The sequence below is a fragment of the Lathyrus oleraceus genome, chromosome 1, assembly GCF_024323335.1.
Source record: "Lathyrus oleraceus cultivar Zhongwan6 chromosome 1, CAAS_Psat_ZW6_1.0, whole genome shotgun sequence".
Classification (NCBI taxonomy): domain Eukaryota; kingdom Viridiplantae; phylum Streptophyta; class Magnoliopsida; order Fabales; family Fabaceae; genus Lathyrus; species Lathyrus oleraceus.
The window spans coordinates 19,199,623-19,271,711 of NC_066579.1; the positions used below are offsets into that span (position 1 = coordinate 19,199,623).

General features: G+C 34.4%; 3 protein-coding genes, 1 non-coding gene and 1 pseudogene across 4 annotated transcripts; all 5 read right to left on the reverse strand.

Annotated features, from left to right (window-relative positions):
* Positions 1 to 1,838: 1,838 nt before the first annotated feature.
* Positions 1,839 to 9,695, reverse strand: LOC127133506 (uncharacterized). Its single transcript, XM_051061744.1, has 11 exons — positions 9,528 to 9,695; positions 9,220 to 9,281; positions 8,277 to 8,413; positions 6,574 to 6,632; positions 5,178 to 5,201; positions 4,666 to 4,748; positions 4,518 to 4,582; positions 3,753 to 3,802; positions 3,188 to 3,289; positions 3,023 to 3,082; positions 1,839 to 2,310 (listed from the first exon to the last, which is right to left on the reverse strand). The coding sequence occupies exons 1-11, from the start codon at positions 9,528 to 9,530 to the stop codon at positions 2,176 to 2,178; spliced, it is 780 nt and encodes a 259-aa protein (XP_050917701.1). The 5' UTR covers positions 9,531 to 9,695; the 3' UTR covers positions 1,839 to 2,175.
* Positions 9,696 to 21,223: 11,528 nt separating this feature from the next.
* On the reverse strand, positions 21,224 to 22,069 carry LOC127115362 (acyl-CoA-binding domain-containing protein 1). Its single transcript, XM_051046929.1, has 3 exons — positions 21,895 to 22,069; positions 21,532 to 21,594; positions 21,224 to 21,432 (listed from the first exon to the last, which is right to left on the reverse strand). The coding sequence occupies exons 1-3, from the start codon at positions 22,052 to 22,054 to the stop codon at positions 21,353 to 21,355; spliced, it is 303 nt and encodes a 100-aa protein (XP_050902886.1). The 5' UTR covers positions 22,055 to 22,069; the 3' UTR covers positions 21,224 to 21,352.
* Positions 22,070 to 23,256: 1,187 nt separating this feature from the next.
* On the reverse strand, positions 23,257 to 25,232 carry LOC127087798 (DEAD-box ATP-dependent RNA helicase 37). Its single transcript, XM_051028727.1, has 6 exons — positions 24,552 to 25,232; positions 24,330 to 24,413; positions 24,014 to 24,256; positions 23,687 to 23,845; positions 23,444 to 23,591; positions 23,257 to 23,393 (listed from the first exon to the last, which is right to left on the reverse strand). Exons 1-6 carry the CDS (start codon positions 25,230 to 25,232, stop codon positions 23,257 to 23,259), a joined length of 1,452 nt encoding a protein of 483 aa, XP_050884684.1.
* Positions 25,233 to 47,205: 21,973 nt separating this feature from the next.
* Positions 47,206 to 49,097, reverse strand: LOC127087811 (uncharacterized; annotated as a pseudogene).
* Positions 48,768 to 48,845, reverse strand: LOC127116789 (small nucleolar RNA snoR28). Its single transcript, XR_007801577.1, has one exon. It is a non-coding gene; the product is annotated as a small nucleolar RNA snoR28 (small nucleolar RNA).
* Positions 49,098 to 72,089: the final 22,992 nt, after the last annotated feature.

Sequence of the window (72,089 nt, forward strand, 5' to 3'; positions counted from 1 at the left end):
GCACACATGCGGTAACAGTCTTGGACCGTCATAGGCAAAATTTCAGCGTATAGGAAACAATGGACCACAATGAGGGGAGGCCAAATTTATCATATGTTGTCAAACTAAACAGAAGTTGGTGCGATTGTGGAAAGTTCCAGGCCTTCCGTATTCCTTGCTCCCATGTCATTGTGGCATGACGCATACTCGCCAAGACGCTTACAACCATCTATCTGATGTTTACAAGGCCATTACCGTTATGAATGTGTATAACAAAAGCTTCTCAGTGCTACCAATGGAAGAATATTTGCCTCCATATGAAGGTGACACAGTTTGACACAACGATGAGATGCGAAAAAAGAAAAAAGGACGGCCAAGCAGCACGCGTATTAGAACAGAAATGGATACGACTGATAAAATGATAAGATTATGTAGAACATATCGCCAACCAGGACACAATAAGAATAATTGTCCCAATCTAGGAGCAACATCTGCATCATAAGATAGTATCTCCTTTTAAATTTTGTAACCTTGAATTTTTATATATCATTATCTTTTTGTTACAACAAGGTCAACAACAAACATCATTACAACATAAGCAAACTTAAAACAGAACATTCCTAACTGATTACAACAATCAAACTGATGTCATCTCGTCCAAACATCATTTCCCTAGCATCATTATCAGTTTTGACTCGCACCCAACCAAATATACTATCGAGTCTCTCAATACTTCTAATTGTTTCCCTTCTGATATTTTTCCATCTAACCAACGAACCAGCTCCCTCTTCAGTTGATTGAAATTAGTGATGTTCCAGAAGAGCATCAACATCGGAGGTTTGTCTCTCGAATAAACCACCTTTCCATAGCGTCGACAAACACCAAACAAGTTTGCAAAATGATTCACACAACACCTCTATTTATAACACAAAAAAATTACACTTTACACTGAGGCGCCAGAACAATGTGCGCCTCCTTTTCAAACTAACACATGGACGCCAATTGGATTGGTAGCACCATGTGCTATAGCCAATCCGTCTCCTCTCTAATTTTAGGAGTTGGCGCCAATTGGTCGGACACCTCCTCTAAAAGGTGGGGTAAAAGTGGGATAGATTAGAAATTTTTTGAAAAAAAAATTGAAAATTAAATTATTTTGATAAAAAAAATCTATTTTATTGACCAATTAAAATGAGTTCATCAAAAAAAGATCATTTATATGACTTCATCATAGAACTCCATAACAAAAATTGAGATCAGCTCAAAATCCCTAACAAATTATTACAAAGAAAAAATGTATAATAAATAATTAAAGATATTATAAATAAATAAATAATTATTGTTTAAAAAATAACAATATTAATTAGACTTTTTAATAGATAAAAAAAATAACACTTAAAAAAACCAAACAAAGACAGTAATATTTACTATTGTAATGATTAAAAATACAACTAAATTCAAAATAATCATATACTTAAAAACATTTAATTTATCATCACAAAGTTTAGTATTCATTATCATCAAACCCTACGCAATTCACATTGTTAAATTTATTGAATTCATAATTCACAAAGAAATTATTTAGCTTAACAAGTATTTCTGTTTGTATTGACGTGTAACACCATAGTTAGTCTTATCAACTCGATATTTTTTTATTAAAAAAATTAACTTTCTTATAATTTTTCTAAAATAACTTATGAAATCATCTTATAATATTTTAATATGCGCTAGTGCTATAAAGACATACCTCATTTTACTTGGAATATACGTTTAGTAGAAAAAACAAGAAAGATAGCAACATATGGAGCCAATGCTTTTTCTATAAGTAATTCCAAGTAAAGTGGTATTACGTGTGCTAGCAATTTTCCCATATAATTTCAAAATATTATATCTAACCAAACATTGTACAAGTTATTAAAAGGGTCAACAAACTAATATGGTATCAGAAGTCTCCCATTACTAACTCCACAATACTTCCCAAATAAATCGATGTACTAATAATATAAACAATCTCAAGAGACTGTTGCTACTCCTTGTCTGCATGAATGAGTTTTGTTCTAGCAGCCATGCCCGCTTCTTTTTGCATATTTAGACCGCATCCCCCTCGACAACGAGTCCATCCTAGAAAGTCCAGAGATCAAATTTTCTAAAACAGCATTTTAACGAATCATCGTTTTAGACTAGAATCATTGATCTGAATCATCGTTTTAGACTAGAATCATTGATCTGACCGTGTTGGTCAACACCATTTTCGTTCAGATAGTCAACAAACTCGTCAATAAGATATGGCCAAGCACCTTCAGCATCGTAATCAGTTAAATTGGAGCTAACCGTCTGCATAAAAGAACACGCCAAATATTATCGGTTTGTGTTAACTTCATACATCCAACTAATCAGATAATGAAAGAATATGCAAATACTCCTGATAACACAATTTCATATATCCAACTAGTCAGATAATGAAGAAAAAAAAACAAGATTTTGCAATCAATGTCTTTTCAATTTTTCCAAGAATTATTATCAAAGATTCGTAGCAAAAGTGTTATTGCTTTTTCTTTCGCGATTTGAGTTTATCTTCGGTTTGCAGAGGAATATTCCTATTCTGGTTCAGTTTTCATTTGACTAAGTTACACTTATGTTATGGTTATGGCTCTTTTTGTAGATGATAAATGAATAAATATCCTTGTGTATAGGCTAAACTATTGTCATAAGAATATTGAAAATTGTCCTGGTGAACTGTTGGATTTTTTTGTTCCAATTGACACATTGTGTTTCAGAGCCAGAAAGTGCAAAACAAATGGCAATACATAAATAAAGACCAGTAAGGCAATCAGAATACAAACAAGACCTTAACGATTTAAAACTAAAGTTGATCGATGAAGTTGAACAGCCACATTTACTTTTCCTTGTTATTCTGGATTTTCAGTCTAGGCATACACAGGAGTATACAAACAGTGACCACGCATGGCTAAATTCATGACTCTTAATCCACATCAAGGAGCACCTATTGAACTTTATTCTAAAGGTTAATAATTTATTAGTTTACCTTTGCAAACTCCAAAAGTTGAGACCATGTATCCCTTGATATTGCTTTGTTGTGTCGAGCCTGAGTAATTGACATCGAAATTTTCAATTTCAAATAAAATAAACAAGTATTATCATACTAATAAGAAAGCTTCTAATTTACCAAGTGTATAATTAGTGTTATTACCTGTAGGAACTGGCACCAATGATCAACTAGTGGCCACTGCTTCTCGGCAAATAATAATTGCCACATTCCAATAGCTGTATCCAATGCCAGAGATTTTTGACCCTGTAAAAAGTTAACTTGCATATTACTGTTGCATGGTAACAGATTGCAAAAGTGAAAGAATCAATACTGCATTGAAATCAACTAAAAATCATATACAACTTGTTGAAATTACAGATTTTAGATAAAGAGAGGAGAAAAAGAATACTGAAGAATAAAATATAGTTATGATTGATAATTTGATGATAAATAATCAGATGATACTAAAAGATTAAGTATTAACCCCTGTTTACATAGAATCAAGACTCCTAATCCTAATTGAATAGGGAAAGAAATTACGATAATAACTAAGTAAAATGGAAGAGGCAATTGTTTCTTATGCATCAACTAGTATATTTCCATTGGTCCAAATACATTGCTTGAATTAGGTAATCGCCTTATGGCCAATAAGTTATCACTTACTTCCATACAGATTAGTCAAGCTACACAAAAAAGGGAGGGTTAACAAAAAGATATCAATTCTTACCTTCTCTTTTGCCCAGCCAAAAGCAAAGTTATATATCTCGCGAAATTTTTCTGGACAACCCAAAAACGAATATATACTGTCAGATCTTCAATTAACGTTGGAGATATAGAGCCTGTTTGTTTTAGCTTTAAAAAAATAGATTTTTTCTTTGTATTTTCAAAAATTATTTTTACGAAAACGTTTTTCAAAATATTAAAAGATTTTTCAAACTCGTTTTTTATAAACTGAAAGACTAATGGTCCCGTTAAGACAGATAAGTTGGTAGCTGTATAGGGACATCGGGTGCAGGGGCGCGAGTTCGAACTTGCGACATCCCACTTGTTCATCTTCAATAAGGTGAACTTCAGCCACTAGACTACTTAACCAAAAAAATAACTAATTTGGACATCTTATAACATAAACATACTTTATTGAACATCAAAACATAGTTAAAATAGCAATTTTTCAAAAGGTTGTATTTCAAAAATGATTTTTATTAAAAGCTATTTGAAAAAGTTTCAAAATTTAAAATTTTGATATCAAAAAAAAGTTTCAACAAGATGATGAAACACCTAAAATAACATTTTAAGAACAACTATTCAAACCAAATTTTCATTTGAAGTTTTTATTAAAAAATTCTTTGTAAATTTTTTTTAACAAAAATGTTACACTATAAAAATCTTGTTTAAAAAAAGCTAAAACAAACGGGTATTTTATTGACAAATGAATAAAAATGGTATGATTGAGATTCATTTAAAGCCATGATCTGAATGTTATTGTTCATACGTTCATCTTTCAGCTCAGAGCGCATATATGGTATCTTTTCACGGAACTTCTCCAGCGAATCAACCCTGCAAAATTTGATAAGACCTTCAACAGGTTTTCAGTCATTACCGAAACAAGTTTTATTTCAAAGTTACTATAAAATTCATACCCCAGAGATTGTAAGCCTTCAATGAATTCCTTCTTGGAAAATTCACACATAGTGCCAGCCTTCATGTGCCATGAAAGAACCAACTGCAAAAATGTAAACATCCCCCCATTAAGAAAAACATTCTTATGAATCCAGCCATTCGCCAATCTTACTATGATGGGAGCTTTGTAGCATCAGCTTTCTTTTACAACAATTCCCCAGGTACTATTATGATGTCGGCTTCGTAGCACCAGTTTTTTTATATAAAAAAATAGAGCTTTTGCTCAGAGAAAATTGCAAAATTATGAAACCAATATTAACATTTCTACATGTCATCTTAAACTTCTCGTATGTTTAACCCTAAAAGAAAATACACAGTTGAAAAAATCTGTGAAGTTTTCACTTCCCAGTTATAACCCCCCAATCTCTTTCGAACATTTTCTAAAGTTGAATTCATAGGACAACATCAAATGAGGAAACAGCAAATAACCACATGATCTAAAAATGAAACAATCTTAAAAACACATTCATACCATTACGATATCTTGAGGATCCACCTGCACATAGCAAGAAAATATCAATTACACTTTGAATGAATATGGTATTAACCTTTAACTCCAAACGCGAACATTGGAAACGTAAATAAGAGAATAAAACAGCTTAAGTCGATAAGATTTGAACAACTTATACGACAGTATTTGACAAGACCTATGAAACTGAGATGATCAAATAGGTATTAACATGATATCAGTAATCAGCAAGTGTCTGACATGAATACAATGGAATTCAAAATTAAGATAGATAATGAAAAATTCAGTTACATAGCATATGCTAAATAGAGCAATAAACAAGTTGACAAACACTTAAAAAGCTCAACAAACTGGAATGTACCTATTATCCCTCCGTCTCAAAATAAAAGTGATTAAGAAAAGTAATGATTGAATAAATAGATGTAACAATTTTACAAAATTGCCATTAATTACTATTAGTTGTCATAAATGCATAGTATGATTTAATAACTTGAAAGTAGTGTAGACAATATTTATTAGGGGTAAAGTTGGTAAAAATTAATTAATGTTGCATTGAAAAAGTAAAGAGACTCTTATTTTTGGAAAAAAATTCTTTGGCTAGAAAGACAATTTTGGGACAGAGAGAGTAGTACTATATTTCAATTGTTGTATTGGTTTTCCTTTGAGTTTTAATCTATTTGTTCCAATTTCAGTGTTACTAATTTATTTAATGGCAAAATTTATAGCTGTTTTTCATTGAAATATGTTCGATGCTGTACAATTTATGTTTTAAATTTAATTTGTTTGTTAAGAAATAAGATCATCTGGGTTGTGTTTTTTTCCAATTAAAGCATTCCCCAACAAAAGAGAGATGGCACTAAACCACACTCTCTTGGAATATGCAGATCCCTTTAATAAATTACATTGTATTCCCATCGTATCCTCTGATCTCATTATTATTCAAAATGGGTCCTAAGTTTTTTACTACTTGATCACCTACTTTTAACTAATTCTGAGGTAGGAAATCATCTGAGAGCAAATTTAAAAACTAATTTTGAGAATAAAAAACTCATAAAGAACAAAAAAACAAGTTGTCAAGATACGCCAAGCATCTCTTATGTGTTGTCTCTAAGAAACCTAGGTATAAAGCCAAGGTTTTCTTCTTTCTAATTTCCACCACTCTGATTTATTAGGATGACAATTAATCAGATCAATCCCCTAATCAAATGACATGAAACTTTGAAAACCACTAAAGTATTTGACAGCAAGTCTTTTCTAATTTCAATAAAAAAGACTCGAGATTTTCTGCTTACAAGTACTGTTCAAAATAACAGGTTCTGTGATAATTACATGTGAAAAACTATAAAGATGCTGAATCAATGATTCAAGACTATAATTTGGTGCATTCAGAAGCAGTAACCTGGATATCGTTGCAAAGGAGAGTAATGCCGTCTGCGAAAATCATATCAATATATTGATCTGTATGAAAATTAGGGGAGTGAAGGATTAGAAAACAGTCATTATGTACCTTGTTCTAGTAAATGATAGCGACTTAATTATGAGTTAAGAATAACTCAAAATATAAGCATCTCAGCCCAAAAAACAGGGGACCTTTAATGTAAGTTCACATGCAAAAGTTACAAGATATTCAACCTACCATATCATTCACATCCCTTATACTCAATAAAGGATATTTCCTATTATCGATATACGTTCCAAGTTTGCTTTGTATCTTAGAGTAATTTAAAATATCATATAGTATCTTAGGATTGATTTCCAAATTTCTTTTTGTTTAATTTTAAATTAGCATAGATATCTAGTGCTAGTATAAATAAGAGTTAGTGCTTAGACTTTTGGGTAAAATAAAATGCATAATCACAATTAGAAGTTTTTATTATTTTGCATCCTTCCTTATCATATTTCGAAGGTTTTACAATTTTGTATGAAGACCGTAATCGCAACTTCACCATGCATCCTTGATGGCCTATCTAGTCTTTGTTCTGTGACATGCCAAGATCCATAGAATCTGATACTTCATTGAAAATTCTCTATGATTCTTTTCTTCTTGTTAGACGCACACAAATTCCGGCTACCCTTTCTTTCTCAGAAATCTCTCTTGTTTGTGGATTATTTGTTTGTGCTTCTATGACCTATCTCAAAAGCCTTAAAATATTTTGTCCCGCTATTGTATCATTCTTTTGCCAACCCCTATCATATGCAGATAGTCCTTGGTTGTCTCAGATGCAATTTGGCGCCAACCCAAGATGATGTTTGACCTCAAATACCCCTGGATTAGGCTGTCCTCTACTCTATCTCAGTTCTTCAATTGTTATGTGTGTTATCTTTTCAGTGATGATCTTAGGATTCTAATATAAGCAAGCAATAGTTCTCACTCTGGTATATAAAAATAATAATCACAATAGTTCTCACTCTGGTATATAAAAATAATAATCACAATTCAAAGTATTTATTCTTTCCTTTGCCTCCTTCATCATCTTAAACCCTCTACCTTCAATACTTTGAATGAGTTGCATTTTTTATATGGATATAAGTAATACTTTGAATGAGTTACATTTTTTTATATGGATATAAGTAAAACTGTAGTGTGAGAGAATAACCAATGTGTACTATTAAAGATTCAGAATATCAGCATTTGAAATACATGAAAACTAAGATACCCAAATAGAGACACTTTCCTCAAGATAAGGCTACAGGGAGCCCTAACTATTGTTTCCTACATAATTCTAGAATGTCTTCATCTAGCCACATCATAAAATCAGTTCTGATTCCATGATACTTTATCTTAAAATGCTTCCAAAGTTTGGTTGAGAAGCATAATTAATTTAAAATAGGTATGAATGGCACAGATGTTCTCTCAAAATAACAATAAGTTTATTTAGTCGTCAAATATACTAGCTTTCCAACAGGGTTCCAATCTCAAAGGAAAGAAAATTTACTGTGGATGCCAACCACTCTATGCTTGTAACGCTAATACCGTGATTTCAATCCTTTTGTCATGTTTCTAGAGCCATTGAATGTTATGGTTATTGGAGGCTATAAGTTGATTACTTGCAACTACTTAAAAGCTATAAGCATCACAATATTTTCACCTTCGTCGCTAACCTTTATATCTATTGTATAGCTCCTCCAAGTGTCTAGAATCAGTTACATTTCTAAGCTGAGGCTGGCTGTAAAAATAATCAAATGCTCCTTCAAGATGCCAATCACTAGCCTTCAGAGCCTGCATTGCTACTTTCTCGCTGAAAATACAAAATTAGATCATATTGACAGCACAAGTTAATATGAAGTTGACAAGCATTTCTATAAACACACACTAAATTAGAATGAATCAGCTCACCAAACTAAAATTCACTATCAAGAAACCAAAGTGAAACATGATTGATTTAGAAAATACTAGACAAAGCTACAAAAATGAATGATCAGAACTATACACAAAGCCCTTCAATCCATGATTTAACACTAATATCCCTCTCTCCTCTCTCCTCCATCAACAAATCAAGACCCACATATACAAAGCCTTAAGGTATCTGATTCTATTGTTAAATATGATAAATAAATATATAACAAAACTAATTTCTATAAGTTTCATAAGCAAGTGATAAAACAACAAGGGTCTGTATGGATATAGAGCTAATTTGCAGCTTATAGCTTATAGCATAAGTACTTATCAAAATAAGTGCTTATGAATAACCTTGCATAAGTTATTTTTATAAGAAAAGATAAAATAAATTTAAATTGTTTTTATACATGTTATAAGTTATTCCCTCCCATCCATTTTATAAGAGACATCTCATTTTTTAGATTCATTGAAAAACTAATGTATCTGGATTATATATCATTAAGTATTCAATTAATATAAAAATTGCGGACTCTTATAAAAAGGACAGGAGGTAGTATTTTCATAAGCTATCTTGAAGAAATTATAAAAATAAGTTCAAAAAATTCATGAAAAATATCATAAGCTGTTTTGATCATGTCATAAGCTCAAATAAGCTCATCCAAACACGAACGGGAAACTAAACAAAGCAAGAAACTACTACATTACCTAGCTCCGGTTATTGTTACAAACTGCTGGAGTTTATCACGATGACCTCTCCCCAATTTATGCTGCATAACAAATCACAACAATTAATTAACACAACACGCAACATAAATACATCCCTATCAAATCATTAAATTCAACACACCTCACTTCGACTATCATCATCAATTGTTATTCAAAAGAACACCAAAAATCCAATTTAGCATATATAAACAATTGGAAGATAGTAAGATAAAGAAAAATTGAAGTGAAACAAAATAGTAAAAAGAGGAACAAAAAATCGGAATCGAAGCGAAAGGTACAGCACTAACCATGGTTTCCGAAAGGTGAAGGAAACCCTAAAATATGATCTACGATTGAAAGGAGCAAAGTCGAAACAAAATTAGGGTTTTGGGTTGAATTGAAATTTCGTTTCAGTGGAATTAGGATACGAAAGAAATGGAAATTGGGGTTATAGTTTTGAAACAGTATAAAGTGGGGCCTACTTACTTTTCGAGTAAAGAGAGAATTAATGCGAAAATGTCTATAAAAAATGCAATTTGTTAAAATCAGCGGAAAAAGATATTATCAAAAATTAATTTGAACCAATTAGTTTAAATTTTATTTAGTTAAAATTGTATAATTCAAAATTTAAACAAAGTGGAGCGTGTGACAAAAAAAAAACAGTGGAGTTTTAAGTTTTTTTCTTCACAAACGTGTGTTTAAGTTTTTATTTTGTTAGGGATGAAAATTAGAGGCTAATTTTAAGTGCAAATCTATTATACTTAACATTAACATGGACTAAGGATAAACCCTAATAATATGTTTAAAGGATTTATTTAAACGATCAAATGGGATGCATTAGGGCAAAGTTTGAGAGATGATTTTGGTGTTTCATGAGGGTCATTATGTTTAGAGATGCTTTTTTGTGGATGTATATTATTATACTAGTACATGATTTAATGATTAATCTAAGACAAAGACAATAATCATATGTTGATGTGAAAGTTAAATATAGAAAGAAGAATGTATATAATTATTATTTCAATAGATTACAGAGATACCTGTATCCAATGCCAAAAATCATGAAATAGTGATAGTATAGAAGAAATTCTGAAACTCATAGTAGGAGATTGATATTTGGTTTTTTTTTCTCTTTGATTTTAGATTTTAGGCACTTTTTACATTAGAGGAGGTAGCTTTATAGAAGATGTGATGATTTTGGGGAAAATCCATATATTTCTTTGGTGGACAAAAAAAAAACAATTTTTTCAATTTTTTTATTTTAATTATAAAACATTTCACTTTAGCATATTTAAAATTATAAATAGATTAATATTTTATTTTTTATACTTAAACATAAAAATCATGCTCTTATATTTAGAATAAAATACACGTATATTTAAAAACAGTTTATTTTTCATATTTAACTTTACCAACTTATTGAAAACTCCTATAATAAAAATATATATTATTTTTTAAATACTTAGGAGAACATCAATAGAGAAATTTGAGACAGAAGAAATAAATGAGTTAAAGTAGAGAAAATTTAATTGTGTCATATAATTGAAGAGTTATGTATATAGTATTTGCTTTATAATAAAAGTACTAAATCATTAAAGTACTAAGCATATCAAAAATTTTATCAAGTATTTACCTAAAATAAAAAAAAAATGCCACCTAATTTTCTATAATACCCTTCTATAATTTCAAATTTTACACTATAATATATACATTAATGCAATTAACTAGATATTTTCTTAATATAATAGACAATTATTTTTTTTTATGTACATTGATAATTGATAATTAATGTATTTGGTCGGTTTATAGACTATATATATATTAATTATTCAATAAATTGTCTCACATAAAAGAACGAAGGTAGTAATAAATAACTCAATTATTCATTATATTTCCCAATTCGGCCACATGGTAGGTCCATGCGGGTTGAGCAATATAATCACAATATATCATTTTCCTCTCTTCTTTTAAATTTAATCATCCTTTTTTCTCTTTCCTCTTTCATCATAACCAATTTTTCCTCTCTTCTCACTTAGCCGAAACCTTTGAAGTTGTGGAAGAAGCGATTTCATCTTCTTCTTAGTTTTTGTAACCTAATATGTTATTTTTAAACTAAACACATCTTAATGAAGGAGGAGTAAGAAAAAATAGGAAGACTATTAGTTCGAACAAGGGAGCAAGAATATATATATATATATATATATATATATATATATATATATATATATATATATATATATATATATATATATATATATATAAAGTTTTTACTTTCTGTTTCATTATAATGAGAGTGTGTATATGAGTTATCAATGTCTAAACTCATATGCATCCCTCCATATATGATATATGATCTTTTTATGATTTATGTTTATCCTTTTAAATTGAGTTTTTTCTATAACTTCTTCCTCATATATGGTTTTTTATATACTTAACTATTACCACGGTTTCAATGGTTAATTCTATGATTGTAGGATACTTCAAAAATTTATGTAATACATGATCAATGGCATATGTTTTCTTACCATTTATCCTACTAAGGCTTAAACACCTCACAAACAAATACAATTTATTCCTAACAAAATGGTCATCAAACTTGTCAAGCCATTTATTTAGGATATGCCATATATGTAAAGGAGGTGTTCACGTGATAGTCATTGTTTGTGTATAATATAATTTGCATAACAAGTAAAAAGCATAAATGTATGACAACCTACTTTCAAGTATAGGGTCATGGTATGTCAATTCACCTTGTTAGATTGTTAAATTGTATCTCAAGTAAGGTTTTTTCGTGTTTTGAGGAAACCACCAAAATAAGAACTTTCTTGTTTGGATGTGCTGCAATAGGGTTGACATTAGATAGCTTTTAAAAACACAAAGGTAATTAGGTTATTTCAGAAACAGAGTGTAGTTACCTTGAAAATTGATAAGACTATGATAAAATAATCCTATAAGTTTTTAATTTTAAGTTAATTGTTATTTTATGTGTTGTCATATTCATTACCATGTATTAGGTGAAGCTAGCGGAAATATACATGATCGCATCGCATGTTCGAACATACAACAGCGTCACCATCAAATTTTATTTATTTTCGAAGAAAAGGAAAAACATCGATAAAATCCGGGAGAAAGAGATAATTGGGTAAGGAAGTCGGTTATGAAAGGGGAAGGTATTAGCATCCCTCACATCTATTATACTCAACGGAAATCGTTTTGATTATTTTTGCTCGAATGGGTGTTATATCTAAGGATTACTCGCGAAAGAATAAGGAGAAAATGGAATAGATTGAGTGCCCAGTGAGAATTAGGGCCCTCGCGCCTACGTATCCTTATAGTGCAATAAGGAATTCATAACTCTGTAATTCATAGAACTAGTGGTAGGATGTGAAAGAAGAGTGATAACAAATATGGTTTGAACCAAAGGATAATATCGTCTGACTCTAAAAAGGGATGAAATCTGAACCCAAGAGGAAAACTGGCATTAACCAATGTGTGGGTAGCCTGAAGCATTCGCCATTATATGGTATGGCTGAAAACAAAGAGAATTAAGTGTTTGGTTTCATAGCCAAATAGTTATTGGCTCACAAGCAGACACTGAATGGAATTCAAAGAGATAGTATATTTGGCTCAAATATGAAATATATCACATGGAGTGAATGAAGGTAGTAGGTATTGAATGAATGTAGTGATTAATGGTCCATAGAGATAAATGGAGAATGAATGATTAAAGAATAAACAAATATGCTCGTGGAGGATTCGAACCCTCATGCCTACATATTCTCATTGTGCAATAAAAAAGTTAGAGCTTCATAGTTCGTGGAACTAATACGGAGAAAATAAAAGATATATTGATTAGATTGTCCATAGGCAAAGTAAATTGCTTAAAAAAGCAATAGTGTGGCATTAACCAATGATGGTAATCAACCATAAGGTATTTGTGAAGGCAATGGTCTGAACCAAAGATGCTACCAAAGTCAGAGACTCCATGGGATAGGAAAATATATTTGTCAGGGTTTGCACCCCACAAGGCAGAATGAGATATAGCCAAAGTCTGAACTCCATATGGCAAGATAGATGACTTCCATAGTCTGAACTAATACAAAGGCAAAGAACATATTTCTAGAGTCTGTAACTCAATACATGCAAGGAATAAGATGCCAAAGTCTGAATTTCAATACAATGTCAAAGGTTGCCAGGGTTTGTACTCCATGGGTAAGATGAATCAATGCCAAAGTTTGTAACTGTAAGGCAGAATGAATGGTCTGAATGCTAGAGTCTAAACTCAATAAGGGCAATAAAGTATGATGTTAAAGTCAGAACTGTGTATGCGTTAAAAGAGGTGGTCAGAGTCTGCATTCCATGGGAAAAATGAATCAATGCCAAATTCTATAACTGAAAGGTAGAATGAATGTCAAAGTTTGTATCTGCATAGACAAAATCAAGGTTTGCTAGAGTCTGAACTCAATGGGGTAAAAGGGGGCTTGTTGTAGTATGTAACTCTGTAGGGCAAGAATGCCAAGGTCTGTACCTCATAGGCAAAGAACAAAGTATGCTAGAGCCTGAACTCCATGGGCAAAAAAAAGTTGCCATAGTTTGTACTTTATGAGCAGGAAATAAGAATGCCAAAGTCTGAAATGTGTAGGCAAGATTCCAAGGTTTGTACCTTATAGGCAAAGAATAAAAGGTGCTAAAGTCTAAACTTTATGGGCAGGAATGTCAAGGTCGGTATCTTATAGGCGGAGAATAAAAGATGCCACAATCTAAATTGTATAGGCACAATCAAGGGTTGCCAGAGTCTGAACTCCATGGGCAAGATGCCAAGGTCTAAACCTTATAGGCGAGGAATAAAGGATGCCACAATCTGAACTGTATAGGCAATGCATGAGGAAATTTATTAAGAAATTGGTGTGTGACCCTAAGGTAATGATCCCAAAAGATGTATGAACATTAAGGAGAAAAGTCTGGTACTGAATCCTAGAAGAGTATAAGGGTGTTTCACTGTTGAAGAAGGATTGGTGTGCAATGATGTTTCACTATTGAAGTATTGAATGATTGATGCTTTCTTGAAGAAAACTTGTCAATTGTATGATTCAAATTGCACTAAAGTCTAAGAACAAAGGTGAATAGCTTGAGCAACTGGATCATTCGTCTTGTACCCAAAGATATTCTAGACAATGATATCAATTCGTCACTCTCACTATTCTTTGTTTCTTAAGGCTCATGGCATACAACTTGAATCACAATTGACAAGTTATTGACAAGAGATCTTGATTATTGATAATGATGATACAATGTTACTTGTTGTAAAATAAGACTTGACAATCATTTGATTCGAATTGTGCTAAAGCCTATGAACAGAGGTGAATACGATGAGCAATTGGGTCATTCGTCACGTACCCAAAGATATTCAGAATGAGTTAGTGGAATTCTCCACTCTCATTCATTCTCTATTTCTTAAGGCCCGTACCACACAATCTGAATTATAATTGACAAGTGTTGGTACATTTGTTCTGCTTGAGAAGTAGTCCACTTTGTCAGTTATGCTTTATTGACATTTACTTTAAAGTTTTGATCTTGCATTTGAACCTTGAGGTCTGGAGCTCCTGAGATTCAGCATATCCAATACAACTTGAGCATAATGGACTTGCCATATCAAATGATCAATGATCTTTTGATCACTTGAATAAGCTTGGGGATTGTAACACAATACAAAAGATTTGGTTGACCAAAGTGACCTTTGGTCAACACTAATTAGTGGGATTGAAAAAATAACAGTTGAACTAGTTGCACGATAAACCTAATGAATTAATCAACTAAATAAAATTGAACATTTTTAAATAAAGGGGGCAAAATGGTCAATGTACACAAATTTGATTAAACGGAATTTAGAATCAAGATTATTAAGAACTAATTAATTAAAACAATAATATATGATGAAAAAAATTAGGCTAAGTTTATTAACTTGAACCTAGAATTTCTAATGTTTAAAATCAACCGATTAACCATCATTAACAAATTAAATAACAATTATTTCTATTAATCACATTTAATCCCAATTATCCTAAGTTATAATTAATCTAAAAACCAAACCCGAAGCAAGCAACGTCCAAAAAAGCTAAGGTCACGCGAAAAAAGGATTCTCACCAGACGAACCTGAAGCATGGTTCTTCTTCACGCTCCAAATTAAAACTCCATTAAACCAGAAAAATTGAACCTAAATTCAACAATTACCGAGTCCGTATCCAACTGAATTTGAATTCAATAACCACCTCTTGCAAACGCGACTTCAGAACTTCAAACGAACTTCACAACCACCACGAAATTGCAGCGATTCTCCTTGACTCAGATTCGGTGGTTCAAGCTTGATTCGAATTTGCAGTATGAAATTGACAGAAGATCGTGGATGCTCAGGAAAATGCAAATAAATGAGCACGAATTGTAAGTACGGATGAGAATTTCCGACACGGTGGCTCTTTTGCTCCAACTACAGCGATGACTTTTCTAGTAAGCTTCTCCCCTCTTCTCCCTCGTTTCAGTTCTTCTTCTTCAATGCCTCATTCTTCTTCTTGCTTCTGTAGATTATAGGATAGAAAAAAGTTGTTGATTTCGTGATGTGTTTTTGCATTTTTGCTGCTTCTGTATGTGCTATCATGTTTTGCTGCTCCTGCGTTTGTTTATTGAAACCTGATTTTATAGAATTTCGATTTAACAGAGATTAGTTAGAAGTTAGAAGTTAGATTAGTTAGATTAGTTAGAAGTTAGATTTTCTGTTAAATAATTTGTTAGTCAGTTATGATGTGTTAGCTGTTAGTTAAGACTTCACTTAGTGATATGCAAGAATTGGTGTTTCGGTTAATAAGTGATCACACTTCCTTCTGTTAGCAAAAGAATGCAGGGTTATTTTGAAGTTAATTCGAATTTTCTTATGTTAGTTCAATGAGAAGTTGGTTATGAATTTATTTTATAGTTAATTGTTAGTTTGAATTCAATCAAAATTCAGTTATGTTGTTATTCCAAAGTTAAACCCTGTTAGAAGTTGTTGTTTTAGGTACTTGGTGAGTTTTCATATTTGTTAGATATGTGAGCTTTAATTGCCAATGTTCATTTGTGGTCTGCATTATGCTTAGGACTATTAAAATGTTAATTGCTCATGGGGGTTGGCTCATCACAATAGGTTAATTGCTATTATGTTAACATGGTGATGTCTTGAGATGATTTGGATTGTCATGATATTGGAAGCACAAGGTTACTGACCTAGTCCCTTTCACCATGATTAGCTTTGTGAACCTTGATTGTATTGTTTGGATTGAATTAGCTAGTGTGCCTTGAATGCCCACATGTTAAACACTTGCTAATATGAAAGTAAGCTAACAAATTAGTAATTGTAATGGTTTTTGGTTTGCTTATTTATATTAATGCATTGCAGGGCTGACTTTGCATTGAATCAAGACCTCAAAACATGAGCATCATGAACATTCCATGGCCAAATGCAAACTAAGACTTTCTTGTAATAGAAGTAAGCTTAGATGGAAGATTTAATGAGATGATGCAACATGAAGACTCAAGATCAATGAAATTCAGGATTTAGACTTAGAAAAATAGATGGTTGGCTTCGGTCAAAGTTTACCAAAAAGCCAACTATTGACCAAAGTCACCCTTTAGTCAAAGTGCCAATTTTTTTATAATTTTTTGTGTGAAACTTTGTAAATGGTCTTGTATGGAATGAAATGGACAATTGTAAATGAAAATGGTTATTTGGATGAAACAAAATCTCATTTTCAAATTGTAGTTCTTTCTTCCAAAATCAAGTTTGAACCAAAGTTTTGGAATATGAACACATGGACTAGAAATGCATTATCCATAATGAATGAATCATATTTTTGAAACATGAACAAATGGAATATGAACCAAGGGATCCATCTGAAGAAGTAAACCAAAGCAATGTGATCTTAAGTCCAAGGATGCACCATTAGCAATGATTCAAGAATGATCTTGAATGCATAAAATCCAATAATCATGTAATAAACCCTAACCAAAATGATTGATGTCAAATGGTATAATGCAAGACAAAGTGATCCACCTCTCTCAATGAATTAGGGTTTCAATCACCAAATCCAGTTACAAGATCCATGGTTGCCCAATGTTAAACACCCACTACCAGGGTTTTATTCATAAGCAATGGTCAACAAACAAACCAAAATGAAGAACCTCTTAAACTAGGATTTCATGTTCAAACAAATGCATCACCATGATGAGTATCCCCAATTTCATATGAAAATCAATACCACTAGGCAACCCATGTGGACAAGAATGATGCAACAAACAATAATGCTTCATACATGATATGCATCAAGAAACTAGGGTTTCAAGATCAGCCAAAACAGGTAATAAGGCACTACACACAAGCTCACCCCAAGACAGTCCATACATTCAGGGTTTCAAGGATCAAATGGTCCCTCAAGACTAAGCCAAGCAACCTAAGGTTAGCATGAATAACGTGTCAAGATGCAGCCCCACAAGGTCAAGCAAGATGAAATTATGTTATTCACAAGCTTTGAATCTATGATGTTTCCGAGAATGTGTTAATATGAATGTATGATGTATATGAATGAATGCAAATGAATCTTAAGTCATAGGTTGGATAAAATATGAAAAGGGGAGAAAACATTTTGGGGTACGAAATTAGGTAGACTAATTTACATCTAGTGTCAACTCTATGCAATCCACTACATATAGTGTTTAATAGTTATTATAAGATAGTTTTATTCTGATTCGACCAAATTGGCTTAAGACAAATCCACTTTGTTTTATACACAACAGGCATTCTCTTTCGTTAATGGAGATTACAGAATTTAAATATAATAATCATATATTTTTATTACTTACTTATGTCAAGTATGGTGCATACTTAGATTGCATGGTACCAATCAACATGAATGATACTATTTAAATAACCATCACAACTTATTCCATTGATCTCAAATATAAATCATTGGATTGATGATCAAAAAATTCTACACCCTAAGGTGAATTTGATATTGAATGATTGTATTTTACAAGAGTTTCAAGGGATTGTTAATTATGCTTTCTTAATCACTTTTGTCAACGGGAACTTGAAGATCCTCTTATCAAAATCCATGAGAAAAAAATCTCAAGTATAAATGTTATAGTTAAAGTATTAGAGTTATATTTAAAGGTGGGAAATACTATTTCAATTGAGTTAGCTTTAGAGTTAGTTTTGAACTAACCTAACTTTAGTTTATTGTGATAATCTTTCTTATGTGAGGTAGGTCTATTATATGATGAGGTTTCACTACATTATGTTCTAGATATGATTGGACCACTGAAGATAAAGATTATTTAAGTAACCAAGTGATGGAAAACATTTGATAATTTTAAATTTTCTAGGACCTTAATCATGTTATTTTTATGTCTAGGTTCCTTTCAATAATTTAAAGACTCCATTTCAAGGTAATTGTTGCAACTTGTTGAAGATGTGTTGAAATGGGCTAAGGCATCTTTATCATACTAATTGTTTTGATGATTTTATCATGTAGACTTTTTAAACAAGCATATATTTACGTTTTTTAGGATGGCTTTGACAAACAAATTGTATTTCATTGTGTATTTCTATTTTATGGATGTATTGAATAGAAGAAATGCATACATCATTGACACCACTTGTGGTTGCATGTTAATCATCAAACCTTTCTTTAATATTATAAATAAAAGAAGATATTTCATGTCTTTATCACTTATTTGAAGCATGAGTAACTTTTGTGTCTTTATGTGGGTTTACTTACGTCTTATTACTACATTAATGAAGTGTTTCTTTAAGAGACCCCTTGAGACTTGGAAAGAATTAGGAGTTGCATTGGTCGATGGTATTGATGACTTTCACTAGGTTTAAGTTCTTACATTTACTATTTGAATTGTAAAAATAATACAATTTAAATATTTGTTTGTGTCGACAACATTGTGTTACATGTATATTTGTTGTTTACAAAATCTTTATGATAGGGCCTTATTTTATTAAAGGTTTCTTCTACAATACAATGTATAAGTGGAAGAGAGTGTGGTGAACCCTCCAATACAAACAATTACTAAAACTCAAGCAAGAAAAAATGAGGAAACAATACTTGCATTGCAAAAATTGAATGTGTGATTATAAATTGTTATGGCATATGTATTGATTTGCTTCGATATCTCAATCATGTATTTACCTTCTCAATTCCAATGGTGAAGTCAATTAATTGTTCTGAACTGAAGACAGTTTTTGAGTTTTTTATATTTCCTATATAAATTAGAACATACATGTATTCTTCTATTTTGTTTCAGGATGCTACTTTCAATGTATGCTTATGTCACCAATATTGTTCCAAACTTGGATGGTCAATCAAAAATTTCTGAATGTATCCTTTTATTGAGTTTATTATTCTCTTTCCCTTATGTTTCTTTTCAAGTATTTTGTAAACGGTATTGTCATACCCTAATTTTCACCCTAAGATCTCATATGTCATTTGCATCCTTGCATACAAACAAGATCACATCTTGATCCTCTCTCTCTCATCTTTGAGTTTGCCTTTTGTAGAGATCATCAAGCACATCTTTCTTGATATTTTATCTTTGTGTTTATATGTTTATTACTTATTTAATCACTAATAAAAATAGCAAAAATATATTTTGTTTTCTTTAAGTTTATTGTGCAAGGTAGGGCTTTTCATCAAGAGCATCAAACATGACTCCTCAACTAGGGTTTTGTTGATTCCTCAAGTCAAAGTGTGTTCAACCATTGATTCTCAAGGGGCTTATCTCTCAAAGCATGATATCTAAGGTTCTAAAGCATCTTTCAATCATTTTGATAAAGAGTAGCTCAAAATTTTGTGGCTTATTTCTCAAGGAAAGTCAAAGGTTCATGTGTTTATTTCCATGCCTTCTTCAACAAGTTACCTCAAACCTTGAGAAATTTAATCAAGAGACATTTAAGGACGCCTTATTTTGAGTTTATATGATCATCCATGTACCTTAAAATGCAAGAAAAGTCCAAGCACACAAGTTTATTCCAAGAGGTTTGACCAAAAAGTCAACATTTGAAGTCAAAGTTCAAAGGATCACAACTCCTTCAATTCTCAATATTTTTGAATGTTTATTTTTGCATATGACTCTTATCAATATCCTCTATAACTTCTCTTTACATGAAAATACCAAATTATGCTTGGAGGATCATCAAAAGTTTGGAGACATTATAGGTCATTTGTGGACTTAGTAAAATTTGACCTATTTTTAAGTGACATTTTTCTCAACTTTCAAGATTCATAACTTCTTCAATTTTCAACATTTGAGGCTGATTCATTTTGCACAATGTAATTTGTGATGTCCTCTACAAGTTTTCTTAAAGGATCAAAGTCAAAATATGCTTGGAAGACCATGGAATTCATTAAGACATTACAAGTTATTTTTAGCCATTTGGGACTCAGAATTTTCTAAGTTACATGACCAGTTTTTAGTGCCAACACTACGCCAAACAAGACCTTAGACAGCGCTTTTTTTAGCCTTAGACAGCGCTTTAAAGCGCTGTCTAAACCTCCGCTGCTAAAGGTTTAGACAGCGCTTTTTTGAATATTAAAAGCGCTGTCTAAGCCCCCCCCTTAGACAGCGCTTTGGCCAAAAGCGCTGTCTAAGACCCTCCTATTTTAATTTTTTTAGGTATACCTTAGACAGCGCTTTTCAAAAAGCGCTGTCTAAGCCCCCCACCTTAGACAGCGCTTTGGCCAAAAGCGCTGTCTAAGACCCTCCTATTTTAATTTTTTTAGGTATACCTTAGACAGCGCTTTTCAAAAAGCGCTGTCTAAGCCCCCCCCCCCCCCCCCCCCCCTTAGACAGCGCTTTTGCCAAAAGCGCTGTCTAATCCCCCCTTAGACAGCGCTTTCTAGCCACTGCATCTGTCAACAGACATTTTCAGTAGTTGTGATGAAGTTACCTGACCTCATTGTAACACATGTAATTCAATACAGAACAATTAAGTTTATATATTAAAAGTTTTAGATCAAACATCAAACACTGCAACTGTTTTATTTTCAAAATACATAGAAACTTTTAGCATAGAACTAGAAAGCTAGACATGACAATGTTGTTAAGCAGAAAGACCAGCTTCTTCGAGCAGCTGTTTCACCTTAGTGATGTAATCACTCATTGCTTCATCCTTGGATTTTCCTGCAAAATAAATAAATATAATTTTGACAATGTTGCATTGAAACTATAATTTTGACTGTTGCATTGAAACTAAAAACCGAAACTTATAACTTTTTCTACCTTCAACAGCCTTCCATGCATCCCATTTAGCTCTGTCTTTCTGGCTGAAAATCCCAGGACGAGCTGTAAATCATACACAAAATCATGAACAATCATAATCCATAAGCCTTATTGCCTAGCGCATTTCTGTATTAGCCTACTTGAGTTTATCTACCGACATAAACATTAGCGAAACTGTTTAGAAGATCTTATAGAAATAGCTTATGACATGTCCATAAGTTGTTTTCAACTTATAACGGTTTGTTCGGCCTTAAGCTTGTGTCGGCCCTAACCCTCCACTCGTTATTGCAGGAAGGTGACAGTGAGGATTCAAAAGTGGAAATATCGATTTGAAAATGACTTCTTAAATAAAAGAAAACTCACCGGTGGTAACAGGTCCAAGAGTGGCTTGCTTGTACAATCCATAAAGGATAAGCAAGTTTTCATTTGATGGACTCTCTTTTAGAGTCTTGACTTTCGCAGCATGCTCCTCAAAATCCTCCTGCATCACATTAACCAAGTGTGTAATGCTTGAAGTAATCATTTACTTATACTTATAAGCATAATATCAAGCACATGCAGAATTTTGATACTATTTCTATGAAAATGAAAAACATTACATGTTATGTTCATGTTCAGTACAGAGATCAGATTTAACATTCCTGCATAAAATTCAGCAAACAGTTTGAATCACATCATTTGAATAACAGGGTTTTTTCATACTGATAGCATTGAACAATTCCCAGTAACCGATTGCTGATAAAGAACTCCCCCAATTATAGTAAAAAGCAAACAAACCAGACCAGCAGGACTAGCATGCTTATCCCAAATCGTCACATTAATAGCCACCGTGAGAAACTTATTCACAACCCCACAAAGTTTGACCTTATAGCCACCAAGATATGCTCTAACAGCTTGTGTGTAAGTATAATTTCTTTTGCCGTTAAGTTGGTCACCCGTTCGATAACCAACTGATAGAAGAGTAGAAGTGTAGTAAATAATAAAAGCGAAAAGCAGCATCATTGATGGACCAGCAATCCATCCAAGTTGGGCTATAGCAAACCTATAAAGATAGCAAAAAACACCTCAACTTTAATCTTGACTTAGACCAGCAAACTCAGATATGGTTTAGCAGCTCAATCTTCCAAAACGTTATTACCTGAATTCCTTCAGCAAGAATGTCCAGGCCGTATATTTCTGCAGCTCGGGAACTTGCAATGGCTCCGGTGTGTCTTACACAATTTATGGCCACTGTCTGTCAACAAAATCTCAATAGTTATGACGCGCCACTCTACAAACTAGTCCATATGTACTTTCACACAGAGAAAATTCTTAATATACCTTAGCAGCAACGGCAGTATCCTGGTCACGAACTTTATCAACACCTAAATCGTTCAGCACCATCCTACATTGAGCAAGAGCCTGCATATGAAAAGTTCGGTTATGGACCCTTATAAATTTTGATAATTTTGTAATCTTTATTATATATAAGCCACAAATCATGCATGATATAGATTGACATAGAACTAAACACAGAGTTAGCAAGTGTCACCCTCTCAGAACTACCAAGAAGTCTACATTTTCGATCAGTGATACAAAAAATAATTTTATCAAAGATAAAGGAGAAGTTCGTATTTGTGATAGAATTGGAAATGATAATTAAATTAATTTAATTTTAGATATGTGTAGCGAAACAGACGTGGTCCGACGTGCATTCTTGTTTTGTCACTGCAACAGTAGCTACTTTCAAGTATAACTAAGAGTATAACTAAGAGTAGCTACTTCAAGTTTTATTTTGGATTCTATGATCAAAATGTTGGAATTGATTGCACGAGGGACCACAAATACAGAAACAAATAAAGCATAAGGCACTGTAACAGTAGCTAATACAACATAAGATAGACGACTAACATTGAATTCAGTAAAAGAATACAGAGGAAATAAAGTAAAGAACAAAAGCTATTAACCATTTGAACCTTGTCACCATGTATTGCAATAGCTGGAAAACCACTTCTGCATAGCCAACTTTCTAAAGCATCTGCTCCTTTCTTTGTTTCAACAAATATAAGAGATAAAGCAAGCTGCATTTCATAAAAAAATATTATCAAACACAAAGTATATCAAAAACAGCTGGTACAGAAGCAACAATAATTGTAGATTTACATTGCAATATTACCTTCCCATTGACTACATTGCGTCGGAGAAGATCCACAAGACGATTCCTTTTCTCCATATCCTGAACCGATTCAATTTTCTGTACAATCAATTCAGTGCTTGAACCAACCCTTCCAACAGCCAGGAACACATAGTTTGACAAAAAATCAGATGCAAGCTTCTGCAGTTCACAACAACAAAGCATGAAATCGTTATACAATACACAAACCAATTGAATATAACATTACAAAGACACATCAATTAAACAGTAAACAATTCTCAAAGCATCAAGAACATCATCAAAAACAGTAACTAAAAAACTATATCACAGGGATTAAAGTTAACCAACCTGTATATTATCAGGAAAGGTGGCACTGAAAAGCAAAGTCTGTCTAGCTCCCGGAGCAGGCATGTTCATCTGCTGAACAATGTTGCGAATCTGATGCTCAAAACCCATGTCCAGCATCCGATCAGCCTCATCCAAAGCAAGATACTTAATCTTCTTCAAAGAAACCCTTTCTCTTTCAATCATATCCACCAAACGCCCAGGAGTTGCAACCAAAATATCAACACCTCTCTCCAAAACACGTAGCTGTTTACAGTCACAAACAATGAATTTGAATCCATACTATAAAACCTCACAAACCAACAAACAAAACAAAAACCTGTTGACCAATAGGAGCACCCCCGTAAGCAACCGCAATCTTCACTCCTGTTTGATAAGCAAACTTGTTTGCTTCAGCATGTATCTAACCAATAGTTTTGAGCATATAAAAAAACAAAAATTAGACTCAAACTATGTTGTTGTTTTCTACTTTGAACTAAACAAAATATGTATTTAAAGAATAAAAAATTAAAATAGAAAAGTAAAACAACAAAAACAAAACCTGGCATGATAACTCCCTAGTTGGAGACAAGATGAGTGCAGTGGGGTACGCAACATCGGAACCACCGCCATGTGGCATAGCCGACAACCCAGAACCTAAACGATCTTTCATAATCCCAGATATAATCGGAAAACAAAACGCCGCCGTTTTACCAGACCCAGTCTGAGCACAGGCCATAAGGTCTCTCCCGACAACAGCAATGGGGATCGCGTAACGCTGAACCGGAGTAGGTTTCACATACTTACATCTCTCAATGTTATTCTTCAAATCCTCATGAAGTTCGGTTTCAGCAAAGACATTCACCGGCGGAGGCACGTTCTCGCCGGTAGCCTCAACGGGGATAGATTCATACGCTTCAAAATTCGCAACGACGCCGTTTTCTGGCTCAATGCGGGGCTCAACCGGAGGGCGATTGTTCCGATGAGGAGGATCGTGGTTGTAGTTGAAGTTCCGCGGCGGTTGTTGTTGTTCGGGTCGAGGGAAATGACGTGGAGGACCATAACCGTAACCGCCTCGGCCACGTGGTCTGTGAGTGGAGCGATTGAAAGATGATGAATCCTCGGACGGAGGAAAATGGGTTCGGTTGTTGTAGGGAGGAGGAGCATTGGAACGGAATTGAGGAACGTAGAGGGGTTGAGAGGGACGAGATTGTTTGTGAGTAGTTGAATCAGACCATGCCATAGTGAGAAGGAAAAAAAACTGTTTTAGGTTAGTATGCCTTAGACAGCGCTTTCTATACCCCCTAGACAGCGCTTTTGGTTTTAATTTTTTTTTTAATTTAAAGACTTTAGACAGCGCTTTATCAAAAGCGCTGACTAAGGTATATATTTAAAAGCGCTTTCTAAAAGCGCTGTCTAAGGGGGGGTCTTAGACAGCGCTTTTAAAAAGCGCTGTCTAAGACCCCCCCTTAGACAGCGCTTTCATTATTTTTTTGGAACAGTTTCCGTGTTTTATTTTAATTTTAACCTTAGACAGCGCTTTCTTTTAAAAGCGCTGTCTAAGATGCGCTGTTAAAAGTGATTTTTGGCGTAGTGCAACTTCAACATGCCATGACTTTATGCTCAAGCGTCCAAATGCAACCTTTCTTGGCACATTGTAATCTTTGTTATGAAGTTAACATATTGAACATGGTGACTTGAAACTGAAGAAATCACCATGGTCCGAATTTGAACTTCACTAATTCTGAATTACAAGCCAAATTACCACGTGTTTTGGACCTAAACATGTTTAACCAAATCTACAAAAGTTAATTGACCCATGAAACGCATGATTTGGATGAGTTTTGATGGATTGCAAGTCAAAATTTTCACACATTTTGATCAAATTCATTTTGCAAGAAATAAGCTTGATTCCACATATATTTGGATCCAAACACATTTCTTATAAACAGAGGAAGCTACTGCATTCATTTCCAAGCTTTTGAGAGCCAAGAAATCCTTGCTTCAATATGAAATTTTCTAGAAAAATTCAACTATTATGTTTTGAATTCCAACTTGTTTTAATCCAATTTCTTGATTTCGTTAGCACCTTTAATCTTCTCTAAAGCTTTTGCAACAATTCCCAAGCTCTAGGATCTTTTGAAGTGCTCTGACCAGATCGAGCTTTATCAACTTTTGATCACCATTTAGACAAGGTAGTTATGAGCATAATTTGAACTCAAATAAGTTACCATAATATAGTCATTCACTATATGATGTTTTCCCCTAACTTATCTAGTGTTGATTGATCGTGTTCATCATTCAATTTTAATTTTTATGGATTGCTTACTTCTGAAACTTCTATGAAATTCCCCATGCTTAGTTTAGATAAATGAATTTAAAGAATGAGGTTGAATTCGTGATAAGGAAGCGATCATAATGGTGGTAGTCTCATGCTCTGCATTTACCAAATGATGAAACTCCGATGAAGAACCATCGGGGAAGATGACCGAAGTTCATCTCAGATTATCTGATTTTAGAGACACGCTAGACCTTTGAAATGTTTTGATTGGTCCAATTTGAATTAGATCACGTGTTTTATTTTGATTAATTTCCATCGTACGCCCTAACCTGAGGATTGTTGGAGCTGTCACGTCAATTAATGAGGCTTGATCCAAAGCTCCGTGTTTTTTTTGTTTTTTTTTATTTTAAATTGCATTTTCTTTGAAAATTCATCTTTTATTAGAAAAATCCCAAAATAATTTCTAAAATTCTCTTTTATTTTTCTTCATCTGATTTTCATTTTTTCACATTTTACTTTCTTGATTTTCTATTTTTCTTGAATTTTATCTTTTTTCCTTTGTTTTAATTCGTTTAAAAATACTTTTAGGCATTTAAATTTTTTGAAAAATTATTTTATGTTTCTTATTTTATTTTCAACCTTCTATAATTTTCTTGGTTATTTATTTGGTGTTTTGAAGGACTTTATGGATTTTTTGTTTTATTCCCCTTTTAAAATTCATTTTAAAAATGTTTTTAATGTATTTTATTTTATTTTATTTTATTGCATTTTATATTTGTTTGACCTTTGTTGACTTCTGTTGGCCTAGGATCTCAGTTGATTTGATCATATGTCTCATCAAACTCAATGGATCTTGGGTGTTGATGGGGGTGAAAACCCTAATCCACCAAAATGGATGATTGATTTTGATGATGACTGCCTTTGATTCAATTTGGATGTGATCTATCTTACCCTCTTCTCCTTCATCCCCTTCTCTTCCTTTTTATTTTAATCAATTGGATGGTTTGTGTCCATCTTGATCATGATGTGTGAATTGGTGCTTGATGAACTTTCATCATTTCAAATCTACCTCCCAAGATCATGGATCATTTAAGGTACTTTGGATTAATGCACAAGTTTGTCCTAAGTACTATGAAGTATGAATTAATGTAACTGGTCACTCTCCTAGCTGTTGTGCTTGATCAATTCTCTTTTCCTTTTTTGTGTGACATGGCTTTAGGAGAATTACTTTCATATCATTTCTCTAGCATGTATTAACATAAACACTATCATTGATCGGCCTCAAATAGTTGTGACTTTTACATAAGTCCAATTATGATTGATTAAATTGCTAAATTTATCCCGAAAGCAAGTCATTTTCATAAGTGAGATTGTAAGTCTCCTACTCCTAATGGTATTGCATGAAAAAATATTGTTTCCTGTTCACTTATGAGAGCTAGTGGCATACTTGCTGATTTTATCCAAGTTAGAACCATTCTTGTAGGTGATGTGGAGGTCCATATTTCCATACTTGTGGGTGAATAGTTGAGTGTTCTCCAAAAAATGACCAATCATCTTTCTCTTCTTGATAATTAACATCACTTATTAACATATTATTATATTAATTTTACTTTAATCTCATTTGTCTTATGCTCTTTATTCTTTTATCATTTACTTCATGCTTTTATTTTTAGCATATCATATCATATTATTTGTGCTTATATTATTTATTCTTTGTCCATTTTGATTTCTCTTTCTTTCAAAGACACTAATAAAGGAAAAACCTCTAAAAATGGTTCTCTTGATTCATGGACTTGTGGTTATTGTCCTTAGCATTGTTGTGGAGTTATGGACTTAGAATTAGGATCTTGACCCTTGCTTTAGAAGCTTGTGATTTGAGACCTTGGGATTCATCTGGTACCTTTGACTTTAGACTCCTTTTGAATACTTGGCTTGGCTACTTAAGTTTCATCTGATACATGGATTATCCTTTGCTTATTTGGCTTGCTTCACGATTAATCCAAAGGAAGGAATTCTTGTTTGACTTATGTCATAAAGATTGTTATATCTTGGTTAGGTATTTCCTCCTTAGCTTTTACTTTACGATCTAGGATAGTTTTTTCTTTTCCTCTCCTACTTTAATTTTCAAAATCTTCTCTCTTTTTCAAAACTTTCTTATTTTCAATCTTGAACCACTTTCTTAATAAAGCTTGACTTTTGTCAAATGATTTTCAAAACCTTTTTCTTAATAAATGCTAATACGTCTTAAGCATATTCAAACCAATTTCGAAAGACAAAAAATGCATAACTCATTCAAACTATTTTATGCCCCTTTGTGCACCTTTTCTTTTAAAACTTTTCTCAACGTTTAGACATGAGTCATTTCCATAATTGAGATGTAATTCTCTTATCCCCATAGTATTGATGATAATTATTTTCCATCCAAGAGAGCTAGTGGCATACTTGTTGATTTTTATCCAAGTTTGAGCCTTTCTCTATGATGATGTAAAGTTCTTATACTTGTGGGTGACTAGTTGAGTATTCTTCTTAAAATGAAAAAATGTATTTTCAGTAAAATGAATCAAAACAAACACCTTTGATATTTTTATCAGGAACTACGAGGTTTTGATCTTCCATTGCACTTTGTTAGTATGTATGCATGAGACTCAAGAAGTCTTGGCAAACACAAAAATTATAAAAAAACATTTATTTTCTCATTTATCCAATCTTTTGCAAACAACACCATTTTAAAGCCAAAATGCACATATTTTCAAAGAGGTTCCTATAGAGTACTATAGATTTTTAGGGTGCTAGTACCTTCCCTTTGTATAACCAACCCCCGGACCTTATCTCTTTTTATTAGTGTTATTTTAAAACTTTTTTGGGGTTTGTTCGTACTTTTTCCCTTTCCTTTGGAAATAATAAAAGCGTGGGGACGACTCTTGCTTTGTGAGTTAAGTTAATCAATAATTTAATCTCAAAACTTTTATCGCTACAGAAAAGTGGCAACTCTGTTGGGGAGTAGTCCTTAGTGAGTTTAACCTATCTTTATTTATCTGTGTATATTATGTTTGATGTTGTTATTATTGTTTGTTCTGTCTGGGTGCTTGGTGATCTTTGTGTGGTGAGATAAGTCATATACTCGTACTTGAGTGATCTTATAATAGGAGGGTGGTATAGTCTTGTTTGGCTTACGTGGAGTTAATCCTTAATGATTTGACTTGAGATCCCTCGCTCAGTGGAGGCCCTTTTGGGATTAATGATGTCTTACGAGTAGTCATAATTGGCATTACTTTTTCTGACCTAGGAGCCCGAGAAGCTAAGGACCTTAGAACCCTTAACCCATCTTGGCCTTTTAGGGTGTAGTGCAGTGGCAATTAAGGTGTAGACTTGAATTAGTTATTTCGTGATACTACACTCGGACGAGTTTCTCTTGAGAATATTATTGGTTGGCGAGTAGTCGCTTAAGACAATAATATCAAAAAGATGGAATTATGACTCTGGGAATTTTTTAGAACCTTGTTCTACAGGTGATTATACCCTTAGTACATACCTTGTGGGTTGGTTCTTACCCTTGGCTCCATGCTCGTGACTCCAAACCTTTGGACCTTGCACGTGTGCCTTATGTGATATTGTTTGGGGTTATTGCATCATGCACTCATTGCATTCATGAGCATTTCTCTCAGTTTCTAAGGAACTTAGAGATTCTATTTACAAACATCGCAAATATTTTAACCATGGATATTGAAAGAAGGAATACTCGGAAATACAGTTTCAGATGTCCTGATCTTAAGAAATTGAGAAAGATATCATCTTTTATGGATGATCCTAAGGATTTCAGAGACCGTTTTAGAAGACTTTTGTATGTTCTATCTACTGATGTTGAAGATGGTCTTCTTTGTACTCTGGTCCAATTCTACGATCCCGTCTACCGGTGCTTCCTTTCCCTGATTATCAGTTGTTGCCTACCATGGAGGAGTATGCTTATCTTTTAGGTATACTCGTTTCTGATATGGTTCCTTTTAGTGGTTTCGAAGGGATTATGGAATCTCGGGTTATTATTGGAATTATTCATCTGAAAAAATCTGACGTAGACGTTAATATCATTGTCAAAGGAGGTATCAGAGGCTTGACTTCAAAATTTATGATTGAGAAAGCCTTTTATTTTTATAATGTTGGTAGCATGGTGGCCTTTGAAACTATTATGGCCTTACTCATCTATGGTTTGGTCTTGTTTCCCAATATTGACAATTTTGTTGATGTTAATGCCATCAGAATCTTTTTGGTTGGGAATCATGTTCCAACTTTTCTTGGTGACACCTATTTCTCCATTCATAATAGGACTTCTAAGGGAAACAAGACTATTTTTTGTTATGCACCTTTGTTGTACAAGTGGTTTATTGCGGACTTGTTGCAGTCTCATATCTTCAAAGAAAACAAGGGTTGTTTAAGGTGGTATCAAAGACTGATGTCTCTCACTAATGATGACATCACTTGGTATTCTTCTGTTTACGATGATGTCGAGATTATTGATAGTTGTGGGTGAAGGAGAAGGGAGATCCAAAACGCAGCGGAATTTAAAATTTCTTCTTTAATGATCCTTACGAATGGGCATGATCAGTGATAGAATTATTACCTCTTGTGGCGATTGTAACCTTTGATGCAGACCTATGGAGCGATCACGAACGTTGAACGATAACAACGCCTCTACTCAGTCCACACGAACGGATTCCTTCAATCTCAGTGCTAGCTGCTACGAATGAAGGCTTTGAGTGTGTGTGAGAGAGAGAGAAACAAAATTGCAACTGCACTAATGCTTCTACACAAGGGTTCTATTTATAAAACCACTTATGTGGGTTGCAAGCTAAAAATCCCACTCAAGTGTATATGGCCCATATCTTATAATATGCCAAATCACTTAAGCGCGTGGTACCTTACTATATTTCGTATTCTACTTAAGTACACCGTACATTACGCTATTCCTTAGTTACTCTATCTCTCATCAATCCGTCCTTTGTGTGTGACCCTGTAGGTTTTCGCGACACTGGCAATCATATTAAATCACGTATTTAACATAATAAACAGTGAGCGGTATCTAGCAACACATCATTGCTACCCAAGACACGAAAATATCATGTGATCTGGCAAATCCTTCTGTGATAATAATTATGTGTATAATTATCCTTTTGCCCTTATGTCTATATTGAACACAAGGCATAGATCGTGTCATCCTTGTCCAGTTCAATATTGGGCCCATAGACATTTATCCTGTTACGCAGGATGGGCAAATTCCATCTAGGTCACTCATGTCCCTTAGCATGCTTCGTGGAGTACCCATCAACTGTCTTTATGGTCATCCAGTTACGGACAACGTTTGATCAACAATAAGGCACTCGACTCTACATCTAGGGTCCATAGTGGTTTCAGGTCGAAGGGTGGTATACACCATTATCACCATGAGAATAACTTATGACACTTTGCATAACATTCTATATAGTATTCTCATAGCGGGTCAATCCAGTATAAATATTACTCTTAATATTCATACCTATGTTTAAGACTTGATAACTCCTTATCCATGATCCATGAGATGTGATCATCAGTCTATATACATAATAGTCTTAATGCTTTAATGTTATCCCACTTCACAATAAAGCTCGACTACAGATACTTTAAGAATAGTATCCTTATGTTTAATGTGATCTCATGATTAAGTCACACTTGATACATTAAACGGACTATCTATTCTAGGGACTTTATTAAACAAACATAATAAAGAAAAAGCCTTTTATTATTAATAAATCATTCGATACAAGTACCAAAATTATTGGCCTCTAGGGCTTACACCAACAGTGGGGAGTTTTCGAATGTGCCTCTTCTTGGTACACAAGAAGGAATCAACTACAATCTGACTTAGTAAGACATCAACTTGGGTTCGCTGTGAGGGACAAACCTAATAACACTTTGTTAGAAGGTTTATTTTTCCAAGAAGGGAAAGACACTCAAGGATTGAAGGCTAAGATTGTGCATGCTTGGCAAAATATTCATAGGAAAGGAAAAAGTGAGCTTAGGTTTAAGAATTGTGTAGCCTTGGAGTCTTACACTAGTTGGGTGAAGAAGAGAGCAAAATAATTCAAGATGCCTTACACTTATGAGAGACCTATGTCTTTAGTAATGGTCAAATCACCCACTATTCATATTAAAGGAATAGAGGATTTGCAAGAAGCTTTGGATAGGATGAAGCAAGAGAAGGATGCTTGGGAAGACAAGTTTAGCGCTTCGAACCTCGAGAAGATAGGATTGCAGAAGAAGTTGAAGGAAAAGGATAACTTGATATAGTTGCTTAAGCAGCGTGCCATGAAGAGATCAAGAGACCAAGAGTATTTATTTTCCTCTAACACTTCATCATCTACTCATCTTCCTACTTTCTGTGTTTATAAATGCATTATAGATCAACTCGTGATGGAGAAGGATGCCATGAAAAGCAACTATGAAAGAGAGGTCAAAAGACTTCACAAGAAGTATCAACTTGGATTTGGGTCATTATCAGATATGATTCCATATATCTAATTTATTTTCGCTTATGTTTTAGGATTATTGAGATTGTATTTCAGATTGTAATCCTTTTCATTATTAATAAAATGAGATTTTCAGTATTTCAAAATGTTTTATTTCCTTTATGATGTTTGCAATTTGCTTTATATTTTAAAGTTCCTTAAAAACTTTGCATTTGCATTTGCATATCAAGCATAATGTTGCATCTTGGTCTTGCTTTGTGTGAGTTTTCCAGGTGTCTTATTGCTTCCTTTTCTTGGTCTTCATTCAGACAAGTTGTCTCAACAGTACAACACTCATGCTAATCAACTAAAAAAGATGGGTCGTTTAGAACAAAAGAATCATGAACTTCGTGAAGAAGTGATTACTTTGAGAGAAAGCTTTGAAAGACTCACTGCTATGATGGAAGTTTTGGCAGTTGCTTAGAATCACCCTCCTCATTCTCCTCCTTCTCAAACTCCGCTTCAGAGGACTATGATTTCTGAAATCACTTATGTGCCCATTTTTGTGAGTCCAGTCAGTGCTCCGCAACACCAAATGCCTTCTGGTTTCCCTTTAGGTATGCCTTCTCACTTTGTGCCAGAAGGATATCAGCCAACTGTTGAAGTTCCCGTTTCTCAACCGGTTATGTCTGTACCACCTCCCGTGGTCCATGTTGCTCCCTATGTGGAAAAGCCTATTTTCCACGTTGATCAGAGTGAAACTGTGTGTGTCTATGAAAGGATGGATGAATTTCAAGATCAGTTTCAAGCTATGCAGAAGGAGATTCAAGCTTTGAGAGAAAGAGAATTATTTTGGAAGAATGCTCATGATTTGTGCTTAGTTCACAATGTGAAGATTTCGTATAAGTTCAAAATTTCAGATTTCAAGAAATATAAGGGTAACTCTTATCCTTTGATTCATTTGGTGATGTATGCTCGCAAGATGTCGACTGAAATTGATAACCATCAACTATTGATTCATTACTTTCAAGATAGTTTGATTGATGTTGCTTTAAAGTGGTACATGGGACTTGACAACACCCAGATTTGTAGTTTCAACGATCTAGGTGAAGCTTTTGTTCGCCAATACAAGTATAATGTTGACATGGCACCAAACTAAGATTAAATTTGTGTTATGTCTCAAAAGGATAAGGAAACTTTCAAAGAGTACTCACAAAGATGGCGCGAGATTGCCGCGCAAGTCAATTTTCTGCTAGAAGATAAAGAGATGTCAAAGTTGTTTTTGAAGAATCTGAGTTAGTTTTACTATGCTTCAGTTGTTCAAGTAGCACTCAATCATCAACCATGTTTTCAACAACGTACTCATCAACATAATCAATATAACCGTGTCCCGGGACAAGTGCAATTTGATCCAATTCTAATATCCTATGTGGAATTACTTCCTAGGTTGATACAAAAGAATTTGGTACAGACTAGAACTCTATCAGCTATTTCAAAGGAACTTCCATGGTAGTATAAACTTGTTCATCATTGTGCATTCCATCAAGGAGCACCCGATCATTATATTGAAAACGGTTTTGATTTGAAAGCCGAGGTGAGAAGACTAATGCAAAGTGGTATTTTGTCTTTTGAAGACTCTGGTCCTAATGTGCAAGTCAATCTGTTGCCTAAGCATGGTGGTGAAACTGTGAATATGGTCGAGGGATGTCCTGGAAAGTATCGTGTTTTTTATGTCAATTTGATTAGAAGATCCTTGGTCGAGATGGATGCAACTTTGTACGAGCTGAGTTGTTATGAGCAATCATGTTTCTTGCCGTATCTGTTCAAGAAACCCTTAAGGGTATGTTATGGTAAAGAGAGATTTGCAAGAGATGTTGGATCAAAATCTTATTCAGATTACAAGATATAGAGATGATGATAAGCATGAGGTGAATGTCATAGCTCCCTATTTCAATATCCTAGAACCAGATGTGATTGCCTATAATAGTCAAATGTCTGGTGTTTCTCCTTTGTTTATTCGTTTGGCGGGTCCTACACCCTATGAATCTGACAGAGTTGTTCCTTACAAGTACAATGCTACCATGTTAGAAGATGGAAAGTATATCCACATTCCTTCCCTTTCTTCTGTTGTGAATATTGCCAATGTAAGTGGTGTGACCCGAAGTGGTCAAGTATTTGCTTCTGTGGCTCCTAAAATAATTGAAGATGCTTCAGTGGGTAAGCAAACTCAAGTGGAAACTCTTGTTATGAAGTTTGGCCAGTTCAGTGGTGTGAACCAGAAATTTGATCATGATGAAGTGATAATATTGATTAAGAGAAGTGAATTTAATATGGTGGATCAATTATTGTATACCCCGTAAGAAATATATGTCCTATCTTTGTTGATGAATTCGGAAGATCATATAGAGGCTTTACAGAAGGTCTTAGAGCAATCATATGTGGATCACGATGTAACAATTGGTTAGTTCGATGGAATTATCACCAACATTATTGCATGTAACAACCTAAGCTTCAGTGATGAAGAATTGCCTGAGCAAGGGAGGAATCATAACCTGGCTCTGCATATTTCTATGATTTATCAAGAAGATGCTCTATCCAATGTGTTGGTTGACATTGGCTCTTCTCTGAATGTTATGTCGAAGTCTACTCTGTCTAAGCTCTCTTATCAAGGTGCTCCGATGAGGTTTAGTGGGGTTGTTGTGAAAGCCTTTGATGGCTCGAAGAAAACCATGATTGGAGTGGTTGATCTCCCATTGAGGATAGGTTTGTGTTTATTTTAGTTACGTTCTAAGTGATGGATATCCATCCTGCCTATAGTTGTCTTTTGGGTCATCTATGGATTCACGAAGCTCGGGCAGTGATGCCAACTCTCCATCAGAAGTTGAAATTTGTGAAGAATGGAAAGTTAGTAATTATGGGTAGTGAGAAGGTCATGTTGGTGAGTCATCTCTCTTCATTTTCGTAAATTGATGTTGATAAAGCTGTAGGAACTCCGTTACAAGCTCTTTATGTCGTTGATAATGTTGTTAAGAAGAATGGGACATCCATGACTTCTTTGAAAAACACCCAACAAGTTGTGAAGAGTGGTCAATCTGTAGGATGGGGCCAAGTTGTTGAACTTACAGAGAACAAAAATAGATTTGGATTAGGCTTTTATCCAGGTTTAACCCATAGAGTTTTGAAGCATATTCAAGAAGTTTTTCACTGTGCTGGTTTCATCCACTTCAAAGATCAATTTGCTGCTACAATCCTGGAAGATGAATAAGAGCAAAAAGTGTTGAACTTTGTGACACACAAATTAATGTGCTAGAATTGGATTATTGTTGATGTTCCCTCTGTTATTCACTTGCCAAACTAATATGTTCTTATTATTTTCAAAAAAATCCTTTCATTATGTCCAAGGTGAAAGTGAATCTATGTGAGCTTTATTTCAAATTTTATCATCATTAATAAAATGTTATTTTGTTTATCCATATTACATTTTCTCTTTTTGCTTTTTTCTGAAAAATGGTAACATAAAAAAACCAAGATAATAATCACTTTTTATATCTGCATCACAATGTATATTTATTTATTCATATTCTAAAATCAAGCATAAAATCATTGTGCAGATTGATTGTTAAACCCATTGAAAATAATGACCTTATGCTCTCTCCAGACTTTGAATTCCCTGTGTTTGAAATGGAAGAAGAGGATGCTGAAGAGATTCCTGATTAGATTTATCGTTTGCTTGAGCATGAGGAGAAGACCATTCGGCCTTATAAAGAGCCATCGGAAGTGATTAATTCGGGTTCTGGAGAGAACAAGAAAGAAGTTAAGATTGGGGCACTGCTTTGTCCAGATGTAAAGAAAAGGATGGTAGAGCTTCTTAGAGAATATATGGATGTACTTTCTTGGCCTTATCAAGATATATCAGGTCTTGGTACCGATATTGTAAAGCATAGATTACCATTGAAGCCATAGTGTCCGTCAGTTAAACAGAAATTGAGAAGGACTTATCCTGATATGATTGTTAAGATCAAATAGGAGGTTCAGAAGCAAATTAACGTTGGTTTCCTTGTTACTTATGAGTACCCCCAATGGGTGACCAACATTGTGCCTATTCCAAATAAGGATGACAAAGTTTGGATGTGTGTTGATTATAAAATTTGAACAAAGCTAGCCTAAAGGGTGATTTTCCTCTACCACACATTGACATGCTGGTAGATAATACAGCTGAGTTCAATGTCTTCTCCTTTATGGATGGTTTCTCCAATTATAATCAGATCAAGATAGCACCCGAGCACATGGAAAATACAACATTTATTACACCCCGGGGAATATTCTGTTATAGAGTGATGCCTTTCTATTTAAAGAATGTTGATGCAACGTACTAGAAAGTCATGTCTACTCTTTTCCATGATATGATGCATAAAGAGATAAAGATATATGTCAATGATATGATTTCTAATTCGAAGACTGAAGAAGAGCATGTTGAGTATTTGTTGAAGTTGTTTCAGTGTTTGAGATAGTTTAAACTCCGCTTGAATCATAGTAAGTGTACTTTTGGTGTCCGTTCAAGAAAGTTGTTGGGTTTCAACTTCATCCAGAAAGGTATTGAGGTAGATCCTGATAAAGTCAGAGCTATTCAAGATATGCCTACACCAAAGACAGAAAAGCAAGTCATAAGATTCCTTAGGCGTCTGAATTACATCTCCAGGTTTATATCTCACATGACATCCACATCTGGGCCAATCTTCAAGTTTCTCCGAAAAGATAAAGGTTATGTTTGGACAGAAGACTTCCAGAAAGCTTTTGACAACATCAAGGAGTATCTGCTTGAACCTTCTATCTTGCCTCCTCTAGTGAAAGGAAGATCGTTGATCATGTACTTAATTGTGTTAGAAGAGTCCATGGGTTGTGTACTTGGACAGCAAAATGAAACTGGTAGAAAGGAGCATGTCATCTACTATCCGAGTATAAAATTTACGGATTGTGAGTATAGGTACTCCATGCTTGAGAAGACTTGTTGTGCTTTAGCCTGGAATGCCAAACGCCTACGCTAGTATATGATTAATCATACTACTTAGTTGATATCCAAAATGGACCCAATCAAGTATACTTTTGAAAAACCTGCTTTGATTGGGAGGATTGCTCGTTGGCATATACTGTTATCTGAATATGATATTGAGTACCGTACTTAGAAGGCGATTAAAGGGAGTATTCTTGCATATCATTTGGCTCACCATCCAATTGATGATTGTCATTCTATCAGGTTTGACTTCCCTGATGAAGATGTTATGTACTTAAAAGCTAAAGATTATGATGAACCATTGCCTAAAGAAGGACCAGAGCCTGGATCTCGGTGGGGTTAGTGTTTGATGAAGCTGTTAATGCCTATGGTAATGGAATTGGGGCAATCACCATTACTCCTCAGGGTTATCATATCCCTTTCATTGCAAGGTTGATGCTTGATTATACGAACAACATGGCAGAATATGAAGCTTATATCATGGGTCTTGAAGAAGCCATTGATTTGAGAATTAAGATTTTTGATGTATATGGAGATTCAACCTTGGTGGTTAATCAGATTAAAGGAGAATGGGAAACTCGTCAACCTGGTTTGATCCCTTACAAAGATTATGTAAGGTGGTTGTTGACTTTCTTCAACAAAGTTGAGTTTCACCATATACCTCGTGAAGAAAATCAGATGGAAGATGCTTTGGCTACTTTGTCTTTTATGTATAAAGTAAATCGTTGGAATGACACATCCAATATCAGAATTATACGCCTTGATAGGCCTACTCATGTGTTTGCAATAGAAGAATTCATAGATGATAAGCCTCAATATCATGATATCAAGTATTTCCTCCTAAGTCGGGAGTACCCGCTTGGGGCATCCAGTAAAGATAAGAAGACTTTGAGAAGACTGACTGGCAATTTCTTTCTGAATGAAGATGTGTTGTACAAGAGAAACTTTGACATGGTCTTGCTCAGATTTGTGGATAAACCCGAAGTAGACATGTTAATGCAAGAAGTTCATGGAGGATCCTTTGGTACCGATGCCAATGGACATGCAATGGCTAAAAAGATGTTAATGGCAGGTTACTATTGGCTGACAATGGAATCTGATTGCTTAAATATGTGAAGAAGTGCCATAAATGTCAGATGTATGCTGATAAGATTCATATGCCTCCAACTCTTCTAAATGTTATTTCATCCCCGTGGCCTTTCTCTATATGGGGAATTGACATGATTGGTATGATTGAACCCAAAGCTTCGAATGGACGTCATTTCATTTTTGTGGTTGTTGATTACTTCACCAAATGGGTTAAACCAGCATCTTATGATAATATAACCAAGCAAGTTGTGGTCAAGTTTATCAAGAATCATACTATTTACTGATATGGTGTTCTGAGTAATATCGTCACTGATAATGGGTTGAACTTAAACAATAAGATGATGAAAGAGCTTTGCGACGACTTCAAGATTGAGCATCATAACTCTTCTCCTTACATACCCAAGATAACTGGGGTTGTTGAAGTTGCAAATAAGAATATTAAGAAGATTATCTAGAAGATGGTTGTGACATATATGGATGTAAGTTAGGAATAAGCCTAAGAGGGGGGGGGGGGGGGGTTGAATTAGGACTTTAGAAATTTATTCGGATTTTATGGATAAAGGTTCTTTTCTTTTCTGGAAAGGTATGATATTGAAAGCGATAAATAACAGAAAGTAAAGAACCCCAGGAATTATACTGGTTTCCCTCACAACTTGAGAGTACTCCAGTCCCCTTATAATGTGTAAGAGATTTTATTATTGTTAGATCTCCTAAAGCAAGCCTCTAACTAAGTAATCAAGAACAACCCTCTTGAAAACTTAACTCACAAGAAAAGAAAACAATTCTTCCTTTGCTTGACACTTATATCCAACAATCTTGGATAATAAGTAATACACCTAAAACCAAACAATCCTTGGTACTTAAGATTTTACAAAGTAATTGAATGAATATTTGAATATTTGTATTTCAATTTGCAAAATCTCTATACATTCATTTTCTTCTTCTCTTTCAATATGAAAGTTCAAAATAAAATAATCTCTAAATGCTCAAGAGTACTTTTGAAGAAAATGATATGAAAATTCTTTTTCAAAAGTATCTTAATATGAAAAATAGATGAAAATGAATGTATAGAGATTTTGCAAATTGATTTGAAAGAGGTGAAATTTGTAATGAAAATATAAGGATTATTTATAGTATGAATGCATCCCTTAAATCATAACATGACGATGGTTAGAATGGAAATCAGAGATTTGATGATGAAAAGATGCAAGCTTTTGCCATGAAGAGTCATGATGAATTGGTGCAAAGAATGGTGAAATAATTTTTCAGATTTTTCAAAAAAATTCCAGCATCAATCGATTGACACACATAACCAATCGATTGACATAAGCAAAATATTGAAAAAATACACTAGGATCAATCGGTTTACATACAACACCAATCGATTGGTCCAACTTTAAAAACGAAAAATTCTAAAACAAAAAGTTTGATCAATCGATTGTAGTATGGCATCAATCGATTGACATGGCCAAAACATTGAAAAAATTTCTAAGTCAAAAAACTTTTGAACATGCAATTTTTAAACATTATTTTAAAACAAATAATCATGATAGAAAAAGTTTAGAGTGATCATTTTAATGTATGATAAAACTTTTGAGCACTAGGAGTATATTGTCAAGAATTCCATATACCTTTACTAGATCCATGAAAAACTTGAGCAATGTTGAAATGATCTTATTTTTCCATTTTTTTATTATGAAGAGCTTGATATGTTATCTTCATCAAAATCTTGTAGGAAGCTTGTCTTCACATTCCCCCCCTTTTTGATGATGACAACCAATTTGAAGCTTAAACTCATACTCCCCCTATCTTCTTAGAAATGATCACATACAAAACTCCCTTTGCATTAAGCAACACAAGCAAAACACGTATGCAAACATCTTCCCCCCCTTTGTCATAATCAAAAAGAAGGGAAAAGAGACACAATAATATCTAAGAGAAAATTAAGCATTAAACCACACAAACGATGTCTAAATATTACAACACAAAGAACCAAATAAGTCATGCAGAACATAAAATAAGGATGATAAAAACAGAATTAAAACATAATAAAGTCATAAAACACCATAAGATAGCCAATCACTGATTGTTGTTCCTATCATTAGACCCACCACCTTGATAGCTACCACCTTGATAACCACCACCTTGATAACCACTACCTTGAAAACCAGCTTGAGACAACTCCCAACGATCCATTCTCGACGATAAATGACCAATCTTGGTCATAACATCCGTGTGAAATCCTTGTAGATAGTCCATTATCATTTGGTTGGAAGGTTGATCCGGTTGAGCTTCTGTAGGCGGGTTAAACTCATTATCACTGTGGGCTTCTTGTTGAGGTTCTTCATCTTCATTGTCCAGGTAGTTTATCTCATGAGTCTGTTGATTGAAAATGACTCCCATCTTCCTATTTACCTGCTTGATACTTATCATGAAATAAGGTTTTTCCATTGAGAAGCACATCTCATTTTCCAGGTTAATGTTGAAATGTCGGAAAATTTTGGTCAAGAAATGAGCATATGGTAGACCCTCGGCAGGTTCGTCATGAGACATCATATGTGACAGGATTGTATGTCCCCAATCAACACGAAAATGAGTTTTGATGGTATATAGAAGCATAATTTCCGGATCTGTTATAGTGCAGTGATTAGAAAATCTAGGCACAATAACATATACCAGAAAATAATGCAATATTATATCATCAATAGAAAACTTTGTGGGGGACCAGTAGACACGCTCCGGGCTATCTCCTCCAAAACTCTTCTTCCTCTTGTTATAAAACTGATGCTCTGACAACCGACTCGAACTATAGTAAAAAGCATGTTTGCTATAGTTTTTCCATGGAGCTTTTGTCCTAAGAAATTTGTGACCACCAGTAGGGATTTCAAAAATAGCACATATATCAGATGCAATTAAGGAGATTGGGACTCCCTTCACCACAGATGTTAATTTCCCTTTCTTCTTCACCATGTTGGAGTAGAACACCTTAACCAATTCAGGGTAAAAATTTGTATTGTAACCAATGAGGTCACTCAAACCCAATTCCTCAAAGACAGTTGGAAAGGTAAACACATCATCAAGAAAAGACACGAAAGTACTATACTTAGGCTTCATGATTTTCTTTTGGAAGAAATAAGTCTCATACCTTTTCTGTTGACTATTTGTAGTGAAAAGTCTTGATAAATCTAGGGGGCCTCTAGAACTAGAAGCCTTGCCTTTTCCTTTGCCTTTGGATGAAAGTTGAGATGCCATGAATGTTGCTTGGAGTGATAATCAAGAGATAAAGCAAAAACCTTTGAAGAGAAGTGAATAGTCATGAATGCTGAATTTTTGCTTGAAGAGGGATGTGGTTTTATGGTGGTGGAGTGTAGTAATGGGAAGGATCAAATAGTTGGACCAAGAAAAATAAAAGGCAATGAAAGGAAATAAAGTGACATAAAGAATAGGAGAATCTTGGTAAATGGCATTTACTTGAAAATAAGAAAAGGAGAAAGAATAGCAGAAAAAAGAGGTAAAGGACAAAATAAGAGTAAATGCAATATGAAGAGTGTATCAGTAAATGAAATCAAAAATCATATGGCAACAATTAAAGAGAGGAGAAAATTGGAAGGGAATCATGCGCATGCTGAACATATAAAACAAAAAATTTAGTGGACCAATCGATTGACATGCAAGGACCAATCGATTGGCATGGTGAAAAAGTTGAAAAAATAACGGGGACCAATCGATTGATGTTAGAGATACAATCGATTAGTTAATTTTTTTTTATAAAGAATTAAAAAAAATAGGGAACCAATCGATTGATTCAAAGATGTAATCGATTGTAAGAACTTTCTGTAAAATAAAATTTGAGAAATTAAGAGGGACCAATCGATTGACACCCTACCATCAATCGATTGACACCAAATAAAATTTGAAAAATACTTAAATTAACGTATAAACAATCATACTTATCATAATAAAAACATTTTTAAGAGCTGTAAACAATTAATTACTAAATATTATAAGAAAGAGTGCACCTTTTAAATTTTGATGTTATTTTGATGAGTTATATATCACACTCATCTAGAATCCTAAGTTCCCTTCGAATTTTGTAAAATGGTTCTCGCGCCAAAGGTTTTATGAAGATGTCGGAAAGTTGATTATGAGTATCCACAAATGTGACTTCGACATCTCCTTGAATCACATGATCACAAAGAAAATGATGTTTAATATCAATATGTTTGATTCTTGAGTGCATGGCCGGATTCTTTGTAATGTTTATCGCACTTGTGTTGTCACAAAGAAGAGGAATGCATCCAAGATCGAGTCCGTAGTCACGAAGTTGTTGCTTAAGCCAAAGTATTTGAGTGCAACAACTACCTGCTGCTATGTATTCCGCTTCGGCAGTGCTTAGAGCAACACACACTTGTTTCTTGCAAGCCCGTGATACTAATGCATTTCCAAGGATGTGACATGTACCACTAGTACTTTTTCGATCAGTTTTACATCCTGCATAATCAGCATCAGAATAACTAACTAATTTGCAAATACTACCTTTAGGATACCATAGGCCTACATTTGTTGTTCCCTTGAGATACTTCATGATCCTCTTAACAGCGGTGGTGTGTGATTCCTTCGGTTTTGCTTGAAAATGAGCACAAAGACACACACTGAACATAATATCAGGACGACTTGCCGTCAAATAAAGTAAGGAACCAATCATACCTCGATACTTTATTATATCAATTGAAACACCTGATTCATCTTGATCAATATAAGATCTGGATTCCATCGGAGTAGACATTGCCTTGCAACTATCTATGTCGAATCTTTTTAACAACTCTTTGCAGTACTTTGATTGGTTGATGAAGATGCCATCCTTCAGTTGCTTAATTTGAAGTCCAAGAAAATAGTTTATCTTACCCATCATGAACATCTCGAATTCTCCTTGCATCATTGATGAAAATTCTTCACACATATCCTTGTTTGTTGAGTCGAATATGATGTCGTCAACGTAGACTTGAACCAATAAAGTGTTACCTTTAATTTTATTAATAAACAAGTGAAGCGCCGTGAAAAATACAGAGTCGCCACCGGATTTTATTTATTCCAAAGGAAAGGGGAAATAGCGATAAAACCCCAAATGATAGAAATGGTCTCGCAACCAAGAGCGGATTCGGAAGTCGGTTATGCAAAGGGAAGGTATTAGCACCCCTCACATCCATGGTATTCCATGGGAACCACTTGCTCGTATCAAATGCGTATGGATGTTTATTTATCTGTATGTTGCTTGCTATCAGGAGTGAGATGAGAGATGAGATGGAAGAGAAGATAAGTTTTAAGTTAGTGTGCTCGCCAAGGATTTGGGCCCTTGTGCCTACGTATCCCCATACGTGCAATAGGGAAGTCAGAGCTTCGTAGTTCGGCTCAAAAATGCCATATTTGTTTGGTTGTTTTTACTGAACAATATTGACGTTCGCGCGGTACTGTTCAATTGCTTGTATACTCTGTCATGGGAGCAGAAAGTATTTGCTTGTTTGCGGTAAAATGGATACGCTTGGTTCACACTTTAGCAGTTAAACATTACTTGCTCACACATGGGGGCTTAAGCTTCGTTCATGGTAGAACGGAAGTAACACGTCCTTATTGAAAGGTTTTGAATAGAGTGCACTAAGGCAAAAGATGGTTTGATTGGTTAGGGTCGATTTTATGCATGGAGACAAGCATTAGACCCTTGGCTAGATACAGTCAACGGTCCAATAACTCGGGAGTTGAGAGGACAAGTTATCCTAACTACTCTTTTTCGTCCAAAAGAGATTTGATTATGAAAGGAGTTTGGCAAGTTTAATCGTTGGAACTTAGAGGGAGACAAGTCTTTAACCCTTGACTAAGTACAATCAACAATCAAAGTACTTGGGAATCGAGAGGACAATGGAGTCCTAACTATTCTTTTTCTTCCTCATAGCGCCTAGATTTAACTTGTTTGAATGATTAGATGTTTTAAGGGGGAAATTCAAGTGTCGGGTCCTCAGGCTAGGTACGGCCGACAACCCAATTACTTGAATGTTGTGTACAAACACGTACACCCCATTTGCATTCCAATTTGTTATGAAAATGTTTTGAAAATGGAACTTGACGTTGAATCAAGTGTTTGCATTTATTATGAAAATAGTGAGTGAAGAATGGAGGTGAGAGATAGAATGAAGTTGAGAAGAGAATGGAGAAGAGATGTAAATGATGGATCTTGGAGTGAATGGAGAATGCTTGACGTTGGATCAAGCATTAACGTTGCAATGGTGTGAGTTTTTATTAGGAAAATAACTTGACGTTGGATCAAGTTTCTTTTGTTTCTTTTGAAAATGCTTTGTTTATCGTTTTGTGTTTTATCTTTGATTATTAACATGCATAGTAAACTAGCTAGAAAGCAATAAATCTAAGCTATTACATGAGTAAGGGGAGGGGGGACATTTAACCCACAATGGGGGGAACTCACACAATACAACACAAAGACATGAGGAGAAAACTACATTTTACAAAAAAAATAAAAGAATAACTTGTAGGATGGTTTGGATCTCTCATTCACATGCCACCACAAAAAAAATACTATGGTTAGTATGCATTAATAAAATGGAATTTAAATGTTAATTCAAGTGAATGATATGGTATGATCATAATATGATGCGGTGTAGTGGTGATGATGAACAAACATATACCAAATCAAATTAAAACGGAAACTTCAATTTAGCCATTAATCATAAACAAAAAAAATAACCAAGTCAAAATGAGATTAATCGCGTACATGAGACTTAACATGGCAAATCAAATGAAATTCTAAACATGGCATGGTTAATCACATGAAGATTAATTCTGGAAAATTAAGAAACTAAACACAATATGTAAAAACGATTAAACCTAATTTCTAACTAATTACCTAATTAAACATGCATTAAGCTAATTATCCCTAAGATTATGTTAATTCCTAATTAAAAACTAAGAATTAAATCTAATATTCCTATCAAGATTAACAAATAGCATCAAAATAAATCGCAAAAAAATGAGATTAATAAACTCTAATCATGAATTAACTAGAAATTAGGAAGAAAGTCATGGGCCTAATCAACAGGAGGGTTTAACAGAAAGGATATGGTGATGTTCAGCAAGTGTAACCTAAAGCCCAATCCCGAGGCCCAATCAAAATCCAGTGTGGCAACCAAGGAGTGACACTGGAATTGGCCACGGATGCCATTGTAATTAGCGGCGCGACAGTGGATTCTCGAAGCACGACGGTGACGTCGACCTCGTGTTAAACGTCGCGAGCTACCAATGATACTTAATGCTGAAGATGGACCTTAAAAACAACACAGCTTCCGGCGCCACCGCGGTTATATGCTCTGCCGGACCGGAGGCGGTCCTTGGCGGCGACGGTGGATTAAACTCAAAGGAATCCTATGTACTAACCGACTCAAGGTGTCGATCATGAATACGACGGCAAAATCTCTACTTCCTTCCAGAGTTTCTCACATCGGCGAGAGATAATCGGAAATCCTAAAACAAAAAACCTACGTCCGTCGCCGATCTCCTAAAATCGGAGCTGCGGGAATTACGGCTAAGTCATATACATATTTTCTACATCATGGCGGTAATAGAATGAAAGGAGAGGGGATTTGAAACTCACCTTGTCGGAGATTATGGTTGCGCCGACGAACTCTCTATTTCCAGGTGAGAAATCTTGTTTGGAATTCTCTTTGCTTCACGTGTCTCCTCCGTCTTCCTTCTTCTGTATGAATGCGAAGCAATCTTCTTCTCCTCTAATCTCCAGTCTAAGGAAATAACTTCTTCTTAAGATGCGCCTATGATTCGTTGTATCAGAGAGGATGATGAAGGTTAAAGCTCAACTGATTAAAGCTTCTGGTGTTGAAGCTCTAACAGTTACGGTAATGGAGAGCGTATAGTGAGGAATTGGGAGGGAGCTGTGAGAATCACGTGTGATTGAGAGTGATGAAGATTGTGAGATTCTAGCCCTGAAATAGTGAGAGGAGGAGTGAATTTATAGAGTGCGGGTTTGGATTGAATGGAGGATTGGAGTTAGGCTAGAAGTTTGTTAGATTAAACTCACTGAGTTGATCACAGACTCAGTTAGTTATTGGATACTTACTCAGTTAGTTATATGATTGTAACTTGGTTAGTGATGAATGTAGAAAGAAAAAAACGTGAATGGCTGGTTTAATAAGTTTACAAAGGAATGAGTTAGCAGCAGGGTCCAAACTCAGTTAATCCTAATTCTATTATTTATTTTGAATGAAAGTTATTTAGGTTTGTATTTTATTTTTAGTGTTAATTTTGGTAGCCTTCTGATGTGAACTGTTATTACTGCAGGGACATGGAATCATCGCTGATGCTGCAACTCGAGTTAGATCACTCATTGTCGTCGTATGCACTGCCGTAACATGTGATTCACTTGATGCTTACAGGTTAATGTTGATATGATGAACGCTACTTGCGGCTTTGTTAGCGTTCGTGAGGGGATGGGGTTTAGTGGTTGTAATTCCGAATGCGGGGCCATCGCCGATTAGTCAAACCAGCGACAAGTTAAAGCATGGTAAGTAATAGTAAGGCCATCATTCGAAGAAGGTTGTAACGGTTGAATAGAAGGCTCATGCCTACAAAGAGCCGGTGGTTGTCCACCATAGCCATGACCAGTAGGAACCCCACTCTTATGGCAAAGTAGTCTGGTCTTTGCATGACGCAACCATGAGACTGGAAGACGCTTTATTTCCTCCACCTTTAAGTGTCGATCATTGCAGACGGGGGTGGTCTTTAACACAACGTCGTCGTCTCCTCCTTCGATCTTCAAATTCGACACATTGCCAGCCTAATGGTCTGTTCAGACTCACTGCCTATAGTCTTCCCAAAGACCTCACAAACAGAAAAATGGATCGACGCTTATTGTTTTCAGTGCAAAATTACATCAATGGAATTACTAAAAATAATTTCCAAAGGTTGTGTACTATTATCCACCGACGTGCGAATCACAGCAAGATTGATACTGAGATCGGAAGCTTTGACAGGAGTCTCAAGGCGCGAGTCGTTCTTGATGTTCATGTGACGAAACTCGATACGTTTGGATCTGTGGGTTTGTATGCAGTGGTTCTATTGTGCTTCTGGTTTGGCTGCATTACAATAGGGTTTTGGCCATGTTTCTGGCATTGGTGTGCTGCAATACTATGATGTATAATGGATTTGGTCTGTTGGCTTGGGATTCCTAGTGTGAAGTTTTCCTCTGCCGGTTGGGCCACCCCAGATTTCACCAACAACGCAGTCAAGTTCTTTGGTGAGAAAACTTTATACTTCACCTTCCTAGGGGGTGCAAGGAAAACTTATGCAAGTTACGACTCATCTGAGGTGCATTTTGAACTGCTTCTTCCCTTGTGGTATCATCTTTGCATTCTTGTTTTAGAATTGACTGTGCTGCCTAGTTATTGAAACCAACATCACCGGCTTTCCAACTGCCATAATTTCCACATGGATCGCTGAGGTAATGATGAAAGTCGGTGTTTTTATCCCATCCTTCAAACAGGAGAGAGGCCCCAAACGGACGGAGACCACCAAATTATGTGTAACCTTGTTTGGTGTCTCAAAGAGATTGAACCACACTGTTCAACCGACATTGGCTCTTGGTGAGTAACATTGTGCTTGGATCCTGGAAGTATGGATTAGGATGTTAGCATCATACATAATCCCAACAACAATTCATGCAACCTGATCATCCATCTTGTGTATATTTGCAACTAGTTGATGGCTTGTCGGTAGCTGAGATTGTGCAATTTTAAGATTTTTCTCTTTGTATTCAACATCTTCATCTGTATCAAAGTCTGATTACTTGCTGATGTTCCAGTATTCATCATCATCACTCTCATTAGAATCCTCTCTTTCATCATCAATATCAGCTAGGCGTTTGAAACTGTGCCAATGGATGTCGTATTCATATTCACACAAGAAAACATCATCTCCCTCATTGCTAGCTTTGGCATACTCCTTAAGGGTCATGATATAGCAATGTCTAAGGACATATCCCATCTCAATATTTGAAGAATCATTGGTCCGATATAGCCCCTTGCTCAAGTTATGTGGTTGTCGTCCGACAGAAGTCTCCTCTTGGATTATATACCACTGTACCCGACACCAATAGCTGTCGTCCACGTCTTTCCATATACTCTCAATACGAGCAGCCCACAAATCCCTTGAATGAAGCTTCTGACCTGGGTTCATTGGCTTATTTTCTAGGTCTGTGCTTATCAACCAAGCATGCCCTTGCTCCCATCAAGAGAAATGAAATTATGTTGCAGAAAGCTTTTCTTCTCCTCAGCCGTTAACGCATACCCAACAACAATTTTCTGTCCCAAAAAACGGTGTCGCACCAACCTCATATTTCTCCATTACTTCTTCTGAAAATTCTTCATGTTTTCGTTCAGGCTTGAAGAAAGGAAGCTTCATATGCCAACTGCTGCATGTTTGTATGGTTTCACTTTTATACTAGGAATGACGATGCAAGGCTGCTATGCGTTTTAATTGATATTCTGACATTGGTTATGTTTCGCATTGCTAACTGAACAAAAATCATGTGGCTTATGATGTGTATGCAACATGAATGATCCCCATTCTATGTATTATAGAGAATATGGTCACCATGAACGCCAGTTGTTAATGATGGGATACGACACATGAGCCTAAGACATTTGGAGAAAGGAAACCATGTACGATTTGAAGAAAGTGGTCACTTATGAGTGGAGGAGTTTGGCTATGAAGTTAAAAAGGAAATAAAGGCGTGAAGAGGAAAGTGGAGACTAGGCATTAGGGATTTATATGTGTTCGACATTTGTAATGTGATATGTATGAATGCAATGCATGTGCTTGATGAAAGATAATTCTCTATGACTTAATGAATTAAGTATCATTTTCCAAATACAATTTTCTTCTACAAGTCCATGCTTACAACCAATTTGGAATCGTGGTTTTTTATGTATTTATGAAACCAAAATTAATGGCCAATGAGTGTAGTGTGAACTTGAATCAACGAACATATGGGAAAAGAAACTTAAACAAAGGAACCGTTAATGAAACATGAATAGAACTATGAACTTTGCTATGCCATTTGAATAACGAAATGTCCAACTGAATCATGTCATGCTATGAACCTCGATCAAGCACCTAGGGCCATGAACATACTCATTATAATAAAACAATGCCTAAGCGAGTGAATCATGGATTTGCATGGTGAACCAAGACAAGATGGGTTAGGTCGGGCCTTAAGGTAATCCAAAGGGGTCAGTTGACTTTGGTTAACCGGTTGACCAAAAAGTCAACTGTTGACCGAAGTCAACATGTGGTCAACGTAACTATTTTTTTTCATTTTTTGATGTAAATGATTATTTGGAATGAATTTGGAGGATTTTGACTCGAGTGAATGACTTTGACGAACATTGAATCTTGTACTTGTATAGGATTGCATCTTCTATGAACATGACTAGTAAACCGGTTAAATGGAATTTGGACCTTGAAATGGCTAATGAGATGGATGGAAATGACTTGGACATGACTTGTAATGGACATGACCTAAAAACGGACTGAATCGAGACACATAATGGAATGGAACCCATACAAAATATGAATGAACCATTAACCATGAACCCAAGGCCCCCATTAATGACCCAAATGATCGAAGACAAGCATGAAACAAGGGTATGGCAACAAATGAAATGACCCATGACCAGGCGATAGTAGGACATGGATATGAACAAGCACAAGATACACACGTGGGAGCAAGTAATCCATGGAATCAAAGCCAAGAAACCAACATGAATGACCCAAATAAGGGCCAACAATGATCAGGTGAAATGATTATATGAAATGAACATGAATGGGATAAGTGAAGGGTTATGGGATATACACAAAGAGTAGTGGCCAGGAATCAGGGTTCGGGGATATCATGGTCAAAATGAGGACTTCAAACCAGGGTTTTGCTTCATCAAGAAGCAACAATTGAATCTTCAATGCTGAGCATGTACATAGGCTTCAAGAGATACCTCGAATTAAAGTTTGGCTGATTGAGCCACCTCTAGCTGTAGGGAAACCCTAGTTTCTATTAAGTGTAAGCATAAAGCTTGGAATTCATGATACCTGTCCTCTTGTATTAGACCATGATTATGCATATGCAATTAAATGTCTATAAGGCTATGCATATGATTAAGGTTAGTGACCTAGATGAACTTTGTGAAAGGTAGGGTGAATTTTGGGGTATGACAACAAAGTTTTGTCAATTTTACCTTTTTCAAATCCCTTTTCACAAAGAAAGTTGCTGAGACGATCATACCATGCTCTAGGTGCTTGCTTTAGGCCACAAAGAGCTTTCCTCAACTTGAAAACATGTGAAGGATTTTTGAAGTCTTCAAAGCCCAGGGGTTGTTTGACATAGACTTCTTCATTGATGTAACCATTCAAGAATGTGCTTTTGACATCCATTTGAAATAATTGAAAATTTAATTAACATGCATAAGCAAGTAATAAACGGATAGCTTCTAACCTTGCAACTGGAGTGAATGTTTCTTCAAAATCAATGCCTTCCTCTTGATTGTATCCTTGGGCCACCAATCTTGCTTTGTTTTGAACAATTATATCATTCTCATCAAGCTTATTCTTAAACACCCATCTGGTACCTATGATGTGTTTATCACTTGGCCTAGGGACAAGTTCCCAAACTTGTTTTCTTTCGAATTGGTTTAACTCTTCTTGCATAGCAATTATCCATTGGTCGTCACCTAAATCTTCATTAACCTTGGAAGGTTCAATTTGTGAAACAAAAGCCATATTTAAGCATGCATCTTTGAGATTTAATCTAGTTGCAACGTCTTGACTGATATCACCAATGATTTTATCAGTTGGATTATCCCGATGAGTTCTCCATTCCTTAGGTAGAGCATTATCATTTGCTTTTTTCTCATCTTGATGTTTTGGTTGATCACCATTGTTTCCATTTGAAGTATCTATTTGAGGAACTTCTACAATATCATCATCATTATCACACAAAATAATATCCTCCTTGGAGGGGTTAGATTCATCGAAAGTAACATGCATAGATTCTTCAATTTTTAAAGTTCTTTTATTATATATTCTATAGGCTTTACTAGTAAGAGAGTATCCAAGAAATATACCTTCGGCGGATTTCTCGTCGAACTTACCTAAATTGTCTTTGTCATTGTTGAGGACAAAGCATTTACATCCAAAAATGTGAAAGTAAGATATGTTGGGTTTCCTTCCTTTGAAGAGTTCATAAGGAGTCTTTTTCAAGATAGGTCTAATAATAATTCTATTACTTACATAGCATGTCGTGCTTACCGCATCTGCCCAAAAGTACTTTGGAAGATTTGAGTCGCTTAGCATCATTTGTGCAAGTTCCACAAGTGACATATTCTTTCTCTCCACCACTCCATTTTATCGAGGAGTCCTTGGTGCCGAGAAATTATGAAAGATTACATGTTCTTTGCAAAACTCTTCGAAGGAGGCATTTTGGAATTCTCCACCATGGTCGCTTCTTATGGAGGCAATAGTTAGTGATTTCTCATTTTGGATTTGCTTCGCATATTTCTTGAACGCCTTGAATGCATTATTTTTCTGCACTAAGAAGAAGGTCCAAGTGTATCTAGAGAAATCATCAACAATAACTAAAGCATATACATTACCTCTGAAGCTTCTTATTCTTGATGGACCAAATAAGTCCATATGCAACAATTGTAGTGGCCTTGTAGTGGACACCACATTGTTTAATGTGAAAGTTGATTTGGTTTATTTCCCCTTTTGACATGCATCACAAACCCTATCTTTGACTAATTTTATCTTGGGCAAACCAATAACAAGATCATGCTTTATAAGCTTATTCAAATGTTCCATATGAATATATGCAAATCATTTATGCCATAGCCATGACTCATTATTGTTTACCATAAGACATTTTACCTTCAAAGAAACATCATCAAGGGAAATCATAAATATGTTATTAATTCTTGTACCTTTGAGTTTTACCTCATGAGAGACTTCATCTTCAATCAAACATTCATCTTTGGTGAACTTGATTTTGAAGCCCTTGTCGCAAAGTTGGCTAATACTTAGAAGATTATGCTTTAGTCCTTCGACATAAAGGACATATTCAATGGATATGAAAGGGGGTGTTCCAACTTTGCCTATGCCAAGAATTCTTCCTTTGTTGTTATCACCATATGTGATATAACCCTTGGCCTTTAAAGCTAGATTTTAAAATTTGTTAATGTCTCCCATCATATGCTTGGAACAACCATTGTCAAGATACCAGAGGTTTGAAGTGGTTTTCAAGCATACCTACAAAACAAAATTAAGTTTTGTTAGGTACCCAAATTGCTTTGGGTCCTTCATAATCAATGCCTTTCTTTACCCATACATAATGCCCACTTGCTACGCTGAAATTTCTAACATAGCACACATTTGGTGTATGGCCAATTATTCCGCAATAAAAACAAGTAGGATCAAAATTGCTTTTATATCTAGGAACATAAGATTTCTTTTTCGGAAATCTTTTCTTTTTAGGATAGTGATGAATAACTTTGGGATTGTTTACTTTCTCTTTGGATGGTTGATCCTTAGCCTTAACAAAAATGGTTTTACTGGTACTTGGTTTGGAAAATTTTGAGTAACTAAGACCACTTTTATCATTTGAATATCTTTGTTGGCTAAGGACTCCTTCCAATCCAATTTGTCCTTTTTCATATCTTTCAAGAACTCTTTTTAATTGGATAACTTGGAAAGAAAGTGACTAACAATTTTTACATACAAAATTCTGTTTTTCACTAATCATCTTCTGTTTTCATCGTTGACATCTTTTTCAATTGTCACAATTTTTCCTTCTAAAGATAAAATTGTTTTCTTTTGAGATGATATAGTTTTATACAGGATTTTGCATTCTTCAAGAAGTTCATTTATAGCATATTGTGCATCACTATCGAAAAGAGAAAAGTTACTATCGAAAAGAATTTCAAGCCTTTTAACAATGAGCATGAAATTTTCATCTTCCTCCAATGCGGCCTCATCTTTTTCTTCCTTTGATTCAACTTTTAAAGCAATTCCTTTGGACTTCTTTTCCTGATTTTCATGCTTTTCAAGTCGTCCAAGTTCAAGTTCATGTTCTTGGAGTTTTCCGAATAACGATGTGGATGTCATTGTAGAAAGACTTTTCTTCTCTGATATGGCTGTAACTTTAGGTTGCCATTCTCTCGTCAATGATCGTAGCATTTTAAGGTTGGGATCATCATTTGTGAAGGTCTTTCCAAGAGCGATTAAGTGATTCGTTAAGTGAACAAATCTTTTCTGTAAAGCAACGATGGATTCTCCGGGCTGCATTCTGAACATTTCGTATTCTTGACTCAATGTATTTAATCTGGATCTTTTGACTTCAGTGGTTCCTTCGTGAGTCTCCACCAAAGTATCCCATATTTCTTTCACATATTTGCATTGAGATATGCGGAAGAACTCGTCCATAGTTAATGCACTTTGAAGAATATTGATGGCCTTCTTCTCATTAAGTATTTTCTTCTTATCGTCTTCATCATACGAGCTTTTGATCTTTAGGGTGCCATAACCATTGATCACACTTGTCGGATTAATGCAAACCATTTTCTACGGTTTCCCATATACCATCTCCTTGTGCTTCTAAATGTGCTTTCATGCGAATTTTCCAGAAATCGAAATATTCGCCAGAAAATATAGGTGGTTTGTTGCTACTACCTCCATCCTTAAACACCAGGTTTACACTTGCGGAAGCCATTGTCTGGATCTGTGGAGCAAGTTACCAGAACCTGCTCTGATGCCAAATGTAAGTTAGGAATGAGCCTAAGAGGGGGGTGAATTAGGACTTTAGAAATTTATTCGGATTTTATGGATAAAGGTTCTTTTCTTTTTTGGATAGGTATGATATTGAAAGTGGTAAAGAACGGAAAGTAAAGAACACCATGAATTATACTGGTTCCCCTCACAACTTGAGAGTACTCCAGTCCCCTTACAATGTGTAAGAGATTTTATTATTGTTAGATCTCCTAAAGCAAGCCTCTAACTAAGTAATCCAGAAAAATCCTCTTGAAAACTTAACTCACAAGAAAATAAAACAATCATTCCTTTTTTTGACACTTATATCCAACAATCCTGGATAATAAGCAATACACCTAAAACCAAACAATCCTTGGTACTTAGGATTTTACAAAGTAGTTGAATGAATATATGAATATTTGTATTGGATAAGATTTTAATCAATTTATTAGAATCTTCTTCTCTTTCAATATGAAAGTTCAAAACAAAATAATATCTAAGTGCTCAAGAGTACTTTTGAAGACAATGATATGAAAATTCTTTTTCAAAAGTATCTTAATATAAAAAATAGATGAAAATGAATGTATAGAGATTTTGCAAATTGATTTGAAAGAGGTGAATTTTGTAATGAAAATATAAGGATTATTTATAGTATGAATGCATCCCTTCAATCATAACATGGCAATGGTTAGAATGGAAATCAGATATTTGATGATGAAAATATGCAAGCTTTTGCCATGAAGAGTCATGATGAATTGGTGCAAAGAATGGTGAAATAATTTTTCAGATTTTTCAAAAAAATTCCAACATCAATCGATTGACACACATAACCAATCGATTGACATAAGCAAAATATTGAAAAAATACACTAGGATCAATCGATTGACATGCATCACCAATCAATTGGTCCAGCTTTAAAAACGAAAAATTCTAAAACAGAAAGTTTGATCAATCGATTGACATGGCCAAAACATTGAAAAAAATTCTAAGTTAAAAAACTTTTGAACATGCAATTTTTAAACATTGTTTTAAAACAAATAATCATGATAGAAAAAGTTTAGAGTGGTCATTTTAATGTATGATAAAACTTTTGAGCACTAGGAGTATATTGTCAAAAATTCCATATACCTTTACTAGATCCATGAAAAACTTGAGCAATGTTGAAATGATCTTCTTTTTCCATTATTTTGTTATGGAGAGCTTGATATGTTGTCTTCATCAAAATCTTGTAGGAAACTTGTCTTCACAAAGGATTGGCATGAGATGCTCCCTTTTGCTTTGCATGTGTATCGTACATCCGTCTGCACTTCAACATGGGCAACCCCTATCTCTCTTGTGTACGACATGGAAGCAGTTATCCCCATAGAGGTTGAGATCCCATAAATGTGAGTCTTGATGGAAGCCAAATTGTCTGAGGCTGAATGGTGTCAAAGTAGATATGATCAGTTGAATTTGATCGAAGAGATGAGTATGACAACTTTGTGTCATGGGCAATTAAATCAAAAGAGAATGAAGAAACAATTCGACAAGAAGGTTCGACCTTGCATATTAGGAGAAGGCAACCTCGTGCCAAAAAAGATCTTGTCTTTCAACACTGATTTTAGGGACAAGTGAACTCCTAATTATTAAGGGCCGTATGTTGTTAAGAGAACCTTCTCTGGCGATGCAATGACTCTTACGACTATGGATGGTGAGGAGCTCACTCGTCCTATGAACGCCAATGCAATTAATAAATACTTCACCTAGAAAAAAAATAAAAGAACAACTCGCTAAGTTGAAAACACGAAATGGAGACTTATGCAAAAATGAGCGTCTCGGTGGATTGAAAACCCGAAAGGGCAGTCCAGACAAAAATTAGAGACATAAACAGAAAATAAGCATCTTGGTAGATTGAATACCCAAAAGAGAAATCTAGGAAAATTTTAGGGATTGTGGAAAGTAACTGCATCATGTTAGACTCGATCATTTGAAGCAGCAATGCCTATCAAAGATTCATATTCAGTCATCCTCGATCGAAGTTCTGAGCATAATGGAATTCAAAGTTGTTAGGGAGAACAATGGTCATTGTATTTCAATGTATCCCTTTTCCATGTACTTCCCATTCTTCAACTTTATAATGATCCATGGAGTCACGACATTTGCTGACTACCATTCTATCAATAAAATTTGAGTTTTTTGCCCATTTGTTTGTTGTTCTTATCTTATTTCAGTTTATGAAATTTTATTTATTTTTGATAATAATTTTTTAAGCTAAAGATATATAAACAATTACGTTTTTGAAATTTACAAAAAATATTTCCCTCGATTTATGAATATACAAGAGGAATGTCAACAGTGATCTCAAGATTGGTAAGGTCTTGAAGAGCGGAGCTCAGTGTTCTCTTAAGGCAGGATTTTCCTTATGAATATATCTAGGATCATCAGTTTCCCCAACATGAGATTGTGGGAATAGTAGGATCCCCTAGCGTAGACATCAGCAAGTCTTCATAGCAGAGTTTGTTTAGATGTTTCTTATCCCCGATAAACCATTCCCTCCTTCGGAGCGGAGTTCATTTCTTTTGAAGATTAACTTTGGGCCTCCAAGCGGTATCTTTCTTATCTCTCCAGAAGGATTTAAGCCTTGTATCAAGATTTAGCTCCTTTGATTTCTTATGATCATTTCAGGGTTCTCCAGCTGAATCCATAGCAAGATCTCCCGTAACATCTTCACCTTGTCGAGTTAGCCGAGTACCCGATTGTACTGTGTCGTCGATCTAATTATTTGTGCCTATTTCATTAGCATATTCACGCACATATTTATACGCATATGTATAGCATCATGATGTTTATTCGTGCATCTTGAATTTTCTTCGTGCATTCCCCACTCTCTGGTGCTTTTCTCTCCACAGAGTGTGTTCGCCCTCCCTCTAATAGAATGTTGACCTTAAGCATAAAGTGCTTATCCTTTCTAATTCCCCATGGAGTGTTATCCTCGTGGAATATTTTGTTTCAGTTTCCATGTCCAGTTCTTTACCTGGATGAAATTAATCCCCAGTTGAGTTTATTTCCTTATCAGGTTGAGTCTTCTTTGACCGTTTCTCTCTAGTTCATTTCTGGGTTTAACTTTTGTCCCTAGAGCTTATTACCTTTTGTTAAGCTATCACTTAGAAAATAGTTAGGTAATATTTCTCTTGCCTTGGTTGTTTACCTTTGTTAAGTTATCACTTAGATGATAGTTGGTAATCTTTCCTTTCGAGTTTATTACCTTTTGTTAAGCTATCATTTGGCTGATAGTTAGGTAATATTTCTCTTTCCTTGGTTGGTTACCTTTGTTAAGCTATCACTTGGCTGGTAGTTGATAGTCTTTCCTTTCGAGCTTATTACCTTTTGTTAAGCTATCACTTAGCTGATAGTAGGTAATATTTTCTCTTACCTTTGGTTGGTTACCTTTGTTAAGCCATCACTTGGCTGGTAGTTGGTGATCTTTCCTTTCTAGCTTATTACCTTTTATTAAGTTATCCCTTGGCTGATAGTTATTTAATATTTCTATTATTATGGGCCTATTACCTTTGTTAAGTTGTCACTTGGCTAATAGTTAGGTAATTTCTCCCCTAGTGGAGTTGGGCCCCATTTGATTGATCTTTTCCCTGGGAGGAGTCTTGCCTTGATAAGTCTTCCCCATTGAACCTTTAGATCACTTGTTCTCTAAATATGGATTTGTTTCTTTCTAATGTAATGGTTATTCCCGAGTCTTTCCTTTTCCTTTGCGGAACTTTGTTTGTCCCCAACCGGGTTTCCCTTTGGAAACTATTATTCCCCCACGGAGTTTCAGTCTCCTCTTTTTTCTCTTGCAGATCTTTGTCTCTCATGGCGTTATATACCCAACAGAGATCATTATCTGCATTCATATCGTATGATAAGCATTTTTGCAATATCATAGGGCCAAAAATTGGGTCTTTTGTATTTAACTCTCTTCAATCTCGTTGAGACGAAGATTTCAATCTTCATATCCCCGAATCGAAGAAACTTAAATAAGGGCATATGTCATACCCTAATTTTTTACCCTAATATACCATACGTCATTTGCATCCTTGCATACAAACAAGATCACATCTTGATCCTCTCCCTCTCATCTTTAGGTTTGCCTTTTGCATGGACTATCAAGCACCTCGTTGTTGATGTTTTACCTTTGTGTTTATATGTTCATTACTTATATAACCACTAATAAAAATAGAAAAAATATGTTTTGTTTTCTTTAAGTTTATTGTGCAAGAAAGGGCTTTTCATAAAGAGCATCAAGTATGGCTTCTCAGCTAGGGTTTTGTTGATTACTCAAGTTAAAGTATGTTCAACCATTGATTCTCAATGGGATTATGTCTCAAAGCATGATCTCTAAGTTTCTCAATCATCTTTCAATCTCATTTGGATCAAGAGTATCTCAAAGTTTTGTGGCTTATTTCTCAAGGAAAGTCAAAGGTTCATGTGTTTACTTTCACGCCTTCTTCAAAAAGTTACCTCCAACCTTGAGCAATTCAATCAAGAGACATTTAAGGACACCTTATTTTGAGTTCATATGATCATCCATGTACCTTGAAATGCAGGAAAAGTCCAAGTACACAAGTTTATTCCAAGAGGTTTGACCAAAAAGTCAACATTTGAAGTCAAAGTTCAAAGGATCACAACTTCTTCAATTCTCAACATTTTGAATGATTATTTTTGCATATTACTCTTTTCAATATCCTCTGCAACTTCTCTTTACATGACAAGAGTCCATTATGCTTGGAGGATCATCAACACTTTGGAGACATTATAGGTCATTTGTGGACTTAGTGAAATTTGACCTATTTTCAAGTGACTTTTTCTCAACTTTCAAGATTTATAGCTTCTTCAATTTTCAACATTTAAGGCTGATTCTTTTTTAACAATTTCATTTGTGATGTCCTCTACAAGTCTGCTTCAAGGATCAAAGTCAAAAGATGATTGGAAGGTCATGGAATTCATTGAGACATTACAAGTCATTTTCAACCATCTGGGACTTAGAATTTTCTAAGTTACATGACCAGTTTTTCGTGCCAACTTCAACATGCCATAAATTTGTGCTCAAACGTCCAAATTCAACCTTTCTTAGCATATTGTAATCTTGTTATGATATTAACATATTTCAAGAAGAACGAGATCAAAAAGCCTCATGGGTAAGATGCCCCATAAAGTTGAACATGGTGACTTGAAATTGAAGAAATCACCCTGGTCCGAATTTGAACTTCACTAATTCTCAATTACAAGCCAAATTACCATGCGTTTTGGACCTAAACATGTTTAACCAGGTCTCCAAAAGTTAATTGACCCATAAAACGCATGATTTGACTGAGTTTTGATGGATTGCAAGTCACACTTTTCACATGTTCTGATCAAATTCATTTTACACGAATTAAGCTTGACTCCACATGTATTTGGATCCAAACACATTCCTTATAAATAGAGGAAGCTATTGGATTCATTTCCAAGCTTTTGAGAGCCAAGAAATCCCTGCTTCAATATGAAATTTTCCAGAAAAATTCAACTATCGTGTTTTGAATTCCAACTTGTTTCAATCCAATTTCTTAATTCCATTAGCACCTTCAGTCTTCTCTGAAGCTTTTGCAATAACTCCCAAGCTCTAGGACCTTCTGAAGTGCTCCAACCAGATCGAGCTTCATCAACTTCTGATCACCATTTAGACAAGGTAGTTCTGAGCATCATTTGAACTAAAACAAATTACCACAATGTAATCCTTCACTTTATGATGCTTTCCTCTAAATTATTCGGTGTTGATTAATCGTGTTCATCCTTTAATTTTTTTTCATGGCTTGCTTACTCCTGAAACTTCTCAGAAATTCCCCATGCTCAGTTTTGATAAATGAATTTGGATCATGAGGTTGAATTCATGATGAGGGGGCTATCACAATGGTGGTAGTCTCATGCTCTGAATGTACCAAACGATGAAACTCTAGTGAGGGAACATCGTGGTAGATGACAGGAGTTCATCTCAGATCATCTGAGTTTCGAGACACGCTAGACATTTGAAATATTTTGATTGGTCCAATTTGAATTAGATCCCGTGTTTTATTTTGATTAATTTCCATTGTGCGCCCTAGCTTGAGGATTTTTTGATCTGCCACGTCAATTAATGAGGCCTGATCCAACGCTCCGTGCTTTTTCTGATTTTTTTTCATTTTAAATTGCATTTTCTTTGAAAAGTCATAGAAAAATAATCTTTTATTAGAAAAATCCCAAAATAATTTCTAAAATTCTCTTTTATTTTTCTTCATCTGATTTTTATTTTTTTCACATTTTATTTTCTTAATTTTCTATTTTTCTTGAATTTTCTCTTTTCTCCTTTGTTTTAATTGGTTTAAAAATACTTTTAAGCATTTAAAATTTCTGAAAATTTTTGTTTTATGCTTCTTATTTTATTTTCAATCTTCCATAATTTTCTTGGTCGTTTATTTGGTGTTTTGAAGGACTTTATAGATTTTCTCTTTTATTTCCCTTTTAAAATTCAGTTTAAAAATGTTTTTAATGTATTTTATTTTATTGCATTTTTATTTGTTTGACCTTTGTTGACTTCTGTTGGCCTTGGATCTTAGTTGATTTGATCACAGGTCTCATCAAACTCACTGGATATGGGGTGTTGAATGGGTGAAAACCCTAATCCACCAAAATGAATGATTGATTTTGATGATGACTTGATCAAGCCTTTGATCTAATTTGGGTGTGATCTCTCTTGTCATCTCCTCCTTCATCCCCTTCTCTTCCTTTTTCTTTTGATCAATTGGATGGTTTGTGTCCATCTTGATTATGATGTGTGGATTGGTGCTTGATGAACTTTCATCATTTCAAATCTGCCTCCTAATTGATCATGGATCATTTAAGGTACTTTGGATTGATGCACAAGTTTGTCTTAAGTACTATGAAGTATGTATTGATGTAAAAGACCACTCTTCTAGCCCTTGTGCTTGATCAATTCTCTTTTCTTTTTTTGTGTGACATAGCTTTAGGAGAATAATTTACATATAATTTCTCTAGCATGTATTAATACAAGCATTATTATTGACCGATCTCAGATATTGGTTACTTCTACATAAGTCCAATTACGATTGCTTAATATAATGCTAAATTTATTCCGAAAGCAAGTCATTTTCATAAGTGAGATTGTAAGTCTCCTACTTCTCATGGTATTGTGTGAAAAATATTGTTTCCTTTTCACTTATGAGAGCTAGTGGCATACTTGTTGATTTTATCGAAGTTGGAGCCCTTCTCATACGTGATGTGAAGGTCCATATTTCCATACTTGTGGGTGAATAGTTGAGTGTTCTCCAAAAAATGATAAATCATCTTTCTCTTCTTGATCACTAACATCACTTATTAACATATTATTATATTAATTTTACTTTAATTTCATTTATCTTATGCTCTTTATTCTTTTATCATTTACTTTATGCTTTTACTTTTAGCATCGCATATCATATTGTTTGTGCTTATATTATTTGTTCTTTGTTCATTTGGATTTCTCTTTCTTTCAAAGACATTAATAAAGGAAAGACCTCTAAAAAATGGTTCTCTTGATTCATGGACTTGTGGTTACTATCCTTAGAATTATTATGGAGTTATGGACTTAGAATTATGACCTTGACCCTTGTTAGAGTTTGGAAAAAAATGGGTTTGAGAAAATTGATTATTTCAATATACAAAATTGGTTTTGATGCGAATATGGGACGGGGCAGGGATACCCGAACCGTTTGGGTTTGGGATGGGGAACTGGTTTTAGTTGAAATTCGGGTTTGGGTTTGGAAAAGGTAAAATCCGTCCCCACCCCACTCGTTGCCATGTCTAAAAACACTTGTGAATTGGAAACATAATCTCAAGAACCGTGGAAGGTTTCTTCGGCGTTCAAAATGACTTCAACTTAAAAAGAAATTACAAAATCAACGGTTTGATTCTTTTCTAGGAAACGAAAATGACTCAAGTGCACTATAAGCAGCATCATGCCCTAACTAGTCACTTCAACCCACATGTTAGAAAGAAACAACAAAACATTTTAATGATTGAAATGCATGTTTGTTCCCCATTACTTTTTCAACTAACTCCAAGTGTTTCATTTATAGTTTGAAGTGGACGACATACTTGGAAGTCGACCACAAATGCTAAAAGACTTCTCAAACACTTTAAGCGCTCGATAAGCCTTAGGGAAAACTAATCTAGTATGATCAAAGGTCGTAGCTTAGACTCAAGTCAACTCAAATCCTCTCAATATGACCCAAATTATAAAAGTCATCTCACCGAAAATGCAAGGTACATTTATTTATCTCCATATTTTGCTACAATTATATTGAATTTTGAATTGACTTGTACGTTGGATGCTAACCTTACAAGTCCATCATGTGCCACCTTATCGGAGATTAACACTATTGGTTTAAAATTTTTCACCACCAACTTTAACTATTTATGATTCTAAAACGAAACACTTTTAATATCTAATATCCAATAATATATAATTTTTTGGTGTACCTTAATATTTTGTAAAACTAAATATATAAGATAAATTTTTAAAATGAGATAAAAGTGAAACAAAAGTTGTATAACCTAATGTGAAAAAGAATAATATTCTAACTGAGAAAATATGAAGAAACGTAATGAATCTATGTCGAACAATAACAACAAAAAAGTTCATGCTTTCAACCGAAAGATCGATATTTTAAAAAGTGTTGTTGGCATACATTAAGTAATTATAAAGGAAAAGGGATTTAAGACAGTGATAATATCCAAACAAAGAGATACTAAAAGTTTGCAATTTTTTATATTCTAATTCTAAAGTAAGATGACATTTAATGCCCTTAAAGTATCTATTTCTATATTCTTCAAATTTCAAAGTTACCCTTAAGGATAGATACTAATATACTATACCTTAAAGTATTTTTTTATGAAATATATGATTTCAGTCAAGCATAAAAAGTTAAAAAATCAGGTAAATTGCATTTATAAAATTAAATTAATATAGTCAAACATTAAATTATATTAATAAATAAAAACCAATTAATAATATTCAAATATATGATTTCAGTCAAATATCAAAAGTTAAAATTAAGATAAATTTCATTTATAAAATTAAAATATTATTTTAGTCAAACATTAAGTTATATTAATAAACAAAAACCAATTAATACTTAAATAATTTTGAAATTTAAAAGTTTAAGGTAATCATTGTAGAAAAATATAAAATAAAGTAATGAATGGTATCTGATAAATAATATATTAATATTTAAATAAATTTAAGATTCTTTTTACCGTTTTAATTTATTCAATTTTAAATTTAAATTTTTAATATTTTTTTTTATATTTTTATATTTTAAATTGTGTGTCTATTTTTTAAGACGTGTCATTTATAAATTTAAAATATGAGAGTTAATTCTGCGAACTCCACATAAAATAAATGAATCATGTTAAAATTTTAATATTCAAATATTAAATTATTATTAATTGACAAAATATTATATTAATTAAATTGACTTATTAATATTCAATGAATTTGAAGTTTATTTTTATAAAAATTAAAATCTTAACATAAAATCAACATAAAAAATAAAGTAAAAAATAAAAGAGAAAAGATGGGATGCATTTACGCACTTATTCTTACACTATGTATTCCACTACATAATATTTATATATATATATTTTTTTTTAATAATATGATAAATTATTGATTTTCTATTTGATGATCATATAAAATTTACATTAGTACATATCGATTAAATCCAAAATAAAATCAACAAATAAAAAATATATAATATTAGAAATAAAAATCTAATTAATAAGCACCGTACAATTATTTTACATATAAATCAAAGTACATTGCTTTTTACATAAATATTATTGAAAAAATATTCTATAAATAACATAATTATATATATATATATATATATATATATATATATATATATATATATATATATATATATATATATATATATATATATATATATATATATATATATATATATATATATATATATATATAAATTTTATTTCAGAAATAAGTTATTAAAATTTACTATGTACTTTAACTATTAATTCATTTTTAATTAAAGGCTAAGAAATATAATTAGTGATTATTTTTAATTAATTGATTAAAAATAAATTAATAATTAAGATACGGAATAAGTTTTAATGACTTATTCTCTAAGAATATATCCACTTTTATATATATATATATATATATATATATATATATATATATATATATATATATATATATATATATATAGAGAGAGAGAGAGAGAGAGAGAGAGAGAGAGAGAGAGAGGAGAGAGAGAGAGAGAGAGAGAGAGAGAGAGAGAGAGAGAGAGAGAGAGAGAGAGAGAGAGAGAGAGAGAGAGAGAGAGAGAGAGAGAGAGAGAGAGAGAGAGAGAGAGAGAGAGAGAGAGAGAGAGAGAGAGAGAGAGAGAGAGAGAGAAGAGAGAGAGAGAGAGAGAGAGAGAGAGAGAGAGAGAGAGAGAGAGAGAGAGAGAGAGAGAGAGAGAGAGAGAGAGAGAGAGAGAGATTTGATTTATTGAAAATTACGTGACACATTTGATTCAGAGAGAGAGAGAGAGAGAGAGAGAGAGAGAGAGATTTGATTTATTGAAAATTACGTGACACATTTGATTCGTTTTTTAGTGAAAAAATTATATATTTTATTTTAAGCATGACATCATACAATAAAAAGTATGGCAACCTTTTTTTTTAATATAGCTAATATATTGAGAAAGAAAAGGTATTTACACACAAAAGTGGGAATCTATACTAAAACTCATTCAAAAATTGTGAACTTAAAAAAAGTATCCAAATTCATTTATTTTCAAAGTCATTTCTATTGTGTAAAGGGATGAATCCTAAAGTATTCCAGAGAGTTAGTTCAGAGGTTTATATTAGCAAAATAATATATACCCGTTTTTATATATGTGCGAACGAAAAATATCATATTTGCAATAAAACTCATGCAATTGTCTTTATGTTTTCTTAATTGCCAAGGAATCAAGAAGGAATTTGGCAAAGCTTGAATAACCAATCGGAAATCTGTCTCAACCCAAAGTTTGTGTCAATTCTTCTCAAAAGAAATATTTATTGCTCTTATCACTCAAAAAAACTTAACTTGAATGGAAGAGGTACAACTAAGATTCTTCGAGAAAGCCCAAACAAAATCACCATGATTGTTTCCAAAGATACCTCCACATCTGATGTAAGGATCTTATGAATGAAGGCATCATCACTATTACATTTGATCCAATCCATGTTAGAAGGTTGCCAAATCACTTTCTCAATGGTAGGAACTTTAGTGTAGTTAATCTTAATGTCAAATGCTTTAAGAAGAGTGAAATCATCCATTGAGGAGTGGGCAACCAATAGAGAATTATTTATAGTGGTAATAACTTGAGTTTTGATACATGATATGATGGTACTCGTAGGAAGGAAAAAATTCATGTATCTAGCAGTGTTTCTAGCATACCATATACTATTTAAGAGAAAGATCAAAGTCGACTGGATAATATTAACTTGACGGGACTCTCTAGATCCAATGCTCCAAAGATCATGATGATGTGAAGGCCTGACATTAATTATAGATGTTTTGCAATACATGTGTCATAGGTTTCTAGAAGATCTGCAGTCAAAGAAAATATGTTGGAGCTTATTTGCGCTTAACTTGCAAAGAATACACCAAAAAGCTAAGTGACAGGCTATAGTCATAAGAATGTCCTCAGTCGCGATTTTATGTTGCATTAATCTCCATATGAACAAGGACTTGAAAGGAATGATATCCTTACTCCAAATGCAAGATGCCCAAGGAAAAGTGTTAAGAGGCTTAGATTTAAACACAAAGGCTTCATTGAGGATCAAAATTCTAGTTGAGGTTCAAAGAATGATATATTAGGGAATTTCTTGTCCCATGTTATGGAAAACAAAAAATGTCCATCAGATTTCGAAGATGCATCTCCGGGCACACCTTGCCTTAAATCAAAATGTTAACTGATCTGGAGATGCATCTCCGAAATATTTTAAACCATACACCATAAATCTCACTCTGAAAGGAATTTTACATGTTTATTGATCCGGAGATGCATCTCCGTTTAGGGTTTACGAAGATGCATCTCTGTACCCTATCAGAATAATGCAGTTTATGTTTGTTTTATGGTTAGACATATGAAAGTGATGATTTATAAATATTAAGAACCTTGTTATGTGCTCAGATTTAAATCATACATTTGATATGCAAAAAATGACATATATAAATCCCAATGGCCCAAATATGACATATAAATAAAGTCGAAATACACGATAAAGTAGAATGAAATGAAAATAAAATACAATCCATAATGAATCCAAAGTACAACTATTATATACTACTGTGTATGTCAGACTACAACTCCTTGACCTCCTCTACCCACATTCATGTGATGTTGTCTTCGATACATTAGTTCCTCTCGCGCCTCCCTCATAATGACATCTAGGAGCTGCCTCACCTCAGACCCATCAGGGAAGATACCTTTGTCAATGTCCGCCTACACAATCTCCACAATGCAACAACATTTAGGCAATACATCATGATCATGATATAACTGTGTTTGCTCCTCCTCTGGTATCTCTTCATGATTTGGCCTTGGTGGATCACCTAGAGCAGCCTCTACCATATATAGATGTGACACCCTGAAGAATCACCTGATGTACCCGTTGACATAGCTCCAGTCGCTCTCAGCTATGGTACTCCGTGCCTCCTCTGATATCAGATGACTAAGATAATCATCAAACATGGCATTCATCTCTCTACGTGTCATAGTAGGAGGAGCGAAGACAATGGGGTGTTTGGGAATAGTCTGAGTGTAGACAAACCTCCGCATGACGCGCTCATGCAAATGAGGAAATGTGAGATGTGAGTCGTAACCCAACCATCCTGAGTATAACACTATGTCGTCAAATTGCCATGTCTCACAGTGATCGACATAGTTGTTGAAGTGCATATCCTCCACAACCAAGCAGTCAAGATACGTTTTAAACAACTCTATCAACTGGTTCCCTTTGAGTGGGGAAAATAAAAAAACATGCGGCATATCCTCAGTACAAGTCGATACACACGACCAAGTAGAGATGCGCGGGAACTTCTTGAGGATTCAAGCTTGAAAAGTGTTAGTACACATGAATCATCAGTAAGGGTGTTACAAAAATGTAATTAAAATGACACATAAACATTAAAAAAACAATAATTATTACCGTCGGTAGTGTGATGCTGCTAGTGACCTACTTCGTCTTCCACCTACAACCCTCTAATAACTTATAATACAAGTAAACCAAACAAACGCTCCCCAGTTGTACTCATGGATCCGCTCGAAGTCCTCAAAGTACCGTAGGTAGACGACATCTATATAAGTGACACTCTTGTCCATAAAAAAAAGCAGTGCCAACCAAATATAGTAGGTATGCTCGCATTGCATACGCTCTATGGAGCCCCACCTGCTCGTCATCGCATTTAGCCTCCTCGGCTCTAAGGATCTCATTTGTATATACCTTTTTAAGGAATTCAAACCTAGCATGAGCTCCTATGGTTTTTTCAAACTCCCTCATGGCATCCTCTAGGTCAACTCGCATATAGTCTACCATCATCTTGAATGCCTCATCTATGCTAATCTTATCATGATCTAGAAGTTTCCCCTTAATCGGAAGATGCAGCAAACATAACACATCGTCAAGGGTGATAGACAACTCACCAAGCGGGAGATGAAACGGCGAGGTCTCAGTGTGCCATCTCTCAATGAATGCATTAAGCATCTTGTGGTTGACTGTAACATAACCGAATATTCACAAGTCTTTCATCCTAGATAGAGATAAAGCAGCCTGAAACCATTCCTCATTCGGTTGAGGCAAGCCAGTAATCTTCTGCCCATGGTTAATAAACTTAAGCGGATCATGGTCATGTATAAAAATAAATCAATGTTAGAAACTTGTAATATAATAATAAATATAATTTAAAAAGAATGAATCCAATTAATTTTACCTCTTCGTCCCAAATATGTCGGGCAATATGGTTTGGGTATAAAGAAAACAATGAAAATTCTACAGGGTCTCCTCCAAATGCCTGAGGTGGCACTGACTCGTCATCCACATTAGCCTGAGGTGGAACTGACTCAACAACCTCATCAACCGGAGGTGACACTGACTTAGAAGCCTCATCAGCAAAAGGTACCTTTGGCACCTGAGGTGGCACGGGTGCCTCACATACCATTGATGACTCAGGTACCTTTGGCGCCTGAATAGGTGAAACATGTCGCCTGCGGGAGGATGGAGGTAGTGATGCATCGGTAGGTGACACTCGTCTCCTAAGGAAAGAAGAAGATGGAGAAGCATGAGCCTTATAAGTAGATGCCTCTGCATGGCTAGAGCGAATAGGAGCCTCTGAAACATGATTGTTCTCCCTCTGCATTGATGCATGTTATGCAATCCTCCCGTACCTCAGTATGTAGTCTCTATCAGCCATAATGCATGTAAGTAAATAAGACATTTAGAACAAGCAACCATACGATTAAGAAAAGAAAAAATAATAATAGGTTGATAATTTACGGAGATGCATTTTCGGATACTGGATCCAAACGTTGAGAAATTTCGGAGATTCATCTCCGGGATTTTCTGCAACTCTTCAGGTCCGTCAATACCGATAATGCAGACCACCAAACCCCATAAATAATGTTTTGATAGCTATTTTTAACCATTTCAAACATGTTATACAGTATGCATAAAGTATCATTCATGCAATGTCTACTCATTTATTACCTAAATCATCAACTTCTACTCATTTACACAAAAACTCAAAAAAGTTTTCAAAACATCAAAAACTTACAAATTTTACTTAAGTGTTGAATGATGTATATGATGTGATTGGTGTTGATTGAAGAACCTTCGAGTTTGGTTGTTTGATTTTCAACTTGACTGATGGAAGAACCTTTGAGAGAGTTGGAGAAAATTTTGTGTTTTTGTAGAAATAAGGAAGGAGAATGGCTTTTGCGCGATTTAATCTCCAATACCTTCCGGAGATTCATCACCAAAATAATTTTAAAGATGTATCTCTAAAGTTTTTTAATGTTAAGTAAGAATTCTATTTATTCAAAGTGTGTTCGAAGATGGATTTTCGAAAACTAAAAGTATTTTTGTATTTAATGCATTAAAAAATTTCCTTACATTATATTATTAAAATGTTAGTGGCGACATTACATATTTTACCAAAATAACTCAGTTTTAAAAAAAAATCCAAAATAACCCACATTTTAGATAAATTCCAAACTACCCCACTTTCCAAAAAAACGTCAAAGCCTTGGTGTCAGACTAATTGGCGACTGCACTCTAAATTAAAGAGGTGGCGCCAATTGGATTGGCTTCTACATCTAGTGTTGTCAATCCAATTGGCACCTATGTGTTAGGTTTAAGTGCAGTCACCAATTAGCTTGACACTAATGTGTTATGTTATTTTTAGTATAAATAGAGGTGTGGTGTGATTCATTTTTCCACATCTCTTCTCATTATCTTGTAATATTCCTAACATGGGTCGTCTTCGTCGCTGCAAAGGAAAAGTGATTTATTCAAGAGACAAGTCTCCGATGGAGATTCTCTTCTAGAACATTTGTAGTTTCAAGCAACTATGGAGGGAGTTGATTCGATGGTTAGATGGAAACATACCTAAAGGAGAAAAAATAGAAGTATTGAGAGACTCGATGCTCTGCATGGGTGGGTGCAAGTTAAAAATGATAAGCATGCAAGGGAAATGATGTTTGGACCAAATGATATCAGTTTGATTGTCGTAATCAATTAGAAATATCTTGGTTAAGTATTTTTATCTGTTTTTATATATGTTGTTTATGTTGTTTATTTAGACATGTTATTGTTCATTTTGTGATATCTGGTTCCTTGTTGGAAAGTGTTATTGTTTTTAAGTGTGTTTAAGTTGGGGTGATGTTTGTTGTTAACATTGTTGTAATAAAAAGTTATTAATATATCAAAATTTAAGGTTACAAAAATTAAAAGGAGAAACTAAATTATGATGCAGAGGGTGCTCCAACATTGGGACAATTTTTCCGATTGTGTTTGGGCTGACGACATATACTACATAATCTTATCATTTTATCAGTCGTATCCATTTTTGTTCTAATGTGGATGTTGTTTGGGCGTCCTTTTTTCTTTCTTCGCATCTCATCGTTGTGCCAAATTATGTCCCCTTGATATGGAGGCCAATATTCCTTTATTGTTAGCACTGTAAAGCTTTCGTCGTAGACATTCATAATGTTAATTTCCTTATAAACATCAGATAGATGGTTGCAAGCATCCTGGCGAGTATGTACGCATGCCGCAATGACATGAGAGCAATGTATATGGAAGACCTCGAACTTGCCACAGTCGCACCAACTTCTATTTAGGTTGACAACATAGGATAGATTTGACCTCCCCTCATTATTGTCCATGTTTCTTGTACACTGAAAGTTCACCTATGTTGGTCAAAGATTGTAGTCGCGTGTGTGCTAACTTTAATAGTTTTATATGTCATCACTTTGAAGCAGCATTCACTGGATAATTGACCTGACATTAACAATGCACTCCATCTTTCACCTCTGGTTGCAAAGAGTGATGCCAACCTAAAATCGGTTATTCTCACCAATGTGGTTATTAGTAGATTTATAATGCCTTTATTATCCACCCACCTTCCTGCATCTGCATTTCACAATCTAATTTAGTCATGGTAGTGTTGAAATGACGGCTGAGTTAGGGCATACCCTGCATTCCCCACTTTTTGTGAATGTTCTTGTCTTTGATTGCACACATGAAGTTTTATGTGATATGTCTAATGCAATAGACATGGGTAGAAGGAGGATTATGCCATCCATTATCATGGTTATTGTAAGCATTCTTAATAGCAACATGTTTGTCTGAAATCAAATAGAGATTGGCTTGTGGAGCGACATGTGTTCTGAGATGACTAAGGAAGAAACTCTAACCACCAGCAGTTTCACCTTCAACTAGAGCAAAGGAAAAGACATTGTTGTTATCGTCTTGTGCAACAACCATAAGCAAAGTGCCCTTGTATTTTTCATATAACCATATTCCATCAATTTGAATAATAGGTTTGCAGAATACAAAACATTTTATGCATGGTTGAAATGCACAAAAAAGTCGATGAAATATTCTATTTCCACCAACACAAGTTCCGTCTGGCGTAAATGTTGGTAATATCTCCATAACTGCAACAATTACTAGTCCGTATGGCTTAAGTACCACTAAAAATCGTGGCCATTCTTTGTATGAATCCTCCTAGTTGTTAAATACATGTTCAACATCCTTTATCCTTACAAT

What these genes read in the sequence shown, in the direction of transcription:
- LOC127133506 (XM_051061744.1), bottom strand. An exon ending in GCTATACAATAGATATAAAG is followed by an intron (nt 6,633 to 8,276) that starts GTTAGCGACGAA and finishes ATTTTCATACAG; the next exon opens with ATCAATATATTGATATGATT. An exon ending in ATCCTCAAGATATCGTAATG is followed by an intron (nt 4,749 to 5,177) that starts GTATGAATGTGT and finishes ACATTTTTGCAG; the next exon opens with TTGGTTCTTTCATGGCACAT.
- LOC127115362 (XM_051046929.1), bottom strand. Translation starts at nt 22,054, where the DNA reads ATGATTACTTCAAGCATTACACACTTGGTTAATGTGATGCAGGAGGAT. An exon ending in TCTTGGACCTGTTACCACCG is followed by an intron (nt 21,595 to 21,894) that starts GTGAGTTTTCTT and finishes TATGATTTACAG; the next exon opens with CTCGTCCTGGGATTTTCAGC. An exon ending in TGCATGGAAGGCTGTTGAAG is followed by an intron (nt 21,433 to 21,531) that starts GTAGAAAAAGTT and finishes TTTATTTTGCAG; the next exon opens with GAAAATCCAAGGATGAAGCA.
- LOC127087798 (XM_051028727.1), bottom strand. Translation starts at nt 25,232, where the DNA reads ATGGCATGGTCTGATTCAACTACTCACAAACAATCTCGTCCCTCTCAA. An exon ending in GTGCTCCTATTGGTCAACAG is followed by an intron (nt 24,257 to 24,329) that starts GTTTTTGTTTTG and finishes GACTGTAAACAG; the next exon opens with CTACGTGTTTTGGAGAGAGG. An exon ending in GCAATGTAGTCAATGGGAAG is followed by an intron (nt 23,592 to 23,686) that starts GTAATATTGCAA and finishes TATGAAATGCAG; the next exon opens with CTTGCTTTATCTCTTATATT.